Raw genomic sequence first — 72,089 nt, 5'->3', positions numbered from 1 at the left:
GTCCATTGGAACACTAGCATGATCACAACCTGTATGTGTTGTGAACAATGTGTTCACCCGGTGTACTCTAAAAACCACTGTCATGTATTGCGGGTGGACTCCCGAAAATAATACTCTCGATAAATGAGATAAACCCTGTCAGCTATGGACTTAGCACCCGTTGGATGAACCCTAGCAACTATGGATTTAGTGCCTTATATATAAACCTGGGCAACAATGGACTTCACGCCTATTCCTTAGACAATCCTTAGGAGTGAATGAATAAAGAGTAGCTTACTCTTAGGGTAGATCATTAAGAGTAAAGAAGATAACGAGGATGGGTAATTGGGTTGATTGTTTGATGTTTAAACATAATAACTATATTATTGTGGGTTGAAAACCCTATGTACTCACCAGGTTTCCCAACCTGACCCACTCAGTTTAATTGTATCACATGTGTTGATATAAAGGTACACTACACCGAGAGATTATAGAGTTGTAGATCACTAGTATAAACGAAAGTAAGTTCTGTTTATGCTTATGTTTCTGTATTGACGACGACATCCCAAATGTTTTAAATGAATAAAATACATTTCTTCGGAAATGCTTTGATAAAGTATTTATCATGTATTTTCTGGGAACAAATTCCGCAACATTTTTATTAAAAGGGTACTCTGATTTTTATAAAGCATAAACAAAATCGGTCTTTTCTGGCCGTGAAAATGGGGATGTCACATTTTCTATCAATATATCTTGGTCTTCCATGATCTCTTGGTTCCTTTATCAAGGCAACCGCTCCTTTGTTATCGCAAAAAAAATTCCATTGGCTCCTTGATGGTTGACACAACTCCAAGATCTCTTATGAAGTCCTTCAACCAAATTACATCCTTTGATGCTTTGCTTTTCGTTATGTACTCTGATTCACAGGTAGAATCATCCATTGTCTCTTTCTTGGAACTTTTCCAAGTAACTGCTCTTCCATTTAAGAAAAACACCCAGCCAGATTGAGAACGGAAGTTGTCTCTATCTGTTTAAAAGTTGGCGTCACTATACTTAGTTACTATCAATGTATCACTCCCACCAAGTACTTGGAACCAGTCCTTAGTCCTTCTCAGATACTTGAGAATTTTCTTAACTGCTATCCAATGAGCTTTACCTAGATTTCCCTGATAACGATTGGCCATGCTCAAAGAAAATGACACATCAGGGAAAGTACATGTCATAGCATACATGATAGATCCAATGGTAGAAGCGTATGGAACTCTACTCATTTATGCTATCTCTGCATCAGTACTTGGGCTCTGAGTCTTACTTAGTTTGGTATTGCTCTGGATAGGAAGTTTTTTTTTTTTTTTTTTTTTTTTTTTTTAATTGAATTCTCCACACTAAAACGTTTTAGCTCCTTTTCCAAATATGTACTTTGACTAAGTCCAATTAGTCTTTTACTCCTATCTCTTAGAATTTTTATCCCTAGAATATATGCAGCCTCTCCTAGATCCTTCATAGCGAAACACTTTCCAAGCCAAGAATTAACATGTTGCAAAGTTGGAATGTTGTGTCCTATAAGAAGTATGTCATCAACATACAATACTAATAACGTTACTATACTCCCACTACCTTTGACATATACACAAGACTCTTCTTCACTTCTACAGAATCCAAACTCTTTGAACTTCTCGTCGAAACAAAGATTCCATCTGCTAGAAACTTTTTTCAATCCATAGATTGATTTCTCAAGCTTTCACACTATATTAGGAATTGCATCAACAAAACCCTCTGGCTGACTCATGTAAACATCCTCAACCAACTTCCCATTAAGGGAAGGGTTTTGACATCCATCTGCCAAATTTCATAGTCATGAAAGGCAGCTATGGCTAGCATTATCCTAATAGATTTTATATTAGCCACTGGTGAGAAGGTCACGTCATAGTTAACCCCTGAGGTTTGAGTAAAGCCTTTCGCAACCAGTCGAGCCTTGAAAGTGTGTACCTTTGCATCTATGTTGGTCTTCTTTTTGAAGATCCATTTGCACATAACTATCTTTCAACTTGGTATATTATCGACCAAATTCCAAACTTGGTTGTCATACATGGACTTGATCTCGCTGTCGATTGCATCTTGGCATTTGACTGCCTCAAGGCCTACCATTGCTTCTTTGTACTTAGTCAGTTCATCCAAATTTACTAGTGTACTGTCAATAATAAAAGTATCACCATCTGTAGTAATATGGAAACCATAGAACTTAGGTGATATTCTAACTCTACTATAACGCCTAAGAGGTAATGAATCGTCAACTGGTTCAACTAGAATCTCTTCTTGTGGTTGAACCGTAGCGTATTAGAGGTTCTTTCATCGTTTGATTCTTAAATCTCTTCAAGATTAATAGTACTCCCAATATCCTCTATGCATACAAGCTCTATCACGAAAGACTCATCTTCGTGCTACAAAGACCACGTTCTAACTAGGTTTGTAAAACAAATATCCAAATGACTTTTGTGGGTAGCCGATGAAATACATCTCTCACTTTGAGGTTCAAGCTTTTCGTGAGTCTCTCGTCTAACGGAAGCTTCACAACCCCAAACCTTGATATGTGCTAACGAGGGAACCTTCCATGTCCACATCTCGTGATGTGTTTTTTGCAACCTTCTTAGTTGGGACAAGATTAAGAATGTGGGCGGCAGTCTCTAAGGCATACCCCCATAATGAAATTAGAAGAGAAACTTGACTCATCATGGAACGAACCATGTCTAACAAGGTTCGGTTGTGCCTCTTAGCCACACCATTAAGTTGTGGATGTTTTAGGAGGTGTCAGTTGTGAAACTATTCCACATTTCTTGAGGTAGTCATGGAACTCGATACTAAGATACTCTCTGCCTCTATCTGATTGATGCATCTTTATCTTCCTTCCCAATTGATTCTTGAATTCATGTTTAAACTCTTTGAACTTTTCAAAGGTTTCCGGTTTATGTTTGATTAAGTAAATATAGCCATATCTACTATAATCATTTGTAAATGTTACATAAAACTGATTTGCATCCCTTGTGCCGTATCTGAAGGGCCCACACACATCTGTGTGTATGAGGTCCAACAAACCTTCACCTCTTTCACAAGATCCAGTGAAAGGTGATTTTGTCATATTACCCAAAAAACAAGATTCGCATGCATCATCTAGCCTTAGGTTTGTCACACCCGCCTCCGGACGTTTCCGCTGCCTGGTCCGGGGGCGTGACAGATATAACAAACTTACATTGTTCACATATTGTATTTGATACTGTACAATGAAGTCACTCGCCTCCGGACGTTTCCACTGTCTGGTCCGGGGGTGTGACAAGGTTAAATGATTCCAACACTCCTCCTTTTGGAGTTGGGCCATGCTTTTCTTGTTAATGTGTCCAAGACAAAAATTCCACAAGCATGATTTGTCTATACCATTAGACGAATCAATTTAAAATACACTATTTCCTAAATTGTCTACACACATCATAGTTTCATACACACCATCACAAGGTAAAGCTTCAAAAAAAAATACCATTCTTATAAGCAGAAATTGAACCATTCAAATCATTAAAAGAATATCTGAAACCTTGTCTGAACAATGCATGAAAAGAAATAATGTTTCGTGTCATTTTTGACGAGTAACAACAATTCAACAAATCTAAACTAACACCATCACTAAGCACTAGACTATAAACTCCAATATTGGTAATAGGTGAAGATCGCCTATTCCCCATGATTAAGTTCATCCTACCGTGCTCCACTTCCTTATTTAATTATTCTTATCCCCTGCAAATCATAACAAATGTGAAATCCACATCTTGTATCAAGGACCCAAGAACGAGATGATGATGAGTTATTAGATTAAATAGTGTATATACCTATAGAACTTGGCTTCACTTGCCATCTTTAATATCTTGCAGATACTTCAGACAACGTCGTTTCCAGTGCCCTTTGTCGTTGCAGTAAAAGCAAGTGGCCTCTTTGGGATCGGAGACAGGAGGAGCATCAGAACTGGATTTACCTCTGGGTCCATTGCTTGACGACCCAAATGTGAGACTTTACCTTCCAGTTTTGCTTTGGATGACCTTTCCTATTCTTCCCCTTCCGTTGACCAATGGCCAGAACAGTAGCACTAGTAGGAGTGGAGGTACTACTTTTTCCTTTCATCCCTGCTTCAGCTGTTCGCAGGAGGTTGTGAAATTGAGCCAAAGTGGTCTCATTATTGTTCAGATGATAGGTCAGGATGAACTTATCATAACAAATTGGTAAGGAGTTCAAGACTATATCGATATCCAACTCCTCATCAAAATGCACATTAAGCCTAACAAGGCGATCCACGTATTGTTGCATCCTTTGCACGTGGCTGCTAACAAACTCTCCTTATTTTATTTTTTCTTGCTATGAGGGACTTTACCACCTCGTACTTTTCTTGATGATCTCGCTTAAGGTACTTTTCCATAAGGTCCTTATTCATCTCGTACGGTCGGTAATCCTCATAGAATCTTTTCAACTCAGGAGTTATGGTGGTTACCATGATGCAAGCAACTTTTGTTGCATCATTTTAGTGCTTCTTGTAGGCAGTTAATTCTTCAGGAATGGCCTTCTCTTTGTCAGTCTCATTTAGTTCTTTCTCAAGGACATACTCCTTGTCCTCGAAATGAAGGGCCATCTTAATGTTGCGCATCCAGCCGTTATAGGTGGTGCCATCCAATGTCACCTTCGAGCAGATATTCAACAACGAAAAGTTATGGGAGGAATAGGAGGAACCAGAAGCATCATTCGAAGTAGACATCTGTAAAAAGAAGGTAGATCAGAGGTAAAATGGTCATTTTACCCCAAGCATGGATTGTTGGATATAGATTGGAACCTAAATGTTAATTTGAGTGTTATTTTATATTGATAGCTCGAGGATTCGTCAGACCAGCAACCATGGATTTTCAGTGATATTCAGTAGTCGAGGTGAGTTTCCTCACTGGGTTTAGCGGGTCTAAGGCACCGATACCGGACCGTGTTATTTATGTTAGGATGCTAGGAGTCTACGTGACCCTTATATGTGATATGTGTTGCTATGTATACCTAGAGAGGCTCGATGCAGGGCAAGGCTTGATGAGTGTATCGTATGGTATTGTTTATGATCATTGCGTGTGTTAGTATGATTATGTGATATATGTCTATGTGTATAGTGGGCAGGGCCCGATGTCAAGCAGAGCCTAAGAATAACAGATCTGTATACCAAGTGGGGCCCGAAGCCGAGTGAGACTCGATATCGGGTGGGGCCCGATGGAGGGGGGGCAGTAGGTGATTTATTATGTATGGTATGGGTAGTTTGGGGAACTCACTAAGCTTTGTGCTTACGATTTTCAGTTTATATTTCAGGTACTTCTAGTTCCAAGGGGAAGAGCTCGGGATGACACACACCACATGGATTCCTCTTTTGAGATATTACTCTAATTGATTTGATGCTTGATACACTTATTTTCATTTGGTTTGTATGGAGAATGTTTTTGGAATATTGTTTTAATTAAATCAAAAATGAAATTATTGGATCATATTTTTGGACGTTACAAGATCTTAGGGGAAACATTTGTTTATAAGTTTTTATTTCGTCATGAAAGTCTATGTAGTACTCAAAGTAAGAACAATACTTGCAAGTTTAGAAGTGGAACACTTTAAATGTCTTGGAATAAGACTTACGGTTCTAAAGTTATATATTTGAATGAAACGAGTGAGGTTGGAAGCTAGATAAGCAATCAAGAAGAAAGTAAAGTTAGTTGACCTAACTTCCCAATGTGAGTACATGTGGTGTTTTTCCCGATTTTGGGGTATATGGATAAATGATAATTTTTATAGTATGAATGATACATGTTAAAATTATTTACAATTATTTGAGCATATTACATAATAGTACTTTTAAACTACATGAATGATTTTATTCAAGTATATGAATGTTCTAAGTTATTATAACTTATGATTATAACTAATTCATATCATGACATTGTGTGTGAATGTCTTGCTAACAACTAGTTTTGCCAAACACTTTTGCATAAATTAAATCTACAACTTCCAGTTAGTTTTACCAAATACGTTCATATTTTAAAAGTAACAATCTTGTTATATTTTAAGGATATATTATAGTGTGTGTAAACACTAATCGAAGGAGAATCAAAGGAAAATCACCATCAAACTTTAGAATTGAAGGTTATTTCTCATTACCTATCATATTATGGTAAAAAATCACAAGTGGGTTAATCTATTTCAACCCAAAAAAAATTAAGGTCTTACATATAAGAGTTAATGGGAGATTTTAGTGGTTTGAGTATGATAACTATGGGACAATGTTGAAATATTGTGAAATAACACATAGTTTTGATGATGATGAAATTTGGTCAAAGAATCCCATAAAATAGTTTTAATGGTGGTCACATGACTACAAGGACATGTTAGAAGCAATATAACACAAGTACCATAAGTGTAATGTCAACCTTAAACAGGTAAGTTGCTGAAAATATACATGCAACCAAATTTGTTGTAATTCGAGTATGTTGGTGGACATGTGTTGAATTAGCCTAAATGAACATTGTCCATGCTCCTGTTGCTCTTTGAAAGATGCTAATCTATACAATTACATGTAGTCTAACATTTAGTTTGTTTTAAGTTACATTGTCTTGTTTATTGTTGTAACCTTATTTTGAATATTATAATGTAATATTTACAAAGTTTGAATGAGGTTATTTCAAGTCGTGCTATTGTTATTATTATATATAGTGATGTTAAATTTATCGTAAAAAAACTAATATATTACTTAAGAGTTGTTATAGATATTTTAATTTATGTTATAGCTTCAAAATGATTTTTATATAATTTAATAATAGCGAAAAAAATAAAAATGAAAAGGAAGAGCCCGATGGGTTAAAGACCAATAAGAGCGACACACGTTTCGATCCTTTTGGAATCGATATCTGGAAACCGGGCTTTTGGGCCTAGAGTGGGACCCGGTTAGGCCCACGCTTGATGCATCTCTCTTTTAATCTCCAACCACGATGAATTGATCGATATTTAATTGATAAGATTTTGTCAAATTCACTATAAATAAAGAAAGGTTTTAGAGGAAAGCGAATCCCTCATGTATTGGGGAACAGTCTGAAAGTTAGTAGATGCAAATTTCATTCCCAAAACTCCACCAACCAAAATCCTTTTCTAATTCATGGTCAAACATAGAATTTGAACCTATCAAAATGCAATACATTTTTTTTTTGGTTAATAAATAAAATATAAAATAATTAATAATATGTACATTCGACGGCTGAGTTTTTATCTGAAAAAACCATTTATCATTCGGAAATATTTTATAAAAGAAACTCATATGAAAATTTTTAAGTGTTTTTTTTTTCCATACTACTCGACATGAAAACTAAAAGCTAAAAGCCTTAAGTTAGTATTTTTTTTATTGAAGTTTTTATTTAATTCAAATAATACAAATAATTGATAAAATATACAAATAAAATTATATAATTATTAACTTTAAGAGTTGATTGTTATGTCTTTTACTAATACATTTATAATAACTTAAAAATCATATATTCAAAATTTACTAATAAATGTTATTCAGTAAATCATCAAATATATGTTAATAAGAAACAAGACAAAAAATTACCCGATGAGATACAAATTATAAATTCTCATTAAAAAAACCAAAAATTTAAATAAGCTAAAATTAAAAATATTGTATTTGAAGAAAATGAGAGAATGTTACATCCAATAAATCTCCATCATTCAAACACCAAAGAAGAACCTACATTCCAAAAAGCCCTTCACCGTCCTTTAGTCATATCCCCTTATTATATAAAGAAGCGTATCTTCATTCTTCAACAAATTACACACCATTCTTTTCCCCTCCCTTTTCTCCACCACCCCTTAATTCTCTCCATAATATTCCCATAATTCACCAACAAAAACACACTTCTAAAACACATACTAAATCCGACATGGCCAACCTAACAAGAACCACCTTGTGGGCATTGATGTTAATGGTCATGGTGGCTTCTGCCGTCTCAAGAAACACACCACCACCACCACCATCTCCATCAACTCCAGACACAACCACCAATATTAAAGTTGATGACAAGGTGGCTCCGGTTCAACATGTTGTGAGAAAAGTTCAAGCTTACTACACGGCTTCTTCTGGTCCTAGTGACAAGGGTAGAGGGCATAAGTGAGTGTAAATGGTTCTATCTAATTCTTTTAGATTAAGATTATTCACTTAGACTCGTTTAAATGGTTGAAACATGTTTTGTATAGTATAAAGATCACGAGTAGAAATATGACATGTATCACAATTTACAACAAAGAAGATTTGTCCATTTGATATTGGTTTTAGTGTCTCCAAGATAAAAGAAAAACAAATATATATTTTTTTATTTACGTATCATATGTTTTGTTTTTATGTTGATCTTGTAGTAGCAATTTCACTTTGATTGTATGATTTATGTTTCGATTATATTGAGATCGGTACACATTCACTTGTAATATTTGTTTTTATTTTCTACTTTCTAACTTTCATTTTTATGTATCTTTTTAAGTACAAAAAAATATATCACAACTTATTGTATAGGTAGGTCTTGGATGTGTAATCAGAATATTTTTCCCGTAAAATCTCCTCTCATTCGATAATGAATATATATATGAAAAACAATACAATAGGCCACATAACAATCGGATGGGCCAATACAAACTACGGACAAATACAACAATAATAAAGCCTAACAAATAAAATCCACTAACAGCCTCCCACAATATGAATAGGAGGGCATCGAACGTTCAAACGGTTACAAAAATAAAAAAAGAGCGGAGAAGACAGACTTTTAGTGAAAGTATCTGCATATTGAGCTGAAGAGGGTACATGCAAGACCTGAATTTGACCCAAAGAAACTTTGTCTCGAATAAAATATATATCAATCTCAGTATGCTTCGTTTGTTGATGTTGAACCGGATTATAAACAAGATAAACAGCATTGATGTTGTCACAATAAACAATAGTAGCCTTTTGAGGAGAGTGGAACAACTCACGAAAGAGGTTACGTAAGCAGCAGGTTTTGGCAACATCATTAGCAACGCCTCTATTGTAACACATGTGTTCTAGTATGGTTTAGTTTTTATTCTCTAGGGATAAAGATGTAGTTTTTGGGAAAAACACTATGCCACGGCGTGACATTGAATAAGTGGCACACATATTTTATTGAGCCACCACGACATGGCAGCTATTATGGCCCAAGCCCATCATTCTTTTAAGGTTCCTTTTGTATTTAAACCTCTTTAAACCCATTTTAGGGTTCATTATCAGTCTCCAAGCCCTCTTTCACCTTAGAAACCCCTAGCCTCCATCCCTTGTAGTCTCTAAGCCCTCTTTCACCTTAGAAACCCCTAGCCTCCATCCCTTGTTTGATTCTTGAGCTTTTTGGAGCTTTCTTATCTTGGAGAAGAAGATAAGAAGGAGAAGAAGGTGCTCTATTGTTGGATTTTGCAAGGAAGCAACACCATCAACATCTCTCATTATTTTTGGACCATTTGTAAGATTTCAAGTCTCTTTCTTTTGAGATATTATAGCACTGTAAATTTTCAAACAAAATTTTCATTTTCAAAACCACATAATTCTCAATATCATATTTCCAAAACCACAATTTTCAAATTGTCAAATTGTCAAAAACACAAATTCATAAATTGTTTGATGAAATCCAGGATCCTCAAAACATAAACTCCATCTCGTGTGTACAATCAAGTCAGCGCCTTCCCGTGATCCTGAGAAGTACCTAAAACACATAACATATAACACAGTATGCACAAATCTTAGTGAGTTCCCTAATATAACACAAACATCTCATTATCCTCTCATGATTATGTCTCATAAAGACCCTCTGGTCCATGTATCTCAGTGAGGACCCTCCGGTCCTAACTCAATAAAGCTCGGAACAATACACAACATAAATCACAAAGACATAATGCAGGATATCACAATTCTCAATATAAGCATACAAGACCATTCGGTCACACAATGTCACCACTCATGGTAAGTATAGTGAGAAGACTTACCTCGTAAGTAAGCAAGTAATCCTCGTAACCCTTGAACGATCTAATCCTCGCCTACACGTCATAATCATCTCTAATTAACACTTGTCACCTCAACCTAAGTAAGTTAAGCTAACCACTTTCTCTAACCCTTGGAAAGGGTAAAATACCATTTTACCCCTCCATGGTCTCTAATCCATGTCTTGAACAAACCCTAAAAGTCAACAGAAGTCAACACTCGAGTCAACAGTCCATGTTGACACAACTCGCCGAGTCCATCTATGTGACTCGTCGAGTTCCCTCGTTTCCTTAGAATTAGGGTTTTCTCACCCAGCTCCTACTCGTCGAGTTAGGGTCCTCCGACTCGTCGAGTAGACTCTAAAATCCCACGACCATTACACTCTCTACTCGACGAGTTGGTGCTCCCAACTCATCGAGTTTCCCTGCCAAAATGAATGAAATTAATTAAATAATATACATGGCACTCGGGATATTACAATTCTCCCCCACTAGAATCAGACTTCGCCCTCGAAGTCGTTTTCCAAAAATAACTTTGGGTATCGCTCTCGCATCTCGGACTCCAGCTCCCAAGTCCACTCGGATCCCTACCAATGTTGTCACTGAACTTGAACCAAATGCACCTCTTTATTTCTCAAGACCTTGAACTTCCTTTCCAAAATCGCTATCGGCCTCTCGATATAGTTCAGGCTCGCATCAACCTGAATGTCCTGCAAGGCTGCGACATGAAGTTGGGTCTTGATAACCATGATGATTCGATGGATATCCACGATGATTGGATGGATATCCAAAGAAAATGTAAGGAGTGGTGCGAGGGGTAAGTTTGTGAGGAGAAGGAATATGAGGGTAACATAGGTACCCAAACACTCGTAACTGAGTATAGGTAGGGTTTTGGTTACAAAGTTTGTGATAAGGGTTATCGTTATTTATAAAAGTGGATGGAAGGATGTTGAGAATGTGTGTGGCCATATGAAAGGCTTCAAGCCAATATGTGGGTGGAAGGTGGGTGTGGAAAAGAAGCGTATGTATGACATTATTGATGGTGCGTAACATACGCTCATATTTAACATTTTGTTGAAAGGTGTATGGGCAAGATAAATGAATATGAATACCATTACTAGAACAAATTTTTTTAAATTGAAGATTATCATATTTTCTACCATTATCACATTGAAAAGATTGAACATCAGTTTTAAAATTGCATTTGAATATATGAACAAAAATTAAGAAACTAGAGAACACCTCAATTTTATTGGGTAAAGGATAAACCCACAAGAAATGGCTAAAATCATCCAGAAAAATAACATAATATTTAATGCCACTAATACTCTCTACGGGGAAGGTCCAAAAATCATAATGTATAGCTTGAAAAGGAAATAAAGAAGCAGAAGTAGACAATGAAAAAGGTAGGCGGACATGTTTGCCTAATTGACATGACTGACATAAGCTAGTGTTTTTATGATTTCAAACAAGAAATAAAATTATTGGAAGTTATATGTTTGAAAACTTGATTTCCTAGGTGACCCAATCGTTGATGCCAAAGAGAAGGAGAAATGGTTGAAAGAGCTTACGGAAGAGTGGAGGTGACGGGATACAGGTCACCCGTGCTATTACACCTAGGGAGCATATTTTTGGTGAGGCAACCCTTTATAGAAAAACCAAAAGCGTCAAATTCAATACTACACTTGTTATCACGGGTAAAACGATGAACATAAATTATTATTTTTTATAATATTGGGAGTGATGAGAATGTTTTTGAGAGTGAGATTAGGATATGGGTTTGAGTTAGGAAGAATGGAATGACCGAAATTTTGAATAGGAATTTTAGAAGCATCACCGACCAAAACATATGAGGGTGAAATGTTTTTGTTACTAATAAAATTAAGTATACCTTCGTTGGAGTGGAGGTGCAATGTAGCTCTAGAATCCATATAGCATCCAATAGATTTAGGATCATTTAGGTGCATGGTATTGGACATTTGAGTCATCGATGTATCTTGATCCATATTTAAACTCGAGAACCAAGTCCATGGAAGTGAGATGGGTTGCTGATGCGTGGTGTTGAAAGTCATTTGATGGGCTGTCGGAGGAGTTGTTCGCAAATCAGAATGGGCTGAGGATGGCAGCTATTGGGCTGAGAGCTGGTGGGATGGCGTTGGAGATGGAAAGGTCAGGAGGCCCGGTGACACAGTATGGGTTGTTGGTCGCTGTTGTTGTAGCGATTATGACATCAACAAGGGGTACCACCCGAAACCCCAACCATAGGGGGAATTAGGCTGCTGTCTTTGAGAAGAGAAATTAGTTCCACGACCTCCTCAATTGTTAGATCTTCCAGCTTAATAATACGTCTTTCGTTGTGTCCACCACGATAGTTATTATTGCCACGTAAATCACAAGATTGTTGATTCGAATTTGAATGTTCAGTAGCAAGAACAGTGGGAGAATGTAACGTCTCAAAAATATAGATAAAAATTTTGTTTTTAATTTCATTCAAATCACATGACACAAATATCAAAATAGTCAAAAGGGTATCATAGTAACATGTTATTAGAGTACAAGTTCCCAAAATCTCTAGATGCAGAAACCATAGGGTGATGAGGTGCGATCAGGCTGGGCCCTTTCCCTATAAACTGGAAGTACCTAAATCATAAATTGAAAACTATAAGTATAAAGCTTAATGAGTTCCCCCAAAATACCACATACCAAACAACCATACATCCAAACATATCTGGGTGCTTGCCTACCCCTTCAGATTATCTCGACCGGATACTATCGAGCGTATCTAGGTGCTTGCAATCCCCTTCGGTCTATTTCAACCGGATACATGTTATATTTCACCCTTACTATTAATACATAATATCATAACAACAATCACAGAGTCATCAAGCAAATACAAGCATAACTGACAATTGTCACAAAGACAATCATCACACTACATCATAAACTAGTGGGTCGACATTGGTGCCTTCGACCCATGGATACAATGAAGGAAAAATCACCTCAAACTAAAGATTTCAAATCGCATTTAGTGGATGAATCATGAAATCCTCTCTGTATCGCATAATCATAATATCCTAATTAGAAATTAGGCCAAATTCTAACCGAAAGTCCAAATCCTAATTCTTGACTTAAGGCAAAAAGGCTTCTTCACCCTTTCCTAATCGGACTTTTCTCTCTCCAAGGCCCAAATCTATATAAAGTCCAAAAAGGCATCCAATCCCAACTATAAGGCCTCTAAGGCCCAATATGGCCCAAGAACACCCAAGATGGACTTAAGCCCAAAAATTTATTGCTACAATAGGTGGGCTGAGGCCAACCTAAACAAGTCCAAAACCTAACCAACACGAGCCCAAAAATCTTGCAAGCCAACGGACGGCGTACGCACGACGTACACGACTCTTACGCCCCAACGTATACTGATGGCAATCTGGAATTGGGGCATTGGTTCAGTAGATGCAACGTACTCTAGAGTACGCCCATCATACTGGCCAGTAAGCCCTTACTAGCTCCTAAGTATTAATCCATTCAACTTTAATGTCCAAAACTTAGATCCAAGCTCAAAATAACATCTTAAGCCATAAAGTAGCAAACTCTATGCTTTTGCATGCGTTGTTGGGGCTCAAACTATGAATTAAGCCCATTAAATCACTTAGATGCTCACTAACACATGCATGGTTGAGTCTTAACCTTCAAGATACAATTTTAATGACTCCATACACTTCTAAGAGTCCAAAAGGATAGCTCAAATGGCCCGGAGTAGCTCAAACTCCAATAACCAAGTTATGGGACCAAAAGATGCTAAAATCTACCCTAAACCTAGATCTAAGCTTAGAATGATCAAGGTTCAAACTTTATACCGTCAATGGACTAGAAATGGTGCACAAAATTTGGATCTACAAGCTCCTTCTTCTCCTTGCTTCTACCCAAACTTTCTTTTTCTTCAAAACCACCAAAGAACACCCAAACACTCAATATAAGCTCAAAAATGTACTCAAGCTGGTTAGGGTTCAAGATTGGCACTAAAAGGGCAATGGAGGCCGAAAGGGTAATGAACTTGAAGGACTTAAGGACTTTTAATATGGTTCAAACCCTAAAAATTAGGGCTTACCCATGTCTTGAGTACCCCAGCGTATGTCGGGGATCCCCCAATGATGCGCATGCAAGGATTACGTAGTGCGTACCTAGTGTACGCACAACGTACTCACGACCACCCATCACCTTTTACTTAAATTAATAATAGATTAAATCATTAACTTCATACCTAGTGACTCGAGTGCTACAATTCCCCCCCCCCCCCCCAACTTTAATCAGACTTCATCCTCAAAGTCCGCCGCTGGAAATAACTCTGGGTAATGCTCCCTCACCTTGTCCTCTGGATACCACATCCATTTGAACCCTTGCGGTGCTACCACTGCACCTTCACCAACTTAACAACCTTTTTGCTCAAAGGTTTTCATCTTCCTGTCGAGGATTGCTACTAGTCTCTCAATGTAGTTTAGGTGGTGGTCTACCTGAATATCCTCCAATGGAATCATGACTTAATCATCAACCGAACACTTATGCAACTGCTAGACATGCTGTAGGGGGTAGTACGCTGAGCATAATTGAATGGTACGCAAGGCGTATGCACTCTAGTTGGGTTTAGGCTTTGTGTGGGATTGTAAGCTTTTGGGCCTAGTCCCATTTAGAGTATTGGGTTGATATTTTGTTTCAGGCCATAGTTGTTTTGGTTGAGTCTTATTCGACCATGTGGTCAATTAATGGCTTTTATCTTGGATCTTAGGCTTATTAGCAAAGGGATGACTTTTGGGCCATTATGGAAGGACTTAGGCTTAAGTGTTTAGACTCTTTGATTAGGTTGTGCTATAATCCTAATTTTGGTTAATTGTATCATGGTTTAGTGTGTGGTTTCGGACTCTAAGGTGAGCAACTTTTATGTTCAGCAGACTGAGGTGAGTCTTCTTACTACACTCATGGGTCGAAGGCACCAAGGCCAGACCATTCATTGATATGAAATGTTTAGTCATGGAGTATGTAATGGTTTTCTATTTGATCTATATGTGGATTTATGTGAAGACCATGGGAGGAGCCCATGGCTTGGGGATAGAGGACCATGGGGGTAGCCCATGGCATTCCAAAAAAAGACATGGAGGGAGTCCATGGTAAATTTGTATGTATGTGTGCATGGAATTATGTGATTATATGATTTGTGTGTTTGGGAAACTCGCTAAGCGTGTGCTTACAGTTTTGTTGAATGTTTCAGGTACTTCTAGCTCTATGGGCAAGGGTCCGACATGATGGCGTGGCATGCATTCTCTAATATTTTCGCATTTAGTTTTGATACTATGATCTTTCAAAATACTATAGTCATGTAATGGGATTTTTGGAAGCAATTGTGGATGATATTTATGATTATAAAAGTTTAATTTTTTTTTTTTTTGTAAAATTTTGGGCTGTTACAACCACAAGAAATGATTGAATAACTTTTGATTGATCCAACTACCAAAGAATATAGAAGTTCTTCAAAATTGTATGAGCATGGATGTATTTACGAAATTGGTTCTTCCATTTCGAACCAAATAATATGAACTTGGTTTTTCTACAGAGAGAAAGTGATTTTGAATGGGTTTTCTAGAGTGAGAAAGCAAAAATCACTTGAATTCTAGTGAGAAAAAAATAAATGATGAATAAAATCAATGAACAATTCGATTTCTAGAATCCGAAAACTCTCTAAAACACGAAGATCAAAATACAATGAAGAATCACCAAATCAACAATGTCATCATGGATCAATTCTTGATCAAATCAAGAACACCCGCTCTGATACGAATTATAGTGGTGTAAATCATGATGACATATGCAAAATTGATAAGATCCCATGAATCATTGTAAGAATCATGAACATGAAGAACACAAGAGTAAATAAATTGTTTAAGCTCTCATTAGTTTGTAGAAAGAGTACAAGTGGGTTACAATATTTCTCTCTCCAAACTAATCTCTCATAAATGTTCCTTAGATAAAATAAGTGTCACTCACTTCCTTATCAAGGAAAGACAACTCATTACACACATACAAAAGAGTAAGAACACATGACATCCAAGAGTGACTTTTCACCCTAACACGTTCTCTCTGAACCTCATCTGATGATAAAACAAACAAAGATCAATCTTTGAAAACCAAGATGCACCCTGAAGCTAGTCAAACAAATCATCAATCCTCGGGAGTGGATAACGGTTCTTCACCGTTAACTTATTCAGCCCTCGATAGTCAATACACATCTGATACGACCCATCCTTCTTATTCACAAATAGGATCAACGTACCCCACGACGAGCTACTCGGTCGGATGAACCCCTTATCTAACAGGTCCTGCAGTTGTGTATGATGGGTTTTGAGCATTCTAACACTTGCTAAGTGTACATGCAACCCTAATAACCTTGGATCTATGTTTGTCTAATTATCATGCAAAGTTGAATTCCAAGGTTATATTCCTATCTAGCATACATGGGGAACAATTTTAACATAAAGTATAGATAGAATAACTTACCTTGTTGTTGTTTGTGTTCCTTGAAACCTTGTGAGCCTAGCACCCCAAGTGTGATGCCTCAAATGCTTCACACAACACCAAATGCTCTTGGAAGAACTTATGAGAGAACACACACTTCTCAAAATCGGCCAAGCCCTCTTGTTTCTTAGTGTAGCCGATTTTAGGTGGAGAACATGTTACTTATATAGTGTTGACACATCTAGGGTTAAACCCTAATGTGTCATGACTCTTCATTTCCATGACCCATGGGTTTGTAACTCCCATGGAGCATCCTATGGGTGGAACCCAACTTGATAGTCCATGGAGCCTTTTAGCCCACTATACAAGATATGGATGATTTACATAATCAACCCATATATTTAATTAGTTATCTTTTGATCACATAATTAATTCTAAATTAATTCTTGATCAAACTAATCAAATAATATTATTAATATATTAGAACTTATAATATATTAATAATCTCCAAGTGTTATTTCTCTCATTTAGTCTATCCAATTGCATGATGCCATGCAACCCAAATGGACCATGCCGAGTCGGGTCAAGTACATACCAGGAATAGTTATGGACTTAGACACCTTATCCAACAGTCTCCCACTTGGATAAGTCTAATAACTATTACTGCAAATATGACTTCAGGAACCGATCGGCAATCGTAGCTCTTTACAAGGTTTCTCGAAACTGAGAAGATGATGGTACGCCATTTAAGATAAGTGATCATATAATCCTCTGTTCTAGATATCAGTCGGACAAATACATGGAACAATGTCTTACTTATTGTCCAACAATTTGTTTCCCGATTTCTGATTTGTTTGACAAAGAACTTCATTGAACACATCAATTTTAGTTCTGACCGGGCCCGGTACATAGGTCAAAACAAAATCATCGAGGGGCCCAGATATCAGCTTCTAATCCAAGAAGGAACAGATAAACTTTGACTCATATGTTTGTTCTACTACTCATTGAATTACACACAAGAGCGCGATTTATAACATCGAGTTACCAATGCATTTTTCGTACAATCAATGCATAACCAACTTGTAAGTAACAAATCATATCTCTAGGTTTAAAGACTTATATGATATTACCGTCTCACGATCACTCGAGATAGAATTCCATGAAGTGATTCCAGTGAGCGTGGGTTGAGTCCAATGCTCAGAACTTATGAGCACTCATGATTGTTGTAGCCTTGTCCAAGACCTCTACAACCAAACATGACAGTCTTGATTCATACCTACTTCCGACATATGACCGACTGTGGAGGTTTGAATAATATGTTATACCAAACAAAATTATTCTGGAAGTCAAAACATGCAAAAGAAATATAGTAAACGATCGACAAGAGATAGCAACACTTTACTCATAAATAAAACACTTTTATTCATCATCAAATGTCAATTACACTTTACAAATTTCGAGGTTATCTAACTACTAAATCTAATATCATCCTTCAGCCCTATGCTCCGAGCATGCTGGAGATGCTTAACCCGAGTCAGTCCCTTCGTGAGGGGATCTGCCGGATTCTCATCTGATGATACCCTCTTTGCCACGAGGAGTCCTTCTTCGATCCGATGTCTGATGAAATGGTATTTTCTGTCGATGTGTCTGGATCTCCCGTGATCCCTTGGTTCCTTGGCTAAGGCAACAACACTTTCACTATCACAGAAAATTTCCATTGGCTCTTTAATAGCTGGTACAACTCCAAGGTCTCCAATGAAGTTCCTCAGCCATAACGCCTCCTTTGCCGCCTCGCTAGCTGCAATATACTCTGATTCACAAGTAGAATCTGCCACTGTCTCTTGCTTGGAACTCTTCCAAGAAATTGCTCCTCCATTTAGGGTAAAGACCCAGCCCGACTGAGAGCGGAAGTTATCCCTATCAGTCTGGAAGCTAGCATCACTATACCCTACAACTCTCAAGTCATCACTCCCACCGAGGGTAAGGACCCAGTCCTTAGTCCTTCGTAGGTACTTGAGAATATTCTTTACCGCAGTCCAGTGTGCCTTGCCAGGGTTCCCCTGAAACCTGCTAACCATGCTTAGGGCAAAAGCTACATCAGGTCGAGTACACGTCATAGCATACATGATCGATCCTACAGCCAAAGCATAAGGTACTCGACTCATTTGTGCTATCTCAGCCTCAGTGCTAGGGCTTTGTGTCTTACTCAGTTTGGCGTTACTCTGGATGGGCAACTCTCCTTTCTTGGAGTCTTGCATTCTGAATCTCTTCAGCACCTTATCCAAGTAGGTACTTTGACTAAGTCCAATTAGTCTTTTACTCCGATCTCTCAAGATCCTTATCCCCAAAATATAGGCAGCTTCACCAAGGTCCTTCATAGCGAAACACTTTCCAAGCCAGGACTTTACTTCCTGCAGGGTTGGAATGTCGTTTCCTATGAGTAGTATGTCATCCACATACAATACCAAAAAGCTAACTATACTCCCACTAGCCTTGACATATACACAAGATTCATCTTCACTCCTAGAAAATCCAAATTCCTTGACCTTTTCATCAAAGCAAAGATTCCATCTGCGAGGTGCTTGCTTTAATCCATAAATGGATTTCTCAAGCTTACACACTCTATTAGGGTACTTGTTGCTGACAAAACCCTCTGGCTGACTCATGTAAACATCTTCAGCCAACTTCCCATTAAGGAAAGCGGTTTTGACATCCATTTGCCAAATTTCATAGTCATGAAATGCGGCTATGGCTAACAGAACCCGAATAGACTTAATCTTGGCTACCGGAGAAAAGGTCTCATCATAATCCACTCCAGGAATTTGAGAGAAGCCCTTTGCAACCAGTCTAGCCTTATAAGTGTGTACTTTACCATCCATGTCGGTCTTCTTCTTGAAGACCCATTTGCACCCTACAGTCTTTCGACCTGGTACATTCTCAACCAAGTTCCAAACTTGATTGTCATACATGGATTGTATCTCGCTATCCATGACCTCTTTCCATTTAGCAGACTCTGGGCCTGCCATGGCTTCCTCGTAGCTGTTAGGGTCATCTTGACTTACTAGTGTCCCATCACTAATAAGTGTCTCACCTTCTGCAGTAATATGGAATCCATAGTAATGCTCAGGTGCACTCCTAACTCTCGTGGAATGCCTCAGAGGTACATATTCGTCAATTGGCTCAACAGGAGTTTCCTCCTCAAGTTGAGGGCTAGAGTTTGAAGTTCCTTCACCACTTGACTCTTGAATTTCTTCAAGATCAACTTGCCTCCCACTGTCTCCTTGGCTTATAAACTCTCTTTCTCGAAAGACTCCTCTTCTTGCTACAAAGACCACATTGTCACTAGGTCTGTAGAAGAGGTAACCAAAGGATTGCTGTGGGTAGCCGATGAAAATACACCTCTCGCTTCGGGGTTCGAGCTTATCATGAGTCTCGCGTCTCACGAAAGCCTCGCAACCCCAAATCTTGATGTGGTCTAGTTTAGGTACTTTACCAGTCCACATCTCGTGAGGAGTTTTGGCAACTTTCTTTGTAGGGACTAGATTAAGGATATGGGCGGCAGTCTCTAAGGCATACCCCCAGAATGAGATTGGTAGCGAAGCTCGACTCATCATGGAATGAACCATGTTCAACAAGGTTCGATTACGCCTCTCAGCCACACCATTCAACTGCGGTGTCCTGGGAGGTGTCAATTGTGAGACAATCCCACATTCCCTTAGATAGTCGAGGAACTCTGAACTAAGATGCTCACCACCCCGATCGGATCGAAGCATCTTAATGTTCCTGCCCAATTGATTCTCGACTTCCTGTTTAAATTCATTAAACTTCTCGAAAGTCTCTGACTTATGCTTGATTAAGTAGACATATCCATATCTACTGTAATCATCAGTAAAAGTCAAATAATAACGATTAGCATCCCTTGTGGCATGTTTGAATGGCCCACACACATCCGTGTGTATAAGGTCCAACAAACCTTCACCCCTTTCACACGAGCCTGTGAAGGGTGACTTTGTTATTTTTACAAGTAAGCATGATTCGCAACTATCATTTGACTTTAGGTCAAATGACTCCAAGACTCCATCCTTTTGGAGTTGGCCTATGCGTTTCTTGCTTATATGTCCAAGACGACAATGCCATAATGATGCTTTATCCAAGTTATTATTATTAGTAGAATCAATACACAGAACATTATTTCCTAAGTTATCTACAACAGATACAGCTTCATACACACCATCACAAGGTAATGCTTTAAAATAAAGAACATTATTAAAGAAAGCATTAATCGAACCAACTTCATTATCAAACGAAAAGGTGAAACCTTGTTTGTACAATGCATGAAAGGAAATAATATTTCTTGCCATTTCTGGCGAATAACAACATTTATTCAAATCTAAATTTAACCCACTACTTAGCGATAAAGCATAAACTCCAATCTTGGTGACAGGTGTAACTTTCCTATTCCCCATGATTAAGTTTATTCTTCCTTGCTCCACATTCTCACTTCTTCCTAGTCCCTGCAAGTCACAACAAATATGAATACCTCAACCGGTATCAAGGACCCAAGATTTCGAATGGGGTGGGTTATTAGAAATGATAGTGTAAATACCTGCATGGTTGGGTTTGACTTTCCCATCCTTCACATCCTGCTGGTACTTTGGGCAGTTCCGCTTCCAATGAGCTTTTTCATGGCAATAGAAGCATTCGGCCTCTTTTGGGTCAGAAGAAGGAGTAATGAAACCTTTCTTGGTTCCACTTGAAGAAGAGCCATCAAGGGTCCGAGCCTTGGTACCCTTCGAAGATCTCTTTCTCTTCCTCCCTCGACTTTACCCGATTGCCAAGACCGGAGTTGAGTCTGGAGTAGGAGTGATAGCAACCGACTTCCCCTTAAGACCTGTTTCTGCGGTCTTGAGAAGTCCCTGAAGTTTGCTGAGGGTGACCTCTTCCTTGTTCATGTGATATGTCATGCGGAATTGATCATAGCACGATGGTAAGGAGTGCAAAATGATATCTATTGCAAGCTCCTCAGGGAAGTTCACATTAAGCTTCAGCAAACGATCCACATACCTTTGCATTTTCTGCATGTGGCTCGTGACGGAATCTCCGTCCTTCATCATGGTTGTTATCATGGAGCAGATGACTTCGTACCTCTCTTGTCGTGCACTTTGATGGTATCTTTCCATCAAATCTTGGTGCATTTCATAAGGGTAGAAATCTTCATAAGACTTTTGGAGTTCAGCTGTCATTGTGGCCAACATGATGCAAGCCACCTTGGTTGCATCTCTTTCATGAGTATGAAAGTCAGCGATCTCCTGGGGAGTTGCAGTGGACTCATCAATTTCCTTAAGCTCCTTGTCAAGGACATATTCTTTGTCCTCGTAGCGGGTAATCATCCTGATGTTTCTGATCCATTTATTGAAGTTGGATCCATCAAAGGTGACTTTCCCACACAGACTCATAAGAGTAAAGGAGCCATTAGGATTCGAGCCAGAAGCATTATTTGATGACATCTGAAAGAGAAGAACAAGTTTAGTATAGATTTAAGAGAGTCCTTAATAAAACACCCAAATGTAATATTAAGGCTAGGATCCAATCACAATATAATATAACTTAGAAGAGGTATGCCGTAATCTAAGCTATACCATATTTGAAAGGTAGGTGAATGACGATTCACCAATTTCCACCACGAAAACCGAAATATTAGATATTTAGTTTTTATTGGTTTTAGAAATTCCTAGATTCTTTGAGATCCAATGAACTTTTCAAAGGCATGTTTCAATCTCGAGAGTGCCCTCCAAGTTTTGTGACTGGGATACCGAGGATCACAAAACGAGGTGTGAAGTAACCATGCAAATCACTTGGTACCCTTAAAGTTTATCACTCAATCGATGTGCCGGTAAACCACACACGCTCCACTGATACTATAATAAACCTTAAGTCACCCTTTACCTACCTTGTTAAGTCCAAGTTAGTGTGCCGGTTAACCACACACGCTCCACCAACGACTTAGACAAAGTGTAAAGTGTAATTTCATGGATTAGCACCTTATTCACATTTTCCTAAGGTAACTAAGACTGGGAATTTAATAAAACATTTAGTTACTTTATTATATTCATCATACTTTGAATGAGAATTTATAAGTCCTTGTCTTACCCGTTCGGCTAACGACCCTCCACCAGTCAAGCAAGCGGTGGGTGAGAGTAGACACCCATTAAGTCACCATTTTATAGGCAACAACCTTATACCCACCTTATAGACCGGCTTCGTGAATGAGGCGTACTAGCGGTAAGACGACTTTATTCTTATACATATATATATATATATATATATATATATATATATATATATATATATATATATATATAATTATTAAATCATCATAATATAAGTATAAGGGTTGAATTTTAACTTTTAAAATTCTAGGGGTTGGAACTTAAAGTTTTAACTTAACTTTACTTGTTCCAAAACTTGAGGGCAAGTTTTGTAACTTTCAAAACTTTTCATTTCTTGTAACTTATGAGTTTAATAGAGTAATAAAATGAAGACTCTTCATTTTTCTAACTCTTGTGTTTTTAATGGTTTTAATTCAAGTGTGACTCTTGGTTTTCCATAACTTAAGGATAAGTTATGGACTCCATTAAAATACATTATGATCAAGAATTAATCTACCACATAGGTTACAAATAATTTCTATGATCATCTAAAACATCATAAGAACAAGAACATGAATATGAACACAATCAAAAAATTACATTTAAAACTTTGTAATTTTGATAACTAGTTGTTGTAAATGAATTAGCAAAGACATTACACCACCAAAAACAAGTTTTCAATTACCAAAACAGTTTAGGGTAATGTTTTTAATTCATTTCCAGTAACTAAATCGAAATTCTGCAATCAGTCGACCCTACTCGCCGAGTGCATGAACTCACTCGCCGAGTTGGTTGAAGATACTTATGAACTCGACGAGTCCCCCCTATAGACTCGACGAGTCCATTCGCAGACAGCAAGATTTCCGATTCTTTTTTCAACTTTTAAGCACAAATAAGAGCAAACAAGCCTAGGCTCTGATACCACTGATGGGTTTTGAGCATTCTAACACTTCCTAAGTGTACATGCAACCCTAATAACCTTGGATCTATGTTTGTCTAATTATCATGCAAAGTTGAATTCCAAGGTTATATTCCTATCTAGCATACATGGGGAACAATTTTAACATAAAGTATAGATAGAATAACTTACCTTGTTGTTGTTTGTGTTCCTTGAAACCTTGTGAGCCTAGCACCCCAAGTGTGATGCCTCAAATGCTTCACACAACACCAAATGCTCTTGGAAGAACTTATGAGAGAACACACACTTCTCAAAATCGGCCAAGCCCTCTTGTTTCTTAGTGTAGCCGATTTTAGGTGGAGAACATGTTACTTATATAGTGTTGACACATCTATGGTTAAACCCTAATGTGTCATGACTCTTCATTTCCATGACCCATGGGTTTGTAACTCCCATGGAGCATCCTATGGGTGGAACCCAACTTGATAGTCCATGGAGCCTTTTAGCCCACTATACAAGATATGGATGATTTACATAATCAACCCATATATTTAATTAGTTATCTTTTGATCATATAATTAATTCTAAATTAATTCTTGATCAAACTAATCAAATAATATTATTAATATATTAGAACTTATAATATATTAATAATCTCCAAGTGTTATTTCTCTCATTTAGTCTATCCAATTGCATGATGCCATGCAACCCAAATGGACCATGCCGAGTCGGGTCAAGTACATACCAGAAATAGTTATGGACTTAGACACCTTATCCAATAGTGTAGACAACTCATATATCTCTATTGGAGCTAATTGATATGGTGTTTTAGCTATCGGAGCCGCACCAGGAACCAATTCAATCTGGAACTCCACCTGCCTCTCCGGAGGCACTCCAGGAAAATCCTCCTGGAAACACATCTGGGTACTCCCGCATAGTCGGCACATCACCAAACGATGCCTTACCCTTATCCTGAGTATCCATAACATATGCGATGAAACCAGAACAACCTTGATGAAGATAACGTCTGGCCCTAGCAGTTGAGCATAGGACCATCTTGCGTTGAGCGCCCTCTCTGTGGACCACCAACTCTCCCCCACTTGGGGTCCGAACACGTACCATAAAAAGCTCACAATCAATCACACCCCATTGGGTATCAACCAATCCATCATCACTATAACCATGTTCCTACACAAAGGAATAGGAACCAAGTTGATCGGATACTTCTCGCTAAACATCTCTTGAACATAATCCTGATGAACCCTCGATACCTAGATAGATTGATCCTCCATAATCTCAAACTCTAATGGATGATCCAACTTACTCGGAGCTCCAACAGACCTCTTACTGAGCGCACGAGACACGAAAGATCGGGTAGCCCCCGAATGAAATAATATCAATGCAGAGATACCATTCACAATGAACAATCCTAAAACAAAACACAAAAATATAAGCAGGGAAATTAAAATAAATAAATAATTAAGGAGAAGAGACATACATGTCACCACATTTGGTGCAACACGAGCCTCCTTGGTAGTCAGCTGAAAAACCCTACTCCTCACCACAGGTGCATCTGCCTTGCCCTGGTGGCTACCAGTAATCCGTAGGGTCGTTGGAGTAGGTTCTACTACCAGTCATCCTGATGCTAAACTCGGGCAGTTCGCCTTCTTATAGCCCCTATGATTTCAATGAAAGCAAATCAGATTTGATGCCTGGGTGGTGGCAAAAACAGCAATGCAATCCTTGCTAAAGTGCCCCATCTTGCCGCACTTGTAGAAGCCTGAACCACCTACTCTGCAAACCCTATCATGCAACTGCCACATTTTCCACAATGGCTCTGACCCTTTGACCTAGAGTCAAAAACCTTGGGTTTCTTTGCTGAAACCCCAATCGTCTACCCAGGCCCCACTTTCCTTTTCCTTATATGCTCCAAATCAATCTCTCGCTCATGTGCCCCAGATATCATGTCATCCAGAGTTAGGTAGGAAAAAAAGTTGACGAACTCCCTGATGTCAGATCTCAGCATATCATGGTATCGTGTCTTCCTCATCTCCTCATCAATTGCATATTGGGGTCCTAACAATACCCTCTCTCTGAACTTGGCCATGATCTCCGTCACAGTCTCCATCATCTGTTTCATGTCAAGAAACTCCTTAGCTAACTACTGCACCTCAACATCCGATGCAAACTCTTCTTGAAACCGGGTCATAAAATCTAGCCAAGTCATGGGCTCAATGGCTAGGGCTCCCAAATCATAGCCGACCTCCTCCTACCAATATTGGGCTCATTACCTTAAACATCCTACAATGAACCTGACCTTCGACCCCTCGGGGCAAAAATTTGTCATCTGAGAACTCTCAGTTTCATCTATCCAATTCCTAGTTGCGATGGAGTCCTTCACCCCAAAGAAATTTGGTCCCCAACATCCCCTGAAATCCTTGAAGGAGATTGTGCCCCCCCCCCCCCCCTCGACTGGCTAGCGGCACGGTCAGCCTTGAAGATCCGAAGGCGATCCTCCATCAACTTGATGATACCCTCCTTGATCAACCTGAACATCACTGGGGTTGCATCAAGGATGCCACTAGTAATCTCTGAAGCGATGAACTCGCGTAATCCCTCATCAATCAGTTCAGTGCCCGTGCTCGAACCAGATCCAGATCCTGAACCCCCTACTCCGTGACGTGTCACCACCATATTGAAACATAACCAAATAAATGATTAGTGTACACACGAGAAGGTTCACACCCTCGAGTTCCTTAGATTCATCATGGTCTTTCTGGTCTCGAGTATAAAGCTTGTGCTTTCAGTAGTAAGGGCCCAATACTACCTTCCACACCTATTTATACCATCCTCAAGGACTACCCCAACTCCTCCAAGTCACTCTTCCCAACTGATACATGCCTCAAAATATAAGGCATCATACACACAAAAGCATCCAAAGGGACTCCTTAATACTCCCCTTCCTCACCCCTCTATGCTATCAGCTGCAGAAGGAACTTCCACAAATACTACCTAACTACTGCATGAACACAATTACAAACTACTAGTACTAGATAATTCTTCGAATGATAGGTCCTACACTACAATAGTTATACTCAAACAAGAGTTGCGTAATAGAGTTAAAACTATCCTTCTAAAAATATCCAATCACAATAATATGCAACCCAACTCATTCATCCACTAATTAGCTAGTACCAACATAATTTCCTAAAGCACAAAGCATGCAACATTCGAGCATCAGACAATTCAACTCAAAACATACCATATACAGGCCATTCTCAAAAGTATTTGATTCGATACTAGTATGCAAATCTAAAAGATCAAACAAATAGGCACATAAGGCATCTCTCATAGTATACCATCATGCAATCCTGAGTAGATCCTTAACCCCTAATCTAGTATGCAATTCTCATATCATAGCATAAACATATAACATGTATGGGTATTTTGGGAAGATTTACTTGAGCTCGGTTGATTACATGCATCACACCCATTGTCTTTTATTAAAAATCCTTAAATTAAAATGTTTCCTTTTATGGAAAACCTACTAACTCATTGATTTGAGTCCAGGCACACCTAAGAGTATGCTCGAATCCCTCAAACAAAGGCTCTGATACTAACTTGTAATGTCCCAAAAATACAGATAAAAATTTTGTTTTTTTTTTTTTTTTGTTTCAATCAAATCACACGACATGTCAAAATAATCAAAAGGGTGTCATAGTAACATGTTACAAGAGTACAAATTCCCAAAATCTCTAGATGCGGAAACCATAGGGTGATTCGGTGCGATCAAGCCGAGACTTTTCCTTTCGAACTGGAAGTACCCGAAACATAAACTAAAAGTTGTAAGCACAAAGCTTAGTGAGTTCCCCCAAAATACCACATACCAAACAATATACAACCAATCATATTTGGGTGCTTGTCTACCCCTTCACTCTATTTCAACTGGATACTATCAAGCATATCTGAGTTCTTGCAATCCCATTCGGTCCATTTCAACTGGATACTATCAAGCATATCTGGGTGCTTGCAATCCCCTTCGGTTTATTTCAACCAGATACTTGGTCTATTTCACTCTACTACTACCACATACTATCATAACAAGAATCTCAGAGTCATTAAGCAAATACAAGTATAATTGACAGTTCTCACAAAGACAATCATCACACTACATCATAAACCAGTGGGTGAGAATTGGTGCTTTCGACCCATGGATACAGTGAAGGAAAAATCACCTCATACTGAAGGTATCAAATTGCACTCAACGGATGACTCACGAAATCCTCTCCGTATTGCATAAGCATAAAATCCTAATTAGAAATTAGGCCACATTCTAACCCGAAATTCCTAATCCTAATTCTTGACTTAAGGAAAAAAGGCTTCTTCACCCTTGCCTGATTGGACCCTTCTCTCTCCAAGGCCCAAATCCATGTAAAGACCAAAAAGGCATCCAAGCCCAACTACAAGGTCTCTAAGGTCCAATATGGCCTAAGAACACCCAACATGGCCTGAAGCCCAAAAGTGTCTTGCTATAACAGGTGGGCCTGAGGACCAACCTAAACAAGTCCAAAGCCCAACGAACACACGAGCCTAAAAATCTTTCAAGCTCACAGACGGCGTACGCGCAACATACAAAGATCGTACGCTGGTGGCAATCTGGAATCTGGGCACTGGCTCAGTACGCGCAACGTACTCTAGAGTATGCCCATTGTACTGGCCAGTCGACCTTTACTATCTCCCAAGTCTTAATCCATTTAGCTTTAATGTCCAAAACTTAGATCCAAGAAAAATAACGTTTTAAGCTATAAAGTTGCAAACTTTATGCTTTTGCATGCATTGTTGGGGCTCAAACTATGAATTAAGCCCATTAACTCACTTAGATGGTCACTAACACATGCATGGTTGAGTCTTAACCTTCAAGATACGATTTTTATGACTCCATACACTTCCAAGAGTCCAAAAGGACAACTCAAATGGCCTGGAGTAGCTCAAACTCCAAGAACCAAGTTATGAGACCAAAAGATGCTAAAATCTACCCTAAACCTAGATCTAAGCTTAGAATGATCAATGTTCAGGTTAGAAATGGTGCATAAACTCTGGATCTACAAGCTCCTTCTTCTTCTTTGCTTCTACCAAAACTTTTTTTCTTTTTCAAAACTACCAAAGAACACCCAAACACTTAATTTAAGCTCAAAAATGCACTCAAGCTGGTTAGGGTTCGAGATTGGCACTAAAAGGGAAATGGAGGCTAAAAGGGTAATGAACTTGAGGGACTTAAGGAATTTAAATCGGGTGCAAACCCTAAAAATTAGGGTTTTCCCTTGGCTTGAGTACGCCTAGTATACGCATGGGTAGACCCAACATACGCCAGGGATCCCCCGATGATGCGAATGCAAAGAGTGCACTGTGCGTACCTAGTGTACACCCAACGTACTCACGACTGACAACCCTCCATCACCTTTTACTTGAATTAAAAATAGATTAAATCATTAACTTCATACCTGGTGACTCGGGTGCTACAGAGAAGGTGAGTTATCAAGATGTGTACTCGAAGTTTTTGTATGTTGAAGTTGAGTCATGGTTTGTTCTTCAAGTGCAAGGATTGAACGAGTTTCCAAGAAATTAGGAAACGAATTTTGATGACTTATGATACTTGTAATATGATCAAACCTGAGTGAAGACCATTGATAGTGTAACTTACAAGATTATTTTGGGGGATAGGAGCTTCAATATTCTCGAGCAAGTCATCAAGATTCGTGATCCTAGAGTAGTAGACGTTGACTATGGTATCTCCTTGAGAAATATTAAGTAATTCTTGGTCAAGCTGCATGGCTCTTGCATCCTTGTTGTCACGAAACAGGTTTTCCAGGGCCCTCCACAAATCAGCTGCTGCTTGGTTCTTCTTGTGTATCGTATGGGTCAAAGATTGAGTCATAGTACCAAAGATCCACATCTTCACAAGAGCATCAACACGAGTCCATTACTTTTTTCAGATGTTTCAGCAACTTTGTCATATGGAGGATTGAGATGACCATTAACACCAAAAGCAAAATAGTGGGTTTCAAACTCATCACGCCATGCATCATAGTTCATACATTCCAGATCAAGCGTGAATGGGATGTAAACTTTGATGTTTGTGATACTGTAGGGATTATTAGAAAAGGATGGAACAACAGTAGATGTCACAATGATATATATGTATATATATATATATATATATATATATATATATATATATATATATATAGAGAGAGAGAGAGAGAGAGAGAAATGAGAAAAGGAAGATTGTCGCAAAAAGAAGCCGACGATTAGGGTTAATGGATGATTTTAGGGTTTTGACTCTCATACCATGTGATCAGAATATTTTCCCCGTAAAACCTCCTCTCATTCGATAAGGAGTATATATGGAAAACAATACAATAAGCCACATAACAATCGGATGGGCCAATACAAACTATGGACAAATACAACGATAATAAAGCCTCACAAATAAAGGATTGAATTATGATATCTAAGTTACCTAAAATGTTGTTATATGGTTAATATAAATATATGTGTGAATGTATGTGAAATATAAAACGACTCGCATAGACTCTTGGTCAACAATTTGTATTCTATTTAATTGACTCAAAACGATTTATTCTGTTATTCAATATATTTCAACCAACTAGTGTTTGATTTTGATGATAAATTTTAAAAGTTTTCAAGAAAAAGTATGAAATAAACAATTTTTTTTTTGGGGATACGATTTTAAAATTTTATTTTAAATAAAAAGCTTCTAATCTAAAAACTGTTTCAAGTAGTTTTTTAAATATTTTTGCTTCTCTGTTTTTTAACTTTTTTTTGGTATGTTTGTAATTTAAAATATTCAAAGTAGTTTCCTGAATATTTATACACAAATAAAATCTATAATTTTATATTTCATTTTTCAGTAGGTGTGATAATTCTCGATCTAACTTGAAATCCGATATGAACCCAGCCCGAAGAGCTAATTTTTATTTTAAATAGTTCGGGTTGGCGGGTAAGAATACATCAACCCAAACCATATATGTATCCAAGTTGGTGGGTTATAAGTTCGTGGGTTGGAAACATCAACCTGTATACAACCTATATAATTTGTATTATACATGTTCGTAGGTTTGCAAGTCGGTTTCGGGTTAAGTTTTCACATATCAAATTTATATGGATTATACATGTATCTAAAATTAATTACTAATTAGCATTTAAATATATTAACTCAATAATTAATAGCATTTAAATATATTAACTCAATAATTAAATATGAAGCAATGTTGGTGAGAAAGGGACAAATTACTAAAACATGTATCCATACAAAGTTTATGACTATAAAATATTGTATTACAGTTATACGAATATTGTGTTACAGTTATACGATTTTCAAAAGGATATATACACTAAAGTTCCAATAATTTCATCGATTTAACAAAAAGTCATAAACTTTATTTTTTTTACAATAAAATCCAAATTACCGGTATATTTAACACTTTTACCTTTTTTTTTCCGGTTAGTTGGTACTTAGAACTTTTTTGTCAAAAAATAAAGTTTAAGACTTTTCTTGTCAAATCGTCAATTAGGATTTTACTGTAAAAAAAATAAAGTTTAGGACTTTTTTGTCAAATCGTTGAAAATATTGGAACTTTAGTGTATATATCCATTTTTTTGTTAGAAATTTAATGATATGATACTCTTTATACATAAAAGTTATTGAAACCCTCTGTAGTCAGTTAGATCTTATTGAAATCCTTAACGTTTGCTTCTTGTTAAATTATTTTTTTAATATCAACAAACCGACATTGAAAAAATGGAGATAATTAAGAAAGAAAGAACCAGGGTTGTATTGGTTTTTTGCAGTCCCCAAAATGGAGAAATAAGAAACCGAAAAAAAAAACGAAATTATCTTTCTTTCCCTTATCCACATTCACACCTTTTTTACTAGGCATGTGTTGTTTGTGTTAGTATAATCTGTCCCCACTTTTTAGTTCAAGTTTTGGCGGTAAAGCAAGAAGAAAGTTTTACAAGTCTTTTCACCATTTCTTGCTCTCACTTTTGCATATGTTTCTACTGATCGTGATTGTGTCAGGGTAAAGATGATGATGGTAAGAAAAACAGTGGTGCTGCAACAAAAGTCACAATTAAAAGTTCTTGGGTTACAGAAATACACTAAAGTCTCAATATTTTCAACGATTTGACAAGAATGTCCTAAAATTTATTTTTTTGACAGTAAAGTCCTAATTGACGATTTGACAAGAAATTCCTAAACTTTATTTTTTTGATAAAAAAATCTTAATACTGGCTAACCGGGAAAAAGGGTAAAAATATTAAAAACTGCCGGTAATTTGAACTTTAATGTAAAAAAAATAAAGTTTAGGATTTTTTTTGTCAAATAGGTGAAACTATGAAGAATTTAATGTATATATCCCATTTTAAAATCTATAATTTTATATTTGATTTTTGATTGTCGATTTCACCAAATTATTGTGTTATAGTCATAAATTTTGTATGGATACATGTTTTAGTAATTTGTCCCTTTCTCACCAACATTGCTTCATATTTAATTATTGAGTTAATATATTTAAATGCTAATTAGTAATTAATCCATATAAATTTTATATGTAAAAACTGACTTGCAAACCTACAAACATGTATAAAATACAAATTATAAGGGTTGGATACAAGTTCATGTTTCCAACCCACAAACTTGGATACATATATGGGTTGGGTTGATACCCGAACTAGTTAAAATAAAAATTAGCTTTTGGTAACCGAGTTTCTTGTGCTACTAGAAATTAACAAGTAAATTTTCTTAATGTAATTCATCCATAAAAAAATTCAAAATAGAATACCCATTTGTTTTTGTTTTTGTTTTTATTTGTTTATTATTATTATTTTTTTCATTTGGGTCAAATTATGAAGAACGAATAATGAAATGGGTACCCAAGGGCCAAGGGTTGTATAATGAAAACTGTCGCGACCAAATGGACCATTTCTCTTAAAATCGAATATAACTATACAAGTATCTTTTATGTCTGCTAATATGGACGGCATATATGCACATCGTTAACGTGTACAAACTGAAATTTTGTACTAAAGGATGATATCTGAAAATCTGTTCATCAAATCATTATCATTTGAGATGCACGTACTAAAATAATTGATAAAAATGTGCCAACTTTGCATTCCAAAAGTAAATAAAGAAAGTGGGACCACAATTGTTGTCACCCACATAATAATCCATCGTTGGGGAGTAACGAACTTGAGATGCAAGGAGACAACGAGGTTGAGGGAGATAACGAGATGCAGACACTGAATGTGAGCGAGAGATAACGAGAGACTGAATAACCTTTACGTTATACTTGGGCCACTTGGCACAAATCAAGATACAATTAACTTATTTTTTATTTTTTATTTTTATATTCGACATATTAAAAGATAAATTATAGATTGTATTTTGAAAAAACTATTGAAACTAAGGTGATTTCTTTTTTAAATTATTTCAAATATACCAATTGGTAACATGGGATATAGGCATCGTGTGAGCTTGAGTTTGAAAAATGTTAATTGAATTCTTTGTTTTCGAAAAAATCAATAAATTTAGACTGGAGGGAGTCGTGTCATAAAAATAGTGTGATAAAGATCCTTCACCTCACTCCTGTCAGGGGCTGATCTATAGTGGTGCCCAATGTTGTATCGGTAATACCTATTTTTCTGTATGCAGTAGAATTTTTTGTGATTTTTTTACTCATTTTTCATGTACCGACAACACTTACTTCAATTCAGCAACAACTAGTATGAATTCTTGTGTCTACGACTAACTCTACCATTCAATAGGAATGGTTCATGTATAAAAAAAATATGGCAAGAAAAAAAACTGAAAATGACCAAGAAATAAAGAAAGAAAAAGAGAGGAATTTGGCATAGAGAAGGGAGTTCTCTTGACTTTTAAAGCAGTTTTTTACTTTTTTTTTTTTATTACCATCAAAAGGGATTTTTTTTTAAGTCACGCTCCTGATTTTGGAAAAACTGCTTAGAACGGAAGGGATAAGAAGGGAGTTTCCATATTTTTTTATGGGGCACATTAACTAAGAAATTGGTGGGAATGACTTTTCTCATTATTTTTTTTAAAAATAAAATTAATTGATTTTTATGATTTATAATGTTTAAATTAAAAATAACAAAAAATTTTAATTAAAAAGAAAATGCATTTCATTAATTAAAATAAAAATTACAATAAATCTAAAATTTAAAAAACTAGAAAAAAAAAACACAAACAAAAAATCAAACAAACCAACAATGACCTACGAAAAATATTTTTTCAGAATTTTTTCTCTCTTCTTCATCATGAGCTCGAGAGCCAGTCCCAAGAGATAATCAGTGTTTCCATCAAAAACTTCATATCCTCCATTTCTTGTGTCTCTGTCCGCTCCTTTTTCCCTGCTTCTTCTTTTTCTTTGTCGAACGTCAAACGTTCGGATAAATTAAGATTATATCGATTAAACAACGTTGTTATTTTCCGCATTTTATCAACGTCCATGTTGAAACCCGATGCACTCGAAGAAGTCCATTTTCCCTTCTTTTTTGCTTTGTCCCTACCCATTAGGCGGACAATTTCTTCTAGCTCGAGTTCGTCATCTTGATTCAAATCTAGACCGACCGAGCATCGGAGGAGGTTGTGTAACCACTAGAGCCTGTTTTTCTTCGCTTTGATTGTTGGACTCCAAAAATAAAATATTACTCGTATTTTTCCACCTAGGACTTCGGACCAATATTTTCCAACAATCGTGCCACTTGAATGGTTTTCCGACTTATTCAAGGTAAAATTGCAAAGCTTCTTGAAGAATTTGTTCGTCGCCTTGACCGCTTTTTCGTTGGGTTTTTAGGTTGTATAGCCCATTTATTTTTGAAATCCCCTTTGCTATTTCTCGAAACTTCGAATTCAGTTGATGTTTTGTACGGTAGTCGTCATCTTTTTCTAGCTCCTCTCGAAACCGTTCTAAAACGCGAAACCAAAAATGGTCTCCCGGTTGTGCGTTTCCATGAATCGAATCTTCAAAAATGTCAGCCCAAGCTTTTACCAAAACTAACTCTTCGTGTGGAAGTCATGTTGTGGGCTTATGTCTTCCCGGTTGTACGACACCCTTGTACGCTTGTTGTTTTCCTTTGCGTCGTTGTAGGGGTGGTGTGGGTTGAGTTTCGGGAACCATCTATATTTCTTCCGAATCATCCAACTCGTCGATAAGTTGGAATTGTTGTTGAGTTTGGGTTTGAGTTTCGGTTTGGGTCTTGGGTTTGGATTTGAGGTTGGGTTTGGATTTGAGGTTGATTTGACGATTGTTGATCCGGAAAAACAACAAAGTTTTAAAACATTTGCGGCGTAACATTTGAAACTTGGATCGGGTAATATTGTCTAACATTTTGGTATTGAACTTGTAGTGGACATCGAATGAGAACATTGGGTTGGGGGCGATAAACTCCTTGTATGATGAATCAATAGCAAAAATATTTCGAGTAGGAATGTTTAAACTCGAACCATGAATTTTTTTTCCTTCGATCGGGATTCATTTTTTTAGAAGAAAATAGAGGGAATAGAGGGTTTGTTTGAATGTTGATTGAAGGTAAATAGTTGGGTATTTATAAATGTTTAAAAGGTAAAAAACAAAAACAACAAAAAAAAATGACTTTTAATGCATATATCTGTTAGTTAAAAAAAAGAATATTTTTTACCGTTAAACAATGGCTAATTCAAAAAAAAATCCGCTCAATAATCGACGGAGAGAAAACAGGATAAGCCCTCCCCTCTCCGGTTCCCACACCACCTCTTCCCGCACCGACAGTCCGGTTTTCCGTCGTGCAGGAATCCTCCCGCTACCCTTTCCCGCTATGATTCCTTCCAGCCTTCTAAGTGTTTCACCTAAAATGATTATATACATATATAGGATAATTCAAGCATTTTTTTAAAGTATCTCATAACCCTATAATCAATACATAAACTAATTCAAACATTTAAAAAAAAAATTATTTTTACCATATAAGATAATACACACTTTTACCAAAAATAAAAAATAAAAAAATAATAAATAAAATTATAAACAAAACCCAAATAACAATGAAAGAGAAAAATCCTACACATCCTCTTTTTTTTTTTTGGTTCCAACTGAATACTTGGGTTTTCTTATTTTCCTTTTCCACAACTACAAGCCTACAACAAACAAAGACATTGTTTTCGGCTTTGCAAGTGCCTCAAAAAAGGCAATGGCATTTTTTTTGTCGATTTGGATGTTAAAAACTTTTTCTATTTTTAATACCACCAAACCAATGAAAGACGTGTTGTTTGATAAAATTGTATCCCAATTATTTATTTATTTATTTATTTATTTATTTTGTTTCAAGAAGATACTGTAAAAATAAAGCCAATTGGATCAAATGGATTAAAGACCCTATTTTCGTTTTCTATTCTTCGTAAAAAAAAAAACCTGAATCCATGCTAAATTCTCTTAATATTTTTTTGCCGTTTGAAAGAAAACCACAACACAGAAAGATTTCGTGAATGTGGAAACAGAGAAGAAACCAATAGTTAAAGGTAGTTGAGTTGTCAAAGTCAGTTACAAAAATATTTAATTTTGGTTGGAAGAAGACTGTTATTCGGTTGAAGTCTTAAACCGGAAGTGGAGAAGCAAGAAGCGAATCTCCTTTTTCAAAACCAATGACATGCTTCAACTTCAAATAGAATAATTATAATAAATTACAAGAATGGTCCTTTTACTTTATCAAAAATCTGAAGTTCAGTTCTACATTTGTCGTTCCTAGAAGTACTATCGTTCCTTTAAAACCGTACAAACTAAAACTTTAATAGAGTCATAATAGTGCAAACATGGTAAGGTTTTTACTTTGATTTTTTTAACTTTTAACTTAATTTATTATTTGGTAATATATTATATGAATTAAAACATTAAACAAAAAAACAACTTGATTTGATAGACCAAATGGTAAGGCTTGTAGGGTTTTTAATAGTGCCAACATGGTAAGGTTTTTACTTTGATTTTTTGTAGGTTTTAACTTAATTTATTACTTGATCATATATTATCGGTGAATTAAGACATTATGATGTCTTATATACTAGATAAACAAGTAAACAACAGATTTGCTAGATCAAATTAACGATATTTAAATGAAACCGATTTTTAACAAATCCTAACTTAATTAAACTTTTCTTCTAATTACAAACCTTAATAATTATAATAATAATTACTATTTTTATAAACAAAAAAGATAATGATAAAATGGTATTTTTAAATATTTAATCGTTAGATTCTTGAGTTTGCCGATTCAAATCATTAGTAACCAAAAACTTGAAAAAATCATACCCCAAAAACCGAAAACCAAAAATATTACTTTTTGGATGATACTAAAAAAAAAAAAAAAAAAAAACCACAGGGACAAAAACCTATACTACTAAAATAAAGGGTAATTGTTAGCATTTTCTTTTTCTCGGGGGGTGTATGCATGTACACAAGTGGAAAGAAGATGGACTCCATTTGAATAGACTGTCAAAATCTTTCTTGCATCGTTCAGTTCAGTTGGTTGCCATCACGGGGTTTCGCCGGTATATTAGAACAGGAAACGAGGTCCCCGACGTCACTCCTCACAACTGAATCCTCGCAATTTTTCCGGCATGGTTCATAATCGACGAAGAAGAAGCAAGAAACGATTCTTTCATTCCAATTCTGAAACTGTGACTACTTTTTAACCCAATTGTCCCCTTCTTTCATCTTCATTCGTACCAAATTTCCCCAAGAAACATGAGCTCTATCACTGCCGCTGAATTGAATTACATTGTCCACCGTTACCTTGCTGAATCAGGTAATTCTTCATGATTATACACATGCATATACATTTAGATAGACGAAGCACACTCATGTTCATTCATTCATGCATGGGTTTTTCCGTTTGTCGATGATTACAAGTTGGTTTCGTCTTTTCTTTCTTCTTCTTTGTCGGAAAATCTCTATTCGAACACATTCTTTAGTTTTAGAACATGTAATTTGAAGTTCCGGACATTCCAATTTCAGTAATTCATTTCGTTTTGGAATTTTCGATAATGCAGAGTGTTAATTTTGTGTTTTCTTTAAAAGAAATTTCTAGGGTTTGTAAGTAGTTGATCGGCGAAGCATTGATGATGAGTTTCTCATTTTACTCTCAGGTTTTCAACATACAGCCTTCAATTTTAGATTCGAGGCAGCTATTAACAAGTCCACCATTGATGGAACTAAGGTTCCACGTGGAGCCCTCGTTACTTTCGTACACAAAGGGATTCAATATCTTGAAATGGAAGCAAATTTGAACGATGTCAGTATGCTAACTCTTCACCTCTTCTTCTCTTATTTCCTCTTATCTATTGCAATTCTGATCATCTCTTTTCAAGATTACCAGAAGGATACAGAAGTAGATGAAGATTTCTCATTCATCCAACCACTTGATCTCCTCACCAAAGATATCAACCAACTAAGACAAATTGTACAAGAGAGAAGGAAAGCTAAACAAAAGGAGAAAGAAAGTGAGGAGAAAGAGAAAGATGTTAAAGATAAGCCAATCAAAAGGAAACTTCGAAAATTGATCATAGATGATGATGATGAAGAAGAAGAAAATGTACAAAACCTGCAACGAGGTATTTTCCTTGAACAAATTGCATCCATAAAAACCATATCCATGTTTCATTTGACAATATCAGTGGCATATACATGTAATATCTAATCTTTCTAAGGTCACTTTGTAGGACCCACACCAAAGGATATTTCTACCTCTTCAACACCTCAAACTCGTGTGAGGATTCTCAAATCAGAGGTTTTGAACTTGAAAGGACACACTGATGCAGTTCTAGACTGTGCTTGGCATCCATCTGGTTCACTTCTTGCATCAGTGTAAGTTGTTACAAATATAGGCATTCTACTTTTATTTATAAATAATGTAACTATATTGTTATTATAACCAAAAAGCAAAGTACATTTCCATTTCATGCAATTTGATGATGTTTTATTGTTTAATGTTTAGGTCTGAAGATTCTACAGGTAGGATTTGGACAATTCCAGAGAGGAGTAATAACAGATATAGTTTACAACATGGACCTATTAAATCAGTTGAATTAAAGCATTCTAAAGGTAGAACAAAAGAGAAAAATAAAGATGTTACAACACTTCATTGGAATGTAAGTCTTGTATGCATTTCATTACAATCTTTATTATTTATTTTCATTTGTTGAAAATAATATTGTTTTTTAAAAAAAAAAGATGGATGGAACTCTTCTTGCCACTGGTTCCATTGATGGAAAAGCTAGAATTTGGAGTACAAATGGTGAATTAAAGAGCACTTTAATCAAGCATAAAGGACCTGTGTATTGTATTAAGTGGAATCAAAAGGGTGATTACCTTCTTACTGGAAGCAAAGATGAAACTGCAATTGTATGGGAAAAGAAAGATTATGGAAGTCAACAATTCAAATTCCATTCAGGTTTTATTTTTATTCTATTTTATTTATCTCGTGTTGAATTGAATTACGTAATTGGCCTTGGCTGACGTGTAATCTGATGTATATAGGTCCTATTCTTGATGTTGATTGGCGGAATAATTACTCATTTGCATCGAGCTCAACTGATCACATGATTCATGTTTGCAAGATTGGCGAAAAGCACCCTGTTAAAATCTTTTCTGGGCATCAGGTTTGTTATATAATTTTTTTTTTAAAATGAGACTTTGGAGTAAGTATTTTTGATGTTTTGATCAACTTTTTTAGGGTGAAGTTAATTGTGTGAAGTGGGACCCAACAGGTTCACTATTGGCTTCGTGTTCTGATGACACCACTGCAAAGGTTATATATTTGTCAATTTAACTTGAAATCAAATAATGATAATAATAATAATAATAATTTTATTTGTGTTTAGATTTGGAGTATGAAGCAGGAGAAGCACATTCATGATCTAAGATATCATACTAAGGTGATTCATTTTGAGTAATAATTTGTGGTTATTAAATATTAATCTGAATTTGTTACTAATTAATTGAATGAATATAAACAGGAGATATACTCAGTGAAATGGAGTCCAACTGGGCCAGGCACCATTAATCCGAACAAAAAACTACTGTTGGCAAGGTACGTATAACAATTAACAAATTATTTATTTACTTTAATTTACCATTTTGTATTTTATACTAAGTAAATTAATAAATTTGCAGTGCATCATTCGACTCGACAATAAATCTATGGGATGTAGACAATGGAAGAATAGTGGTAAACATGAATGGGCACAGGTATTAACTAATTAATTAATTAGTTATAGAATTTATGGATATATTAAATAATGTGTTGATTGATTGATTGATTTAAAAATGAAAATGAAAACAGGGATTGTGTGCATACGTTGTCGTTTAGTCCAGATGGGGAGTATTTGGCGAGTGGGTCGATGGATAGGTTTTTGCACATATGGTCGGTAAAAGATGGGAAGATTGTAAAATCGTATAATAGCAACGGGAGTATATTTGAGGTGTGTTGGAACAAGGAAGGTGATAGGATTGCAGCGTGTACCAATAACAACAGTGTGTTTGTTTTGGATTTTAGAAAGTGATATATGATATTATATATCATCCATGTAAATGGTTAGTTGTGTGTACAGACTAATTACATACAGTGTAGATCAAAACAAACTTCAAACTTGTCAATGTTTTGTTGACTTCATCGTATGAGGAACAAAGATATGTGGTAAAGAAAGGTTTTTGGCATACGTTTGTCGTTTTATTGTGTTTATGTTTTATGGATTCGTTTATATATATGTTTGTGCTTTTGTTTGTTAAGGCAGTGCATTGACATGAAAGATTGAAATGTGTTTGGCATATACTCTCTGTCTATATTCTGGAATCAAACAAATGGTTCTATGGGAGGAGTATATGTTGTTGAAATTAGCGTACTTTCGGTTGGTTTTTTATTCTAAGTAATAAACTTTCAAAATCAATATAAAAAATGAGTGAGCAAAAGGTTATGTGCAAGAGAATTTGAATGAAAGTATCTCATGTTAGAACCGGTGTATGAAAAGTTGAAAACATAAACAAAATCAATTAAGGAATGAAACAAGGATGTGATTATATCACTATCCATAAGGATAACTAGCCCCTTGTTTACTTATTCAATTTCAATAAGTTAATTTTCAAGTTCAACTAACCTATTTTCAAACTAAAAAGTAGATGAATAAGAATCTTGAAAAAAAAAGTTTCATTTGTCTATCGTTACATACAATCTCATCTATATTATCTATGAAATTCAAACCTTAACTCTATTTGATTTGGGATCAAGACAAAAAAATCGAAAAGGTATGTGATTTCTTTGTTGAAATAAGGACAAATTGTTTAATTAGATATTTTCCTGAGAATCAACTTAGATAAGTTACCTATTTCTTATACTAGAAAAGGAAACGATTTGTTCCTTGATGGGTTGAATGGCTAAGACCCTCTTAGAACCTCCTTGAATCTAGAAGTTGAATCTAGAAAATGTAGGAAACAATCCTACAATCTTCTCTCATAAACATAACATCATGCATTTTTGTGATGAAACAAAAATATGGAAAAGTGAAAATCAAAGCCAAAAAATATATTTATATAGCACTTACATTCTAATAGTTATGACTCTTCATGAAAAAGTTGTAATGGTTGGAAAATAATGGTAAAAAACTGTTTTCCTACCAAAATGCATTAACCGGAAAAAACGATTAATGGAGATTTAACGGCCAATTAAAATTCAGACCAAAATAGTGCAAATGTATATTGTTAGTCTTTGTTTAATAATATATGGTCGTTAAGTGATATTAGATTCTCAAAAATTCGTAGACCTAGCCACCTTTTAGTTCCCTACAAATTATTTTTCAAACATTCAAATGAGATTTGAACTAATAAACCTACAAAAGTTGTCTTCATCCACCAATGTGGGATATATAGTTAAAGCAAAAGCTACAACAACATATAACTATTTATGTAGTTTGTTTGTTTTTAAATGTTAGGGGTTGTGTTTCTTTTTTTGACTTGACTAGCTTAATGACTTAATAATTTAATTTGGACAACTATATATAATCGTCAAAAACTTCTCCCATGACCGCTCATAAATTAGTCTCACAATCCTCTTTATGTGTCTATCTCGGTCCATCTTTACATCATTAAGGGTACCAATGTCTTGACCTTATTACCCAAAAGATCATCACCTCAAGATATGTTGTCTTCAACAAAGACCACTTTACTTTCTCGAACTTTAACGCTCCTCCTACTACCTCTAACTATGATATTCTCGATACAGAAGAGAATGGCATTCCTCGGTTCAACTTCATCCCATGTCTATAACCCCACTTCTCCTAATTCTTCTTTAAATGCTCCTCCCCCACCTCTGCATGCCTCTAGCTCTCACCTCATGACTACGAGGTCTCAGACTGTCTCCTTTAATCCATGTTGAATCCTCAGTATATTTTATTCCTCTACGTTATCTCTTATTCCTCGTCCAACCGCTCAAGCTATGTTTGGCCCTCACTCAAAAGCTACTATGGACATTGGAATGTTGCTTCTCTCATCAAATCACACATGAGATCTAGCTCCCAAACTCACTCACGCCAACATTTTGGATATTATTGGATTTACCATCACAAGTTCGATAATGATGGGAATCTCGAGCGGTACAAGGTTGTCTGATTGCTCAAGGCTTCTCTTGGAATCTTGGCATAGATTATGAAGATACCTTCAATCTGGTTTTCAAATCGGATACCATACATACCGTTCTGAGTATTGATGTTTCTATGGATTGTCAAATACATCAGCTTGATATAAAAAATGTCTTTCTTCATGAAGATCTTACCGAGAAGGTGTATATGAAACAACCTCATGTTTATATTGATTCTCACTTTTGTGATTAAGTATGTTGGCTATGCAAATCCCTTTACGGTGTAAACAGATCCTCACACTTGATATCAACGATTTTGCAGTCTATATCTCCTCCATTAGATTCAGAAGCAGTCATTAAAAAAACTCTCTACACACTAATTACTATAGAAAAGAGACCATTTATTTACGTCTCTATGTTGATATATTATTCACACTACATCATCACAATCTCTTATTACCATGGTCATCACTCGACTATCAACTTAGTTCTTCATCACTAATCTTGACTCACTTTCTTTCTTCCTTGCAATCCCGTCACTTGGCATCGATAAGGAAGTTTTATGTCTCAAACTACATTCACCAAAGAAATTATCAAAGGTGCTAACATAGACACGTGAAATCCATGCATCACACCTGCGAAAACAAAACCCAAACCCAAACTTTCCTCTGAATGAAAACATGTTAAGGATCCTACCATTTTTAGGAGTCTTGAATGGGCCATGCACTATTTGTAACGTCCCATATCAGTGATAATTTTTTTCATTTGAAAGACCAACAATTTCATTCATTACATGTTTCAATAACCATCACCAAGTATAATATCAAAACATTAGAGTACAATTATTCAATATGCGGAAAATCATGAGGGGAGGATGTTGTGCCATCACATCGAGCCCTTCCCTTTCGAACCGGGAGTACCTGAAACCATAAAAATAAAATATAAGCGCAAAGCATAGTGAGTTCCCCGAAGTACCATATACCAATCATATAGATGGGCTTAACCCTGAGGTGTGTTCCAACCAGATACACATATATGGTCCCGCCCCTGGGGTGTATTTCAACCAGATACACATATGTAGGCCCCGCCCTAGGTTATATTTCAACCCAATCATACTATAATGGGCACCGCCCTAGGGTTTATTTCCACCCAAACATGTAAACATATATAAGCCACATAACTACTATCATTCTACATAACACAATAATGGGCTGACATTAGTGCCTTTGACCCATAGATACAGTGAGATAACTCACCTCACAGACAGATGAAAAAGTTAAACAATACCTTTCTCGGAAAACCAACTCTACCGGTTACCTTTACAAATAACAGTGACCAAAACTCAAACTACAACTCACAATACCCGAAATACCCCTATGTCAAACTTGGTCAAAATCCAGGTCAAATTCAAAGTTAAATAAGTCAACCTAGTTAACTTAATGACTATGATGTGCATACTCAACACGTATATGCAACGTACCCTTTGGTACGCCCGGCGTACGCGTCTGTCAACTTTCCTTTCCATTAAGGGATTAATCCCTTAAGCCCTTTCGTCCAAAATCCAGATCTAGCCCTCACAAGATATCCTTAATCATAAAGTTTCCAACTTTCTAATTTTACATGACTAATAAGTGCTCAAATCTAAAAACCCTAACCTTAATATTTCATTTGGGTGTTATATTAAGGAATTTTTATCTAATAAAACTTGTCCTTTCTTTTCAAATGTCTGCTTTAAAAAACGCTTCAAACTCAAATGCTTCTGGATCTTTCTCCCTCATGAACTTATGTGGGAGGGTCATTTTTAATGGGTGGAATTTCAGTGACTGGATTTGACTCATTCGGATGGCCATTCGGTACAAGGAAAAGGAATATGTCCTCGACAAAGTGCTAAATGAGATTGATGAAGAAACTGCTACTCCTGAGCAACTAGCTGAGTATAGGGCTCATGAGAAGGACACGACAAAGGTGTCATGCATCATGTTAGCCACTATGACTTCTGAGCTTCGGAAGTCCTATGAGGACTCCTGGCCATTCGAGATGCACCAAGACTTGATGGAAAGGTACTATCAGAGTGCTCGACAAGAAAGGTATGAAATCATTGCCTCCATGATAACAACAAAAATGAAGGATGGAGAGTCCATCACGACCTATTTGCAAAAGATTTAAAGATGTGGACCGCTTGCTAAAGTTAAATGTAAATTTCGATGAAGAATTGGCTATTGACATTATCCTACACTCCTTTCCTTCTTGTTATGATCAGTTCAAAATGACTTATCATATGAACAAGGAGGAAGTCACTTTAAGAAAGCTTCAAGGCCTACTAAGAATTACTGAAAGTAGTTTAAAAGGTAAGTCTGTTGTATCCACCCCTACTGCTGCCCCGGTCCTGGAAATTGGACATGAGAAGGGAAAGAAGAGGAAAGCTTCCTCAAAGAATCACAAGGGAAAGTATCATGATGGATCCTCCTCTAGTGGGTCCAAAGGTGGTTCTGCTGCTCCCTCATCCAATCCAAAGGAAGCAAAGTGCTTCCATTCTCATGAAAAAGGGCACTGGAAACGAAGTTGCCCTAAATACTTGCAGGATATTAAGGATAAGAAGATAAAGCCCAGCTTCGCGGATATTTATACTATTCAATCTAAAAACTCATCACATGGTAGTTCTTGGTTCATTGATACAGGATGTGGTTTTCACATTTGTTCTGAATTGTAGGGTCTAAGAAGAAGTAGGGATGTGGAGCACGAGAATATGAACTTGATCATGGGTAATAGGAAAGCGTCAGTTGTCACCAAGATTGAAGTTTATTCTTTATTGCTTAGTGATGGGTTAGGGTTAGATTTGAACAATTGTTGCTACTTACCAGATATGACGAGAAACATTATTTCTTTCATTGTTTGTATAAACAAGGTTTTAGATTTTCATTTAACAATGAAATTAGTTCTATTAATGCTTTTTGTGATAGTAAATTTTATTTTGAATCATTGAATTGTAATGGTATATATGAAACTGTGATGGTTGTAGACAGATTAGGAAATAATGTATTGCATATTGATTCGTCCAATGGTTTGGACAAGGCATGCTTGTGGCATTGTCGTCTTGAATATGTCAACAAGAAGCGCATAGCCCAACTCCAAAAGGATTAAAGTGTTGGAGTCATATGACCTAAATTCGGATGAAACATATGAATCTTGGTTGCTTGGAAAGATGACCAAGTCATCATTCATTGGTACTTGTGAAATAGGTAAGAGTCTGTTGGATCTCATACACACCGATGTGTGTGGAGTGTGGACCCTTCAGATCCGCCACAAGGGATGCTAACCGCTTCTATGTAACCTTTACCGAAGATAAAGCAGATATGGATATGTCTACTTAATCAAGCATAAGTTGGAAACCTTTGAAAAGTTCAAAGAGTTTAAGAAAGAATTGTAGAATCAATTGGGCAGGAAGATAAAGATGCTTCGATCCGATCGAGGTGGTGAGTATCTTAGTATCGAGTTCCATGACTATCTTAAAGAATGTGGAATTGTTTCACAATTGACGCTACCTAGGACACCGCAACTTAATGGTGTGGCTAAGAGGCGCAATCAAACCTTGTTAGACATGGTTCGTTCAATGATGGGTCGAGCTTCGTTACCTATCTCATTCTGGGGGTATGCCTTAGAGACGGCCTCATATATCCTTAATCTTGTCCCAACTAAGAAGGTTACCAAAACACCTCACGAAATGTGGACAGGGAAGGTTCCCTCGTTTGCACATATCAAGGTTTGAGGTTGTGAGGCTTTCGTAAGAAGAGTGACTCACGACAAGCTCGAACCTCGTAGTAAGCATTGTATTTTCATCAGTTACCCAAATAAATCCTTTCGATATTTTTTCTATAGACCTAGTGAGAACGTGGTCTTTGTAGCACGAAGGGGTGTCTTTCGTGAAAGAGAACTCATATACCAAGAGGATAGTGGGAGGAAAATTGACCTTGAAGAGCTTCAAGATTTAAGCGATGAAGGAACCTCTAACACTAGCAATCAATCTGATGATGAGACTCCTGTTGAACCAGTTGACGAGTCTGTACCTCTAAGGTGTTCCAGTAGAGTTAGTGTTCCACCTATGTTATATGGTTTTCACATAACAACTGAAGGTGATACATTTATCAGTGATAGTACATTGATAAATTTGGATGAACCTAACAACTACAAGGAAGCCATGGCGGTCCAAGAGTCTACAAAATGGAAAGATGCGATGGACAGTGAGATCCAGTCCATGTATGACAATCAAGTTTGGAAATTGGTTGAAAATGTATGAGGTCATAAGACGGTCGGGTGCAAGTGGATCTTCAAGAAGAAGACCGACATGGATGGGAAAGTACACATATATAAGGTACGATTGGTTGTGAAGGGCTTTAGTCAAAACCTTGGAGTTGACTATGATGAGACCTTCTTACAAGTAGAAAAGATCAAATCTATAAAGGTTATCCTAGCCATAGCTGCGTTTCATGATTATGAAATATGGCAGATGGATGTCAAAAACCGCTTTCCTTAATGGAAAGTTGGCTGAATATGTTTACATGAGTCAATTATAGGGTTTTGTAGATGTGAAGTACCCTAATAGAGTATGTAAGCTTGAGAAATCCATTTATGGATTAAAGCAATCATCTCGCAGATGGAATATTTGTTTCGATGAGAAAGTCAAAGAGTTTAGTTTTTCGAGAAGTGAGGATGAATCTTGCGTATATGTCAAAGCTAGTGGGAGTATAGTTGCTTTCTGGTGTTGTATGTGGATGACATACTTCTCATAGGAAACGACGCTCCAACCTTGCAGGAGCTTAAGTCCTGGCTTGGGAATTGTTTCGCTATGAAGCACCTCGGGGAAGCTACTTACATTCTAGGGATAAGGATATTGAGAAATAGGAGTAAAAGACTAATATGACTTGGTCAAAGTACCTACTTGGACAAGGTGTTGAAACGTTCCAACATGGAGAATTCCAATAAAGGAGAATTGTATATCTAGAGCAATACCAAACTGAGTCAGACTCAGAGTTCGAGTACCGATGCCAAAATAGCATAAATGATTCAAGTACCATATGCTTCTGCCGTTGGCTCGATCATGTATGTTATGACACGTACTCACCCTGATGTGGCTTCTGCTTTGAGCATGGTTAGTCGCTATCAATGGAATCCTGGTAGAACTCACTGGATAGCAGTTAAGAATATTCTTAAGTACCTGCGGAGGACTAAGGACTGGGTCCTTATCCTCGGTGGGAGTGATGACTTGAGAGTGATAGGGTATAGGGACGCCAGCTTTCAGACAGACATAGATAATTTTTGCTCTCAGTCGGGCTGGGTATTTACCCTAAATGGAGGGGCAGTAACATGGAAAAGTTCCAAATAGGAGACTATAGCCGATTCAACATGCAAATCAGAGTACATAGCAGCAAACGAAGCGTTGAAGGAGGCAATATGGCTAAAGAACTTCATCGGAGACCTTGGAGTTGTACCAGTTGTAAAGGAGCCTATGGAGATTTTCTGTGACAACGAGGGTGCGGTCGCCTTAACCAAGGAACCAAGGTATCATGGTAGATCTATGCACATCAACAGAAAATATCACTTCATAAGACATCGAGTAGTAGAGGGACTCCTCGTAGTGAAGAGGGTATCAACGGAGGATAACCCAACAGATCCCCTTACGAAGGGACTGAGCAGGGTTAAGCATTTGCAGTATGCAAAGAGCATTAGCCTAAGGGACTATATTAGTTTTAGTGATTAGATAGGCAGTTAGAAACTTGTAATAAATAAATGTAATTGACATTTGATGATTAAATAATAAGGTTTTTATTTATGAGCAAAGCTTACTGTCTTATGACAATTGTTTATTTTATGTTTCACTTTTGCATGTTTTGACTTCCAGAATAATATGATTATTCAAAATATCCACAGTCAATCATACTTTAGAAGTAAGATATGAGGTTAGACTGCCATGAATTGGCTTGTAGATTTTCTAAAGTGTTTAGACATAGCAAAAGTTTGCTACAACATTCATGATTTCTCGTGAAATAAGATTTGAGTATTGGATTAAACCCACACTCACATGAATCACTTCATTGAATTTATCACGCGTGATTGTGAGATGATAATATTGTATAATATTCAAACCAAGATATATGAGTTTTCGATTACGAGTTGGTTGTGCATTGACAGTATGAAAATGCATCAGTAACTTGATGTTATAAAACATGTTGTTGTGTATAATTTAACAAGTAATTAGTACAAGCATATAAGTCGAAGTTTATTTGTTCCCTTTATCCTAAGAGGATTAAAAGCGATATCTTGGGCCCCTCGATGATTTTGTTTTGACTTATGTGTCAGGCCCGGTCAAGACTCAATTGATGTGTTCAATTAAGTTCTATGTCAAAAAAAAATTAGAAATTGGGAAACAAACTGTCGGACAATGAGTATGACTTTATTCCATGGCTTTGTCCACATGATATCTTGAAGAACAGAGGATTATATGATCACTTATCTAAAGGACGCGTCATTGACTAGGTCAGAGTTCGACAACGAATTTTGAGAGCTACGATTGCTAATCAGATTTTGAAGTTTCATTGGCAGTTACAGTTATTAGACTTATCCAAGTGGGAGACTGTTGGATTAGGTGTCTAATTCCATAACTATAATTAGTATGTACTTGACCCGATAGTAACCTGGTCCTTTTGGGTTGCCTTCACCGGTGCAATTTGATAGGATTGATATTTGAGAAAGAGGTTATTTGTGATTTATTAATATATTATATGAATAATATATTAATTGAGAAATCATATTATTTAATTGGTATTGATCAAGAATTAATTTGGAATTAATTTTGTGATCAAGAGAGACTGATTAAATTTACGGGGACTGATTAGGTAAATCAGTAATACTTATAGTTTGGGCTAATGATCCATGTTGATTATGGATGGAGTAAACCTACATGAGAGTCCATGAAGGTTTAGTCCAAAGGGCCTATCAAATGTGAAGAGTCATCGTAAATTAGGGTTTACATGTAAGAAACCCTAGGAATTCCACATTATAAAAGTAACCCCTGGCATCCCTAAAATTGGCCATAAGGGTTCCAAGGTGAAACCCTAGCTGATTTGCGCTTCCTAACCTCTCTCTAATAAGCCACCTTTTGATTTTGGTGTTTGTAACTTATTAGAGGTATCACACTTGAGGTACTAAGCTTTTGAAGTGCTAAGAACTGCAAGCTACAACTAAGAGGTATTCATCTAACTAGTTTTTATGTTGTATATCTCTAATTGCATGTTAGCTAGGGTTCATGCTTTGGAAAAATGAAAATTGCATGTATGACTTGATTGTATGTGCACCATATGATTGTTATAGTGCTCAAAACCCATCAAAAAGTGTCTTAGAGGAAGAAATGTCTTGATTTACAAGATGGAGTGATCAAGATGTGAACTTTATACCTCTTGGAGGTTGCTAACAAGAAGGAAATCTCATATCCAAGATGCTGATCCAAGCTCTTCTCACCACCTTCCTCTTCTTCAAAAACACCTCCAAAACACTCCAATGACTTCAAGATGCACTCTTCTCACTTAGGTTAGGATCATTTTTTACATAAGGAGGCTGATGAAGAAATTACACATGCGCTATAATGAGGTTTAAATATGGACCAAACCCTAAAAATTAGGGTTTCCCATTTCTTCACGTACGCCCCGCATACGAGGTATACGTCCAGCGTATTAGGGTGCACCCTAGTATGCCTACCGTACACAATGTACGCTCAACGTACTTGGGTAAAATTACTATATTGTCATTATGGGCCATTTTGCAATCCTTTTCAAATCCCAAGGGTTAAAATATAATATCATTCAAACATAGGGTTGAAGTTGAAATTACATTGACATTAGGATGTTACAATATATATATATATATATATATATATATATATATATATATATATATATATATATATATATAAGGACAAAAAGTGTCTTAAAGGAAGAAATGTCTAGATCTATAAGATGGAATGATCAAGATGTGAACTTTATACCTCCTAGTGGTTGCTAACAAGAAGGAAATCTCATATCAAAGATGATTCCAAGCTCTAAGCTCTTCTCACCACCTTCCTAATCTTCAAGAACACCTCCAAAACACTCCAATGGCTTCAAGATGCACTCTTCTCACTTAGGTTAGGATCATTTTTCACATAGGGGGTTGATGAAGAAATTACACATGAGGCTATAATGAACTTTAAATATGGACCAAACCCTAAAAAATAGGGTTTCCCATTTCTTCACGTACGCCCCGTATACGAGGTGTACCCCCAGCGTATTAGGTGATGGGTTTTGAGCACTTTAACAACCGTAAGGTGCACATACAACCTTAAATGATTTGGCTATATGTTTTCTCTAATTATACATGCAATTTGATTTTCCAAGGCATTACCCTAACTAGCATACAAAACTTTGATACTTGTATAATAAAACTAGTTAGATAACATACCTTTCTTGTAGCTTGTTACTTGGAGCTTTAAAAGCCTAGCACCAATAATGTGAATGCCTCAAATGGAACCACAAATCACCACAACAATTGGAAGACTTGAGAGAGAGTATCTTTGCTCACAAAAAATCAGTTATGCTCTTACACACACACACACACTAGTCCCGATTTTAGTAGCTAAAGGAGTTCTTATATAGTGTGACACAATTAGGGTTACACCATGCAAACCCTAATGTGCATGACTTTCCACATTCCTTAGGCTCCATGGGTTTTAACCTCCATAGAGTATCCATGGGTCACCACATGGGTTTAGCCCAACATAAAGAACTATGGATCATAAGCCCACTTTATAAGAATGAATGATTTACACAATCAATCCCCTCATATTTAATTAGTCTCTTTCGATCACAAAATTAATTCCAAATTAATTCTTGATCAATACTAAGTAAATAATATGATTTCATATTAATATATTAGAACTTATTATATATTAATAAATCATAAGTAACCTCTTCTCAGAAGTCCATCCGTACAAATTGTTCCGGTGAAATGCAACTCAAATGGCCCATGATAAACCGAGTCAAGTACATACCAAATATAGTTATGAACTTAGACACCTTATCCAACAGTCTTCTACTTGGATAAGTCTAATAACTATAGTTGCAAGTACGAATTCAGAAACCAACTAACAATCGTAGCTCTTAAAACTTTGTCGAACTAAGACGCACCATTTTAGACAAGTGATCATATAATCCTCTGTTCTCAAGATATCAGCCGGAAAAATACATGGAACAACGTCATGCTTAGTATCCAGTAGTTTATTTCCCGAATTCCGATTTGTTTGACATAGAACTTAATTGAACACATCAATTTAGTTCTGACCAGGCCCGACACATAAGTCAAAACAAAATCATCGAGGGGGCCCAAGATATTGCTTTTAATCCTCCGAGGACTAAAAGTAATAGATAAACTTTGACTAATGTGTTTGTACTAAATATACGCCAAATCATACACAATAGCACATTTTATGACATCAAGTTACTGATGCGTTTTCGTACTATCAATGCACAACCAACTCATAGTCAACAACTCATATCTCTTGGTTTGAAGATTTATATGATATTATCGTCTCATGATCACTCGAGATAAATTCCATGAAGTGATACAAGTGAGCATGGGTTTTATCCAATACTCAGAACTTATGAGCACTCATGAATGTTGTAGGAACTTTTGCTATGTCTAAACACTTTAGACATCTACAAGCCCACTTCATACAATCTTGCTTGAATACCTACTTCCAAAGTATGATCGATTGTGGATAGTTTGAATAATATTATTATCCTGGAAGTCAAAACATGCAAAAATGAAACAATAGTAAACAATTGACATAAGATAGTAACTTTACTCATCAATAAACAACTTTTAGTTAATCATCAAATGTCAATTACATTTTATCTATTACAAGTTTCATAAATAGATATCTAATCATTAAAACTAATATCGTCCTTCAACCCGATGCGCCTCGCATGCTGCAAATGCTTAACCGTACTTAGTCCCTTCGTGAGGGGATCTATTGGGTTATTTTCTGATAAGACCCTCTTTACCACGAGGATTCCTTCTTCTATATTGTGTCTTATGAAGTGATATTTCCTGTCAGTGTGCCTGGATCTGCCATGATCCCTTGGTTCCTTGGCTAAGGAAACTACACTATTAATGTCACAAAAAATATCCATAGGCTCCTTTATAGCTGGTACAACGCCAAGGTCTCCGATTAAGTTCTTTAGCCATATCACCTCCTTCACTGCTTCGCTTGCTGCTATGTACTCTGATTCGCACGTTGAATCAGCTACAGTCTTCTGCTTGGAGCATTTCCAAGTAACTGCTCCTCCATTCAGGGTAAATACCCAACCCAAATGAGAGCGGAAATTATCTCTGTTGGTCTAAAATCTAGCATCACTATCCTCACCACTCTCAAGTCATCACTCCTACCAAGAGTAAGAACCCAGTCCTTAGTCCTTCGTAGGTTGTAACGACCCAATTTTCACATCAAAATTTTTTTGTTTAAAAACGTTACTTTAGAAAATATTAATAACTAAAACATCATTCGATCATCCATAATATAAACTGAACCATGTCTGAAAACCAAAACATACAACTAATCAGAATATCAGAGTATCAATCCCAGAAAAGCTCGTAAATGCAGAAACTGAAGAGTGTGTGTGTGACATGCTGCTACCGCGCCGGCTCCTTTCCCCTAGCTGAGGAGGTACCTGAAACCAAAACTGAAACTGTAAGCACAAAGCTTAGTGAGCTCCCCCATAATACCTCATACCATGCAAGCATTTAACAAACAACATGCAATTAGGAGATACGGGCCACGCCCACACTCATGAAGATACGAGCCCCGCCCACACTTCGCTTTCTGAGAGATACGGGCCCCACCCACACTCGTGAAGATACGGACCCCGCCCACACTTTGCTATCTGGGAGATACGGGCCTAGCCCACACTCCATTCTCGGAGAGATACGGGCCTCGCCCACACTCAACCGCCAACTCATATCATACAAGTATCGCACAGACAACAAGTGTAAACAATTCTATCATACTGACATATGTCATAATCAACTCAACTAAGAGATACGGGCTCGGCCCACACTCTAATACTAACGTCTCATCTATACGGGTCGGCCTTGGTGCCTTAGACCCGTTACTACTGGAAGGAAACTCACCTCGAAATAGCTGCTGGTCTGTGTGGGAATTGATCACCTACTACTGCTGTTGCTGCTCCGGAAACTCCCCGGCTGTAATTCCCACAATATACTTAATCATACACTGCTAACTGTCCTTTGGGTAAAAAGACCATTTTACCCCTGGTCTAACCCTAAGTCAATTCGAAGTCAACTTTTAGTTGACCCGACTCGCCGAGTGGATCTCCACTCGCCAAGTCCCTGTCCAGACTATTGTCCTGGGTCCCTGATTCTACTCGTCGAGTTGGGCTATGACTCGACGAGTTCATCTTCTAAACTGACATTCAACTCCTTCATCCTACTCGCCGAGTTGTATGAACAACTCGTCGAGTTCATCTTCATCCGAAGAACACATATGCTAAGACTCGCCGAGTTGTATGAACAACTCGCCGAGTCTGTTCTTGATCTATGAAGATTGCCTTGGACTCGCCGAGTCAGGGCATTGACTCGCCGAGTCCTAACATGGGTGAGTTCAGCTCCCAACTCACCGAGTCACCCCCTGTGACTCACGGCTCAACTCGACACATCATGAAGGGACCAATTCAGTGACTCGCGACCAGACTCGTCGAGTCACATATACGACTCGCCGAGTCGCAGCCATGCATCCATCAAATACACCGATTTGCTCGATTCCAGTCCATGCTATTCACAGATCTGGGCTTCTAGGACACAAATCACACGTAAAGTTTCCAACTTTACGTGTAGATATTCACCAATATGGATTTTAAGGCTCAAAGTGCACCAAAAGAGGTAGATCTAGGGCTTTCATGCAATATGACCCCATAAAGGCATTAGATCCCAGCTCCAGGGACTAAATCATGCCTAGATCTAAAGGCTAACAACTTATTACAACCCACAAAGCACAAACAAGCTTGGGGAAGAGCCCAAGAAGGACTCCTATGAAGCTAAAAGAGATTACAAGCTTGAAAACAGAGGGGAAACGAGCTATACCTCAAGAAAAACGTTGAGATGACACAAAGATGCCTGGTCTCCTTCTCCTCTTCTTGATCTACTCTTCTTTCTCCTCAAAATCTTCAAGAACACTCCAAAACACTTCAATCTCTCAAGGAAATAAGGGAATAACGATGTTGGGAGTTCTGGGGGTGAATGGGGACGAGTTTGGGGAGGAATGAGGGTTTAAATAGGGTGCAAACCCTTGAAATTTAGGGTTTCATCCAGCAGCAGTGACTCGCCGAGTCCGGGATATGGACTCACCAAGTCCCCAACTTAAACGTGTCCTGAGTCTCGTCCCTACTCGGCGAGTCGGACCTTATGACTCGCCGAGTCCAAGGCTAAAATAGGGAAATACTCAAATAAAATTCACATACCGAAAACCAGGTGCTACAAATCTCCCCCACTTATTTTAGACTTCGTCCTCGAAGTCTGCTGCTCGATCCTGAAACAGCTCGGGGTAATGCTCCATCATCTCGTCCATCAGCTCCCAAGTCCATTCCGAACCCTTGCGGTGCTACCATTGCACCTTCACTAGTTCTACCCTCTTGTTTCTCAAAGCCTTTGACTTCCTGTTGAGTATTGCGACTGGGCGCTCAATGTAATTCAAGCTGTCATCAACCTGAATATCCTCCAACGGTACTACCGCTGAATCGTCCACCAGGCACTTCCGCAACTGCGAAACATGGAAAGTGCTGTGGATCTGACTGAGCTCGGCTGGCAGATCCAGCCTATACGCCACCTTGCCCACCCGGGCTACAACCCTGAACGGCCCGATGAATCTTGGGCCCAACTTGCCTCGCTTCCTGAATCGAATGACGCCTTTCCAAGGCGACACTTTCAGGAGAACCATATCCCCGACTTGGAACTCCAAGTCGGATCGACGCTTATCGGCGTAACTTTTCTGCCGACTCTGAGCAGTCTGAAGTCTGCTCCGAACCTGCTGGATCCTCTCGGTCGTCTCTAGCACCACCTCGGTGCTTCCCATGACTCTCTGGCCAACTTCACCCCAACATATCGGGGTTCTGCACCTCCGCCCGTACAACATCTCGAATGGTGGTCGGTCAATACTCGCGTGATAGCTGTTGTTGTAGGAGAACTCGGCCAAGGGAAGATAGGTATCCCAGCTACCACCGAAATCCAACACACACGCCCGCAACATGTCCTCCAAAGTCTGGATGGTCCGCTCACTCTGACCATCTGTCTGCGGGTGAAAGGCGGTGCTAAAATGCAGACGAGTGCCCAACTCGTCATGGAATTTCTTCCAAAATCTGGAAGTAAAACGCACATCCCTGTCCGAGATCATCGATACTGGCACCCCATGCCGTGCCACAATCTCCTTGATATAGATGTCGGCCAATTTTTTGGCCGATATGCTCTCCTGAATTGGAATAAAGTGAGCACTCTTGGTCAATCTATCCACGATGACCCAAATCGAATCCACTCCACGTGCGGTCCTGGGAAGCTTCGTGATAAAATCCATCGTGATATCTTCCCATTTCCACAGTGGAATGTCCAACGGCTGCATCTTGCCATGCGGTCTCTGATGTTCGGCCTTGACCTTCCTGCAGGTCAAACACCGCTCGACGTACCATGCCACATCCCGCTTCATGCAGGGCCACCAGTAATCCGGACGAAGATCCCTATACATCTTCGTCGCCCCGGGATGAATAGAGAATCGGGACTTGTGCGCCTCCTCCATCAAAATCTGACGCACGCCTCCGTGATACGGTACCCACACCCTACGGTGTAGTGTCAAAAGTCCTCGGCCATCATAATCAAAGGAGGAAACCTGACCCACCACACGCTCGCTCTTTTGATGCTCCTCCTTGATAGCCTCCTGTTGAGCCTCCCGAATCTGCTCCAATAGGGGAGTCACCACGGTCATCCTCAAGCAAACGTCCCTGATCGGCACCGTCTTGCGGCTAAGCACATCGGCCACCACATTGGCCTTCCCCGGGTGGTAAAGGATCTCGCAATCATAATCCTTCACCACGTCCAACCACCGACGCTACCTCATGTTCAGATTCAGCTGGTCCATGAGGTACCTCAAACTCTTGTGGTCCGTGTAGATGGTACACCGAACCCCGTAGAGGTAATGTTGCCAAATCTTGAGGGCAAAGACCACCGCCCCCAACTTCAAATCGTGCGTCGGGTAGTTCGCCTCGTGAGGCTTGAGCTGCCTTGAAGCGTAGGCAATGGCATGCCCCCTCTGCATCAGAACTGCGCCCAACCCCGAAATGGACGCATCACAATAAACCACAAAATCCTCTACGCCCTCAGGCAGGGCTAGGATCGGCGCCTCACACAATTTCTGTCTCAGCATCTCAAACGCAACCTGCTGCTCGGGTCCCCACCGAAAGACCACGGCTTTCTTTGTCAGTCGTGTCAGGGGTACGGCTATCTTGGAGAAATCTTGGATAAATCTCCGATAGTAGCCCGCCAATCCCAGGAAGCTTCGAATCTCAGATGGAGACTTCGGGACCTCCCATCTCATCACGGCCTCGACCTTGGCCGGATCAAACAGAATCCCGTTCTGGTTGAAGAGGTGTCCAAGAAATTGCACCTCGCGCAACCAAAACTCACACTTGGAGAACTTGGCATACAAGCTCTCCCTCCTCAGGGTCTCCAATACCTCCCTCAGATGCTCCTCGTGTTCCTCCCGAGTCTTGGAATAGACCAAGATATCATCGATAAAGACTATCACAGACCGATCCAGCATCGGTCTGCATACGCGGTTCATAAAGTCCATGAACGCGGCAGGAGCATTGGTGAGCCCAAACGGCATCACCACGAACTTGTAGTTGTTAGGTTCATCCAAATTTACCAGTGTGCTATCACTGATAAATGTATCACATTCTGTGGTAATATAGAAACCATAAAACTCAGATGTATTTCTAACTCTACTGGAACGCCTCAGAGGTACAGATTTGTCAATTGGTTCAACAGGAGTTTCCTCCTCAGGTTGATCGCTAGTGTTTAAGGTTCCTTCGCCGCTTGACTCTTGAATCCCTTCAAGGTCAATTTACCTCCCACTGTTTCCTTGGCCTATAAATTCTCTCTCATGAAAGACCCCTCTCGTTGGAACGAAGACAACATTGTCACTCGATCTGTAGAAGAGATATCCATAGGATTTCTGTGGGTAGCCGATGAAAATACACCGCTCACTACGAGGTTCGAGCTTTCCGTGAGTCTCGCATCTCACGAAAGCCTCACAACCCCAGACCTTGATGTGTTCTAATGACGGAACCTTCCCTATCCACGTCTCGTGAGGTGTTTTGACAACCTTTTTAATTGGGACTAGATTGAGGATATGGGCGGCAATCTCTAAGGCATACCCCCAAAAAGAGATAGGTAACGAAGCTCGACTCATCATGGAACGAACCATGTCCAACAAGGTTCGATTGCGCCTCTCAGCCACACCATTAAGCTGTGGTATCCTAGGAAGTGTCAGTTGTGAAACAATTCCACATTCCTTAAGATGGTCGAGGAACTCGATACTAAGATACTATCCACCTTGATCGGATCGGAGCATCTTTATCTTCCTGCCCAGCTATTTTTCTACTTTCTACTTAAACTCTTTGAATTTCTCAAAGGTTTCTAACTTATGCTTGATTAAGTAGACAAAGTCATATCTACTGTAATCATCAGTAAAAGTCACATAGAAGCGTTTAACATCTCTTGTGGCGGTTTTGAAGGGTCCACACATATCTACTGTAATCATCAGTACCAGTGAAGGGTCCACTGACTCAAACTGATCCGTGATCATCCTTATATTATATTAGTATTCTACTACTTTGTTTTTATAATTTGTTTTAGATTTTAATATGAATTACCCTTTTTTTTTGTCTAAAAACGAATCTAACTTTTTCATTAATTTCAAAATTCACATTTTCTGATCACAACAAAGTCAATCTAAGGTTTGTATTGTTTATATAAAGACAAATTTTATAAAATTCTGAATAGAAAAGCAAAATATACTTGATAAATAATGAAACTGTTTTATTAAAGAGGGGGTAAATAGGATGTAGAAAGAAACACTAAAGCAATGACAAATTGACAATAAAGTAATATACCACTTTTTTATGAATTTATAATTATATGAAGGACCCAGTCGTGGGAAAAAATGAGCCTGTTTTATTATTCTAAATTAATAATACTATTTTTAAACATTCATATTCGAATTACATTTCTAAAATAAGAATCGAAAGAATGTTTGTATGCAATTTGCCTGATTAAGTTAAACTAAAAGACCACAGACTAACTTACAAAAATTGTCCAAGGTATGTAAAATATTATGGATCGCATTCCTAAAAAAAACTTCTTCATACACCATTCTAAAAATAGACCCTAATATATTTTTTGTATTTTGTAAGTGCTTTTATCAATCAAGTATAAAGACCCTAATTTGTTATTTACTAGAAGAACAATACCTAAGGTGATGTTTGATTAATTTGAATTGGAATTGGAAAATGAATCTGTTAGGAATTTAAATCCAATTCCATATGATGTTTGGTTGGTAAGAAATGAAATTTGAATTAATTCCAGAATCTGTTTGGTTCGCATGAAATGGAATTGAAATTCATGTAAAATAACATATTTAACCTTTTTGTCTGTTTTGCTTAATTTTATCTTGTTTTCTAACTTATATGTAAAAATACATTATGAAAATTATAAAAACAGTAGAATTTTGGCGGTGGCGGTAGTGGTGGTGGGGGCAGTGGCAGTGGTAGTGGTGATAGTGGTGGGTGGAGGTGATAGTAGTTGTGATGGTGGTGGTGATGGTGGCGGTGACATTAATTGTGGTGGGGGAAGTGGTGGTGATAGTGGCAGTGTCAGCTGGTGGCGACAACGACGACGGTGATGGTGTTGGTGGTAGCAATGGCGACTGGTGGCAGCGATGGTGGTAGCGGCGATAGTGGTGGTGGTAGTGTTATTAGTGGTGGTGGTGGCAGCGGTGGTGGTGCTGGGTAATGGTCGTGGTGGTGGTGGTGGTAGCGGCGGCAACGATGGTAATGACGATAATGGTAGTTGGTGGTGGCGTCGCAGGCAGTGGCGGTGGGTGGCGGCGGCGGCAGTGATGGTGGTGGTGGGTGGTGGTCGGTGGCAGGGGAGGCAGTGGTAGTGATTGTGGCGGCAACGGTGGTGGTGGTGGTCGGTGGGGCGGTTGCAGTGACGGTGGTAGCGGTGGTGGTGGTGGTAAGTGATAGTGGTGGTGGGTTTCTGATAAGTACAAGGAGTATTTTTGTAATCTTGTCACTTTCCTTAATGAGAAAAAATGTTTTCCATCCAATTTTGGAAGAAATTCACTTTCCTCCATATGTTGGAAAGTTTATTTTGTTTGGGAATCTTTTTCTCCCTTCTAAATCCAACCAAACGCATGAATTTAAGGTAATTGAAATTATTTTATCTCGAATTTCATTTATTTCCTGTCATCCAAATGCACTCTAAATATCATTTGGATGGGTAAAAAAGAAAGTAAGACATAGACAACTAAGTGTCATTTGGATGGGTAAAAAAGAAAGTAAGACATAGACAACTAAGTCTCTTTTCAAAGATAGAGAATGGAATAAAAGAATTTGACAGTCTCCAAACTTCTAATTACAATGGTAGTTGCATCATTTTGACATGTCAAAACTACTCCTTATTTCCCTTATTTTTTGGTGATCGATCAACCACACGTCCAACAAAAATTAGATTGTCTTATATTTAGTATCCGCTAACAATATACCAACACAATGTTCTACATAATTCCATCATGTGTTAGTATCCTATATTCCTATCCAAGATCTGTTCTACCATGTTCGTTGATAGCCATGTTCTAATGCCTAATTTATTTATGAATAAAATAAATAAAAGAAGTATGTTATTATTTTAAGATATAAAACAAAATATAAAAATTTTATTTTGATATTGAGAAGTAGCTAGCCACTCAAATTTAGACCCCACAGTAACATAAATTTTTAGACAGTATGTATTTAGTTGTGTCAACCATGAACAAGATATTTATGGATGATTCTAGAGCGTTTGTTACTAAGATTATGTTTGACGCAGCACAACTAATTTTTTTTTTTAATTTTTTTTAAGATTGTCGTGTTTAACAAATCAAAAAAAACTTATAAGCAGGGGCGTATCTATTTATGCCAAAGGTGAGACCTAAGATTTATCTAAAATTTTAATTTCATTTAAAATATATATAATAGAAAATTTTGGAACTATCTTAAAAAAAATAAATAACCTACCTTAGAGTTTTTTTTTTTTTAATATCTTAAAAAACCATTTTAAAAAGAGAAAAAATAAGTTATTAGAGACAATTTATTATTTTAAATTTATGAGAATGATAACAAAAAGTTAATAAGTTTCAAAATATCAATAAATAAATAAATTGATCTAATAAAAAGAAGTCTACATGCCAAAAACTTTCACTCTTTGTGCGTCGTTTTATCAATGGACTAATAATCAACTAGTTTTTCATTAAACTGTACAATTCTTTTCAGTCATAATTTAACTCGGTTTTTTTAAAATGTTTAATCGGTAGTACCTGATCGGTTTTAACCGGTTGGTCTAGTTTTTTTAAGGTACCCGACACGACCCCTTAGGTGTTGCCGTGTTGTTGATTTTTTTATTGGCTTCACTTAATTTGGAAACTACATGATTTTTTTGTTGTAGATTGTCACTCCTTATAAGCTACCTTCTTGTAATCGGTAGTACATGATTTTTTTGTTGTAAATTGCACTGTGAAATGTCATAAATGGACATTTAGCTTAAAACTAGCTTTTCGGTTAAGGTCATTCAACTAGTTTTATCAAATGTTATTTATTATTTGCTAGTTTTTTTATTTAATAGTTAGATTTTCAGTTATCAGTTAGTTTTTCAGCTAACAGCTAGTACGCCAAACATAATCTTAATCTTCTATATGTATTTTAGTGTTATTTACATATTCCAATCAGCTTATCAAATTGTTTTTAACTTATTAGTTTGTAACTAGTTTTTTAGCTATCATTTAATTTTTCAACTAACAGTTACATTTTCAGCTAGTCCGTTAAATATATCATAAATATACATCTTTATTTTAATTTTTTAATTTTATTTAATAAACACACACCTCCTAATTATTTATTGTACTCTTTTAACTTGCATTTTTTTAGCAAATCAAGAGATTATATAAAACCTTGACACCTAAGACACCTCTTTCTCATTCTCTCTCTATATATATATATATGTATGTATATATATGTATATATATATATATATATATATATATATATATATATATATATATATATATATATATAAAATCTAAAGGAGTTTAACAACAATACATTTTTAGGTTTTAGGATTTTGCCATAAATGGTTGTTGAATTTGATATTTTTCGTCCCTAAAGTCAAAAGTTTTATATTTTTGCCATTTGATTAAGTGTTTGTGCCTTTAGGTTTTTGCCACAAATCTTTAGTGACTTTAACATTTTTAGTCCTTGCAGTCAACAGTTTTACATTTTGGTGTTTTTGCCACAAATCTTTAATGAATTTGATACTTTTCGTCATTGTAGTCAAAACTTTTACATTTTGACATAAAAAACACAAAAAATCTCCTTTAGAATTTTACCATCATATTTTCCAAACTTCGACAACTTTAACATTATTGCAACAACATTTTTGGATTTTTTTTCTCCATTAGTGTTTTTTCTTTTGGTTGTACACATTTGACATATAATTTTAGGGGTTGTCGACTTTCTCCGCTATTTGTGGCGATTTACAATTTTAGCATATATGTTTTAAAGTTTGCCGATTTTTCCCATATTACCCCAAAAGCGGCGTAGCCGCGTGTTGTTTTACTAGTTAGCCTTAAAAAAAATGTTCGAACCAAAGGGCTTGTAGCCCAGCGGTATCCGCTGTTGTCCTTTCTCATTGAGGTTGAGGGTTCAAGTCTCATTGTGCACATAGGTAGATTTAAGAAGTAGTTTAGGAGTATGTTAGATTTGTCGTTTAAAAAAATAATAATAAATAAATAAAATGATTAATAGCATTCTACTTTATTTTTAGAATTCCACTCATTAATTATTGGGAAGTGATTCGTATACAACGGTTTCTTATCATACACAACAATATATGTATTAAAAAGCTGTACAATACAACATTTTAAAGCGTCAATTATTATGTATAGAAAAAAAATTATGTAAAAATCATCTCCTTAACTATTACCTCCTTAACTATTACGATGAGACATGGATATAAATCATAATTTCATTTTCCATAAAATCATTTAACACTAATTTAAATGTTTTTTTTTTTTTTGTTTATTCAATCCACTCTAACAAAGCATCGGAAAGTAAACAAAAGATGAAATATGGCATCCCTACTCTAAAAGAAAACTAATGATAACAAAAACAATATGCAATAAAATAAGTAAAAATAAATGTCGGTATTTTATTTGAAGGTCCTTCAAAAGCTATTAGCATAAACCATTAAACCCTACTCCTTCCTCTTCCAAATCCACTCCCATTTCACCATGTTAATCTCCAAGAAATCCAGAACCCTCCAATTCATAACCAGTATTTTTCACTCAATTCACTCTCAAATCACTTCACACCCACGAATTTCCCTTTTCATCTTCTCACTTTCCCTAGTACAACTCCTCATCTTCTGTTCTCCCTTCCCACCACCGCCGGCGCCGGTATCTCTCCCATCTATGGCGGATGACAGATGCGAAGAAGGTAACGTTTACGTCTACAAACTCCCAACCATGTTCAACTCCGATTTAGTGGGTACCTGCGAAGATTTAGACCCTTGGCATTGGCAGTGCGGCGTCGCCACCAATGGCGGTTATGGAACAACTGCTACCGAGCTCGCCGGGATAATACCGGAGAACTTACTTCAGGTGTGGCATCGGACGAATCAGTTTTCATCGGAGATTATTTTTCATAACCGGATCCTGAAGCATAAATGCAGAACCATGGAGCCGGAATCTGCTACGGTTTTCTATATACCGTTTTACGCTGGACTCGCCGTCGGAAAATATCTCTTCACCGACAGTACTAACGACGAACGTGATTTCCATGCCGTGGAGTTAATAAAGTGGGTCCAGATGCAACGGTACTGGCAAAGATCCAACGGCTCTGATCATGTTATAGTTCTGGGTAGGATCACATGGGATTTCCGCCGGTTAACTGACCCGGAAAAGCGATGGGGATCCACCTTCTTAAACATGCCGGAGATGCAAACTGTCACACGTTTCACCATCGAGAGAGCTCCGGGGGACTACCACGACATCGGGATACCTTACCCCACCGGATTCCACCCCCGTTCAATCTCCGACATCCGAACATGGCAAAACTTCATACGAACGTACAACAGAACAAGCCTTTTCACTTTCGTCGGTGCGGCGCGTGAAGACGTCGGCGATGATATTAGAGGACTACTGTTACAAACCTGCCGGAATGAGTCTGTTTCCGGTACTTGCCGGGTGGTGGATTGTGCAGTGACGCCATGTGCGAACGGAAGCTCGGCGATAATGGAGTCGTTACTTGGATCGGAATTCTGTTTGCAGCCGAGAGGAGATAGTTTCACGAGACGATCGGTGTTTGATTGCATGATTGCCGGAGCGGTGCCGGTTTTGTTCTGGAACAGGACGATGTACGATCAGTACGAATGGTACTTGCCGGAGGAACCGGAAAGCTACTCGGTTTTCATAGATCACAATGATGTTTCAGCGGGAAGGAAATCGATAAAGGGGGTGTTGGAGAATTACAGTAAGGATGTCGTGAAGAAGATGAGAGAAAGAGTTATAGAAATTATACCCAAGATCGTGTATAGCGATGATGAGAGTAACAATGGCGGCATGAAGGACGCTTTTGATATTGCAATGGACGGGGTTTTGAGGAGGTTCAAGGCGGAAAGAGATGAAAGACGGCGAGAATCCGATGTAAATGTCCCTGTAAATTGATTTTCCGCAGTTTTTTCGTATAAATTATGTATTTTTATTAGGAAATTTGTCACGGTTGAGTTTAATTTTCATTATACAATTATACCATATCATATATGCATTATGCATGTAGTAAACCTATTATTTTTGTTCCAACTCTATTTCCTTTCGTCCTTAAATTATGTGGGACAATTATAATGAACTAGAAGTTTTGAATTGACGAATATGTTTATTTATAGTAAATATTAATCGATTAACGAATATGTTTATTTATGGTAAAGATTAAGTAGTTGTATATTGAATTTTAGTTCTTTTGTAAGTGAATTCATTTTGACCGATTGATCATGATATGTGTCTTAGAGTAGTGGGTACATAACATCATCCTCTTTCTTCCCAACGCTTTTAATGACGTTCTACCATACCAAAGACTAATAGTCTTGATTGCAAATAAAAATTGAAACATTATCTACATGTACCAAAAGTTGGTTGCTATCTGTTAAGGAGCTGATTAAAATTTAGTTTTGAAAAAATTGGCAATTTTTGGTAAGGTATTTATTATTTTATGCGGTAAGAAAATGAATTTAAAAGAAATGTTTCGATTGTTTATGTGGTGGGAAAGCCTAATTCATTAATATGATATATTATATAAATAAATTGCAAATATGTGTTTAAGTGTTTTATGACTTTCTAAGTTTTGTTTGTAGGGATCGAAAAAAACTCGATGGAAAATCTGAAACCCATACATGTTTTAAGCGACAAATTTCTATATTGATCGGTGATGTGGACAGGGAATTTCTAAATAAAAAAATGGAATGAATAAAAAATGAAATGAGGATACTCCTAGTCTCTGCCCCGATATATATTAATATATAAAAATAATATAAAACATATATTTATTGTATAAGTTATAATATTTAAGATCCAAGTAACCCAACTTATTAATAATTATTTGGTTGAAATTATATTTTTCCTTCTTCTTTTAATCTAATTTAATATCGTATATAATTTTTTTCCTTGGTTTATCTATTTTACCTCAAATATCAATTTGATAATTTTTTTCTACTTGATTTTCCATGTATATATTTAAATTTGGAAGAAAATTTGTTTATAGTTTTTATGCAATATATGAATATTTTTATGTTTTTTTAAAATCTTTAAACTTGTGTAGGTAAAATTAAAATTTAGAGTTTTTCTTTACATAAAATTTGTCATATTAAAGGAGAAAAAAATCTCCGATTTCTTATTGAAGATCCCCGGTCCTTGTTGGGGTTGGGGATAAGGATTCATTTATATTCCCCGATAAAGATGATGATTGAAATGAGTATTTAGGGGTGGGGATGGGGATTGAGGTCCCCTATATTACCCGTCCTCGTTGTCATCTCTATTTGTTTATCGATATGATTTTTGTGTTTGAATTTTATCTACTAGTAAACAAGGGTAAAAATGGTTAATGTTATAAAAGGGTAACCAACTATTTAAAATATTATAAAATACCATTCAACTAAAAAAATAATGTAATGAACAATTGTTTTGGTTTATAAAATATCATTCCAACAATTGTTTTGTTTTTTTAAAAACACCGTTCTAACAATGATATTTTTAAAACAAGACAATAGATTGTTACCTTTTAATGACGTTTTTTAGTTGAATTGTATTTTTAAACATTTTAGATAGTTGGTTACCCTTTTATGACATTAACCCGAGTAAAAATGATAATTTATGTTTTTTTTTTTTTTTTGCTACGAACTTATCATTGTTAACATATCTTTTATTTTTAAACTTTAAGGCTTGAAGGAGTGGATGCCGAGGATATCGGGCTCCACCATCATCATCATCTTCTTCCTCTTTCTTCGACATTCCATTATCAAGTGTGCGCCAACTACCCCCTAACTCCCTCCACCTCGACCTTTTCCTTGCCACCATAGCTTGCACCTCAGCCTCTTCCTAACCACCACACATTTGTTGAGGCCTTTTTGTCATCCACTCCCTCAAACCTAACTACACAGTGCAATAATAATTTTATTTGAACTTTAATAATGACACGGGTTCGAATAAAAATAATAATTATATAATTTGTTTATGGAATCTAAACTGAAACACATGAGACCCCATCACATACCATGGTTTAGAACTTTTAATCTTTTAAAGTGCATTTTATAATTTGTACTTTTTTAATGCACATTATACAATATAGTTTACGGTTTTGACTTTAAAATGCAATGCAAACACTCGTAATATTTTTTTTAACTGAGATAGGTATTTGGAATGGAGTTGATTAGTGACTAAACTTGGATTAGTCGTCTAGTCAATTTGAGCCAACAAATAAAAGGTCTTAGAATCAAAGGTTCTAAATAATGTAAGGTGTTTTATAGCGGCAATGTCAAACCTCAAACTTTATGAGTCGTGGCGAGTTATGACGTTTGTTAAGAATGACTTAAGGCAAAAATTTTGTATATACTTTATATATATATATATATATATATATATATATATATATATATATATATATATATATATATATATATATTTATATATATATATTCTTTACTATTAGGGTAAAGTGAATATACCTAACAACTTTATATAAGCTTAGACACCTAACCACATGATACTACGTAATTTTGTATCATATTTGCATTATAATCACCCAAAGTTCTTAAAATTCAACCTCATAACTTGATTGCTACCAAAATCTTTGGACTTTCATCATTATCTTCATTCAAATCACGTCTTTCTATCGGAGATCCCCTGGTGGGCTTCATATACTACCGTTACAAATCAAATGGTGTAGGAAGAATATAATGGTGAATGTCTGAAAATCTTTGAAGTAAATCAATTTAAGGGTTGGAGTTTAAGAACCTTAGACGATTACAATGGAAATATAATGCAAAACAATGTAGTATAATGTGGTTAGGTACCTAAGCTTATATAAGGTTGTTAGGTATATTCACTTTACCCTTACTATTATTCATTTATATACATATATATATATATATATATATATATATATATATATATATATATATATATATATATATATATATATGGCTTAAGGTAACATTTTCTCAAGGTGTAACATCAAATACAAGTAGAGATGCACAAATCCAGGATCCAATCCGGTCAACATTCCGATTCGGATCCAGTCAAAATTCGAATCGAATCTAGTCAATAATCCGAATCCAATTTGAAACCAGTTTAATCCAAATTTTGGTAGCTATTACCAAATTTCTGGGTGGTTTAGGAACCAGTTTTGTAGAACCCAATTTGTTATCTGGGGGTAAATCCGATTTGAGTTTGAAAAGTCAAACTGAAATGTCCCAAAATTAAGATCCAAAAATTTCATTTTTAAATTAATAAAACTAGTATCTCCAAAACATCATCATATAAATCCAAATAAAACTAATGTATCAATCATCATTTCACATCAGAATAAGTTAAGAAAATGCGGAACGAGGTGTTGTATGCTCTGTAATCATCCTGAACTCTTCCATTTGAAAACATAAGTACCTAAAATATAAACTGAAAACCGTAAACACGAAGCTTAGTGGGTTCCCCAAAATACCAAATATCATACATATCATACATAACACATAACGGGCCCCGCCTAATGAGTATAATGGGCCCTACCCTAACTCACATAACGGGCCCCGCCCTAAATTGCATAACGCGCCCCACAAAATGAGTATAACAGGCCTCTCCCAATGAGTATAACAGGCCCAACCCACATACTAATCACATAAGCATAACAAGTAATAGCGTACAGAATAACCATCGGGTCCCACCTAGTAAGCATACATGCACATACACATACAAGTGTCACACGGACAATGAGTATTCTAACATAATAGGTCATGCATCGGCATTAGTGCCTTCGACCCGCCAAAACACAGGGAGGAAACTCACATTGCACTGTCGAATCACTCTAGTTGCTGGTCTAACAAATCTCCAAGCTATCAATATCAAATAACATCCGACTAATAATTGGATTCCAATCTATAACCATCAGTCCATAATTAGGGTAAAAGGACCATTTTACCCCTTACCTAGTTTGGACCAAGACTAAGGCCCAAACTCACAATCCAAAAGGCCCAAATCCTAATTAGCCACCCGAGGCCCAATTCATGGCCTAACTTTCCAAATTGGGGCCAAATCCCATTGTGGGCCTTCTCAAAATAACTATCAGCCCAAAACCTGATGGCCCAATAGGGCCCAAAACACCAGACTCAAATCCTAGTGAGTACACGGGGGCGTACTCATCTGTACGCTAAGTGTACACACATTAGGGGTTCTACGTAACGCGTACGAGCTTATACGCCCAACGTACTAATCCATTTTGCCAAATCTCATTTTTACTCCTTAATTCGTTAAGACCTTGTTCCAAAATGTATATTTGTCTTCCTTGAGTTGGATAATCACATAGAGTTGCTAACTTTACGTTCATGTATGGCTAAATGAAACTCTTAAAGCTCAAAAGGACTTATTAGGTTACTTAATCATGCATGTGACCATAAAGCTCATAAAGCTAGCACCTTTATGCTTGAGAATCTCATAACAAGCTCAGACCTAAAAAATAAGCCCTTCGACGTATTAACTCATCAATCAACCCAAAAAGGGACCCAAAAGCATGAAAATCAAGACATAAAGAGATCTAATCATTCAAAAGCCAAGGTATGAACTTGATACCTCAAAGAACTTGTAAGATGAGTGATGATTCTGGATCTCTAAGTTTCCCACCAAGCTATGAATCTTCCACCTTCTTCAATCTCTTCAAAATGAGCAAACAAACACCAATTTCATCTCAAGGATTCAAATGCACAACAATGGAGGCTAAGGGTCGATTTCTAGGGTTTTGGAGGCTTAGAGACTAGTAAAGAGGCCATCCCTAAAGACTTAAGGTGCTTATATAGGGTGCAACGCCTTAAAATAGGGTTTTCATTAACTCCTCGTACTCCCCGCATAATCCTCGTACGCCTAGCATACAAGGCCTCGCATCCACTATCAACCCCTCGTAGTATGCTAAGCGTACACCAATGTACGCCCCGTGTACTGAACCTCACACTAGTACGCCTTGTGTACTCCCTATGTACGCCCCGCGTAGTAGGGTTATCCTTAAACACTGCAATTCTCTGAAGGCCATAACTTCTTCACTATAAACCCGATTTCGACGACCCTTATATCCATGAAAAGGTAACAAGAAGCTCTACACTTTTATCAAATGATACTTCCTTAAAATTTCTCAAACAAATTTCCATGAAAAGGTAACGAGAAGCCTGATAATACCCGATCTTTGGTCACCGCCTTGAAATAGGAAAATATTCAGGACAAGGTGTTACAACTCTCCCCCACTTAAATTAGATTTCATCCTCGAAATCATTCCTTACCATCCCAAGCATGCTAAACATCCTAAGCAACACGACCACCACCCCGATCATACCACATCCTTACCAAGGCGACCGAAACCAACCCTAGTAGGGATCTCCCAACTCGCAGATGAACGAATTCTTTCTCAGTCTAGAACAATGCCATGCAAAAATAACCACTTCTACTTAACCTGAAATCTAAAGTCTTGAATTGGCCTAAATCCCTGACATACCGCCCATACCAAAACATTTCTAATTCCATTCCACTTGGCCAAAGGGATTAAATAATCTTTCAATAAAAGACTCATCATGATGATAACAATTCCATGAACATAATGAACAACACGAGACGAACTGGGAGATGAACATCCAAATGCTAAACAAGACATTTCTTCCTTGAATTATCGAACCAATATACCGCTGCTGAAATTCTGAAACCCCATACTTGCTTGACCCCTACACAGATAGAACCAAATCAAAACATAATCACAATAGCCTGATCTATCTTCAGATAATATGCACACACAACACGTAATTTATATAAAATAATTCATATCTACGTGTAAGCTGAAAGTAACTATGCACTCACCTATCAAGGTGGTAATTCCGAACTCAGACAACGCTTCGTTATTCTTGAAACAATTTCCTTCGTCAAAACCAAGTATCATTACCACTAGAGTTTAGTCTATCATTCATCTGGACTACTTAATAGTCTAGCTATTATTACTATTATATAAGCGGTAAACAATACTTATATAACCTATAATAATAGCCCAAACACTTATTATAAGTTCCTAATAACGTTACTTGATATGTGCATATTTAGTGTGTATTAAGTGTAGTTTATTTATTCATATATTAGCTAAATTGTTGCATATTATGGACAAAAGGTACTTAAAAGTGTTAAATTATGTTTTTCAGTCCAAAGATGAAGCTCGGAAGCGAAAGGAAGCAAGAGAAGCGGTCAGGAGCTCAAGAGTGGAATGAAGAAAGAAAACACCCATAAAAGGCTTCTACTCGTCGAGTTGCCCCTTGACTCGACGAGTCCGGTCGCGGATTCAGAAAGATAAGCATTCGGAAGTCAAGATAGTTATCGGATTACGACTATTGTGAGAGGGACTCGACGAGTCACCATATGACTCGACGAGTCGGAACGCATATATAAAGATAACTCTACAATTCGAGAAGGGAGAATTCTGGGAAGTTTCAGAAGTGCTTAGCTGCGAATAAGAAGCCAGAAGAACCCTAGAAGTTGACCAAAGAAGCTAGAATCCAATCCCGGGAGTAATTAAGGCGTAATTTCACCATTCTACTTAATTCTTTTGTTTTGTCAACATGATTAAGCAACTTGAACTTATTTGTTTGCTGTTATTTACCTTAGTTATGAACTAATTTCTTTATACTTCTGTTTGGAAATACAAAGTTGACAATATGGTTTGATTGATTGGTAGGATTAATTCCAAGTTGGTGATTAATTGTTATTTTAGCTTGCTAAAGAACCTTGTGTATGAATGATAATTAATTTCCTGTTAATAGGAAGATAATTGATTAGCATGAACATCTATTGATTATCAACCTCATATGATATGTGACCACTATACCATATGTCTAGAATTAATGAACATGAAACTAGGATTAATAAGGAAATTGAGTAAACTCATGTGCAAGCTTGTAAGATGACCATCGAACAAGAGGTTAATTAAGAATAACGAATTAATTAGCTATTGCAAGTCTAACTTAACACGAATAATTAATCTAGTAAATATAATTAAATTAAGCAATTGGCCACTGTTTGAATTAGTTTATTTGCTAAGGATTAGGGTAGTGAACACAAACTTAATCACTTGAATCGGTAACCAACGAAAGAATTAATCCATTGCACTATTACCTTAGAATCAACCATAAAGTTAACCGAGTTGAACTAAACAGAAGTTTCTTTCCCATTATTGAATCTAGTTAATTTGTTCTTTTCTAGTCTTGCATTAGTTTTAGTTAGTAAGTTTCTAGTCTTGTAAAACTAGAGAAAAAACCCCTATTTGCTTAATCAACTTAGATAGAATTAGTTTTTAATTTAATTTGCCGTTCCCTGTGTTCGATACCCTGCTTATTTAGCTATACCACAATTGATAGGTTCACTGCCTTTTGTGTGTTATTTGATAATTAAAGTAGGATTAAAACTAAGTGGGTTTTACACACATCAAGTTTTTGGCGCCGTTGCCGGGGAACGGTTCTAAATAGTTAATATTATTTGCTAATTGTTATTATTATTTTTTATTGATTTTTTTAGTTTATTTAGTTTATTTTTATTTTTATTTATT

The 72,089-nt window shown here is 37.0% G+C and overlaps 1 protein-coding gene and 1 pseudogene across 1 annotated transcript; both read left to right on the top strand.

Moving 5' to 3' along the window:
* The first annotated feature begins 37,219 nt into the window (after nucleotides 1-37,219).
* LOC145029199 (WD40 repeat-containing protein HOS15-like) lies at nucleotides 37,220-40,387 on the top strand. The gene is made up of 12 exons (XM_078977801.1): nucleotides 37,220-37,485; nucleotides 37,826-37,971; nucleotides 38,056-38,290; nucleotides 38,399-38,543; nucleotides 38,674-38,827; nucleotides 38,910-39,129; nucleotides 39,216-39,337; nucleotides 39,412-39,486; nucleotides 39,560-39,613; nucleotides 39,695-39,768; nucleotides 39,852-39,926; nucleotides 40,021-40,387. The coding sequence occupies exons 1-12, from the start codon at nucleotides 37,425-37,427 to the stop codon at nucleotides 40,238-40,240; spliced, it is 1,581 nt and encodes a 526-aa protein (XP_078833927.1). The 5' UTR covers nucleotides 37,220-37,424; the 3' UTR covers nucleotides 40,241-40,387.
* Nucleotides 40,388-62,896: 22,509 nt separating this feature from the next.
* LOC145032016 (xyloglucan galactosyltransferase XLT2 pseudogene) lies at nucleotides 62,897-64,567 on the top strand (annotated as a pseudogene).
* The last annotated feature ends 7,522 nt before the right edge of the window (nucleotides 64,568-72,089 follow it).

The sequence above is a fragment of the Lactuca saligna genome, chromosome 2 (assembly GCF_052625555.1).
Source record: "Lactuca saligna cultivar CGN05327 chromosome 2, ASM5262555v1, whole genome shotgun sequence".
NCBI lineage: Eukaryota > Viridiplantae > Streptophyta > Magnoliopsida > Asterales > Asteraceae > Lactuca > Lactuca saligna.
The sequence above is the reverse complement of the archived record's forward strand: the minus strand, read 5'-3'. Positions and strand labels throughout refer to the sequence as shown.

What these genes read in the sequence shown, in the direction of transcription:
- LOC145029199 (XM_078977801.1), top strand. Translation starts at nt 37,425, where the DNA reads ATGAGCTCTATCACTGCCGCTGAATTGAATTACATTGTCCACCGTTAC. An exon ending in CCGTTACCTTGCTGAATCAG is followed by an intron (nt 37,486 to 37,825) that starts GTAATTCTTCAT and finishes TTTTACTCTCAG; the next exon opens with GTTTTCAACATACAGCCTTC. An exon ending in TTACAACACTTCATTGGAAT is followed by an intron (nt 38,828 to 38,909) that starts GTAAGTCTTGTA and finishes TAAAAAAAAAAG; the next exon opens with ATGGATGGAACTCTTCTTGC.